Genomic DNA, 71,043 nt, shown 5'->3' on the forward strand with positions numbered 1-71,043 from the left:
ACAAGGGGAGGCCTCCGGGGTCTCCCATGTGGCCATCACGGAGATCACGGGAAGGGCCGACAGCGGGAAGAAGGAAGAGACCTTTCTGCTGGGTCCCGGAGGGCAGAACCAGGATGAATGTTTAAGGACTTAGTTCCATCCCTAAGTAGAATGGGCCACCCCCAAGGTAGTGAGCTCCCCGGCCGGGAGACTGCGTGACCAAGTGCCTGAGATCTTGCGGAAGGGATCCGGGGCAGCTTGGGCTGGAAGCCTGCCCTTGAGCCGCCTTCCGGCTGCACATACACGGACCCAGTGCCCAGAGCCAGGGAGGGCCAGTGTGGGGGCATAAATCTACCGCTGCCCTGAGAGTCGGACACCCACCCACTCTCCCCCTGGGACCACACCAGCTCCCACTCAAGCTAACCCAGGTGGGCTAGAGGCAGAGCTAATCCGGATTATTGAGAGAGAGAGAAAGCTCTGTGTCCGCCTTCGCTCTCATTTTATGCCGTTAGTCCCAGAGGCGGGAGGTTTCCAGAGCCTTGTCTTCGCAAGCAAGCCGGTGTGGGTGATAAAGAGCCTGGCGGGAGAATTTTCTGTCCATCTATAGATGAGAAAACAGAGGGTCAGAGAGGTCCTCCCAGAGTCACACAGTAAGAAGGAAACCCTCGCTTCTTATTTCTTGTCTAGCTTTGACCTTCCCCTTGGAAACCTGGAATCTCCATCGGAACCAAGCCGGTTCCCTTCTCCAGCCCAGCCCAGACCGCTCAGCTTCCTGACCATCTTTTCTCCCCTGGCGAGGTGCTCTCTTCCTTTGTTAGGGCTCCGTGAAAACAAGCGCCGCCTTATTGTAGGTGTCCCCAGCGCTTAGGGCAGCGCCTGCCATCTAAGTGCTTCAGGACTGCTGGTTCGGTCTCTCTATCCTCTAGCTCTCTCTCTACCTCTATCCTTTTATCTAAGCTCTCTCTCCATCCATCCATCCACCCCTCCATTTATTCATTCACTCATATATACATTCATCTATATCTTCTATCCATCCATCTACCCATCCAATCCTCCACACCGTCCATCATCCATCCATCTACCTATCTAGCCACCCATTTATCTATTCATCTACATCATCTCTCTATCCATCCATCTACTTATCCAACCTCTACCCCATCCGTCTGCCTATCATCTCTGTCCATCCATTTATTTAAGCTAGATCCTCCCATCTACCTATCTATCTATTCTATATCATCTATCTATCCTTCCATCTACTCACCAACCCTCTATTCCATCTATCTGTCTATCCATCTATCTCTATCCATCCATTTATCTGTTATATCCATCCATCTATCCATCTACCATCCAACGTTCTACCCTATTCATCCCCCCCTCTCTCCTTCCACCCCTTTATCCTTAACCCATCCATCCACCCATCTATGTCTCTATCTATTCATGTATCCACCCATCCATCCATCCTTCTATCCATCCACCGATCTGTCCTTCCATCCATCCATCCATCTACCCCCTATCTATTCATCTATATCATCTATTCATCCATCCACCCAATCTCTGCCCCAATCATCCATCCATCCATCCATCCATCCTTTCAAGCTATCTCTATCCATCCATCGATTTCTCCATCTATCTATCGACCTTCCATCTTTCAACCTCCATCTTATCCAGTTTTCCTGGAAGTTTCAGGTGCCTTCCGGGAGGGAAGGAAACAGTCTTGGGCACCCGGCTCTGGCTTGAGTGTGTGGAAACAAACTAGCTGAGCAGCCCCGGTCCGGGGCGGTCCCTCCTTTCCGGTCAGCCCAGCCTAGAGTCCCGGGAGCTGAGGGTTGAGGGCCGAGCTGCTCCCTCTGGGTCTTGGGTTTTTCTGAGGCTGGAGCTGACACTGGTCCCAGGCTTTACACCTTTCATCCCTTGGAGGCAAGTAATTGCACAATAGAGCTCGGGGTCCAGAGTGAGGACGACTTCCCCGAGGTCAGACACTTCCTAGCTGTGTGACTTCGGGCAAGACGTTTCCCCTCTACCTGCCTCAGTTTACTAAATGGGGATAATGACAGCATCCACCTTCAGTTTTGTTGTGAGGAGCAAATGAGACAATATTTCTTTATTAACTTGTTTTATGTTTCTGGTCTTAAATATATTAACTTTTAATAGACGTTTCTTTTTGAAACATGTTGGTAGAGAAAAATTCAGAAAAAGAGGAAAAACCATGAGAGAGAGAAAACAAAAGACAAAAAAGGGGACGTGGCATGAGCTGATCTACATTCGGTCTGGATGCAGATGGCGGTTTCCATCCAAAGTTTATTGGGATTGCTTTGGGTCACCGAAGGCTGAGAAGAACCGAGTCTTTCGCAGTTGGTCTTCGAACGATCTCGTCGTTGCCGTGTGCTCCCGATTCTGCTCCTTTCCCTCGGCATCAGTTCACGTCCATCTTCCTAAAATCATTGTTCATCCTTTTTTTGTGGAACGAGAATATTCCTTCACCTTCGTGTACCAGCACTCGTTCAGCCCTTCCCCGATGAGAGCAGCCACTCCTTTTCCGGGCCCTTGCCACCCCAAAAGAGCTGCTATATTTTTGCACCTGTGGGTCCTCTTCCCTCTGTGATTCCTTGGGGTACAGACCCAGTGATGGCGCTGCCGGGTCAAAGGGTATTCAGAGCTTGATGGTCCTTTGGGCAGAGTCCCAAATTGATGCGGTGAGATTTCTAAAATACACTGTATGCCTGGCATACAGTTAGTGCCTAATGAATGCTTATTTTCTTTTTTCTTCCCCGCACCCACTTTTTCTACCAGTCACCACCAGAGGCCCAGCCTGTGCGCCGGCTGAAGGTGAGGAGAACGGTTGGGGGCTGGTGGGGAGCTCTCTGGGGGCAGAAGCAATGGGGGTCATTATCTCGTGGCGTCGAAGAGGGGCTTCTTTGTAGGGAAGGAGATACAGGGAGGGCTTCCGCTTTCGGATCGTCAGGATGGGTTTGGGAAAATTCAGGGGGCTTTTTGAAGCACTGGGGGATGTGGGGGGGCCTTGGGAGCTTGGGTGGGGGAGCTTGGGGCTGTTTGGGGGCATCTTGGAGAGGACAAGTTTGGGGAGCCCTCCCGGGTGGCTTCTTTGTCCCGGGAGCCTGTGGGGGCCAGGGGGCCGGTTCCTCCACGTTCTGTGTTGTGACAGAAGATTAGGGGGATAAAGGCAAGTCTGGTCTCGCGCTGAGCTCCCTGCCTGTCAGGAGGGGTGGGAAGCCCGGCACCCACAATTAGGGGAGGGGCCGCTCTCTGCCTCCCGGAGCTGGGGGGGCTGGGGGGCTCCAGGTTTGGGACTAGAGGGCTGGGGGGCTTGGGGTCTGGGACTCGGGGATTGGGGGGTTGGGGGGCTTGGGGTTTGGGGGTTGGTGGTTGGGGGGCTGGGGGTCAGGACTCGGACTGGGGGGCTCAGGGCTGCCAGCTCCCTCACCCCGTGCCCTGCCGCCTCTGTCTCCGGCCTCTGGCGCTCTCCCAGCCTCTCGGGCCTCTGGGGCTCTCCGGTTCTGTGTCTCTGCTTTCTCTCCTGCTCTCCGCCAGCCACCTCTCCCTTTGGGTCTCTGTCTCTGTCTCGCACATCTCATCAGTGTCTCTGTCTCTGAGCCTCCTCCCCTCCCCCCCTCCTTCCCCCCGCTCCCCCTCACTGCCCCTCCCTCCCGCCTGGCCTGTCAAACATGTCAGGATGAAGAATGGGTTTGCTCCCGTTTGCTGCTCCCCGCGGCCTCAGTTCCTGCTCATTAGGAAAGCTGACACTGTTTGCCTTCCCGCCCGGAGGGGGAGCCGCCCCCCCAGTCACAGCCCATTTCTCCCCGGCCTCCCGCCCACCCCCACCCCGGCCCGGCTCCCGGTGTGGGGGGGAGGGGAGTCTGAGCCCCAGGGCCCCCAGAAACCTCTGCTGCCTCCCTCCCTCCCTCCCTCTGTGTGTCTGAGAGTGTGTATTATTGTGAGGGTGGGTGATTATGAGTATGATTGTGAGTGTGTGATTGTGCGTGTGTGATTGTATGTTATTGTGAGGGTGGGTGATTGTGAGTGTGATTGTGAATGTGTGATTGTTGTGATTGTGAGCGTGTGTGATTATGTGTGTGGTTGTGAGTGTATGTGATTGTGAATGTGCCTATGAGTGAGTGATTGTGTGATTGTGTGTGTGTGATTGTATGTTATTGTGAGTGTGGGTGATTATGAGTGTGATTGTGAGTGTGGTTGTGAATGTGTGATTGTTGTGATTGTGAGTGTGTGTGATTATGTGTGTGATTGTGAGTGTATGCGATTGTGAATGTGCCTGTGAGCGAGTGATTGTGTGATTGTGTGTGTGTGATTGTATGTTATTGTGAGTGTGTGTGATTGTGAGTGTATATGATTGTGAGTGTGCCTGCGAGTGAGTGATTATGTGATTGTATGTTATTGTGAGTGTGGGTGATTATGAGTGTGATTGTGAATGTGTGATTGTGTGTGATTGTGAATGTGTGATTGTATGTTATTGTGAGTGTGGGTGATTTTGAGTGTGATTGTGAGTGTATGTGATTGTGCCTATGAGTGAGTGATTGTATGATTGTGTGTGTGTGGTTGTATGTTATTTTGAGTGTGGGTGATTATAAGTGTGATTGTGAGTGTGGTTGTGAATGTGTGATTGTTGTGATTGTGAGTGTGTGTGATTATGTGTGTGATTGTGAGTGTATGTGATTGTGAATGTGCCTGTGAGCGAGTGATTGTGTGATTGTGTGTGTGTGATTGTATGTTATTGTGAGTGTGGGTGATTGAGTATGATTGTGAGTGTGATTGTATATTATTGTGAGTGTGTGTGACTGTGAGTGTATATGATTGTGAGTGTGCCTGCGAGTGAGTGATTGTGTGATTGTATGTTATTGTGAGTGTGGGTGATTATGAGTGTGATTGTGAATGTGTGATTGTGTGTGATTGTGAATGTGTGATTGTGAGTGTGCCTGCGAGTGAGTGATTGTGTGATTGTATGTTATTGTGAGTGTGGGTGATTATGAGTGTGATTGTGAATGTGTGATTGTGTGTGATTGCGAATGTGTGATTGTATGTTATTGTGAGTGTGGGTAATTTTGAGTGTGATTGTGAGTGTGGTTGTGATGTGTGATTGTTGTGATTGTGAATGTGTGATTGTAAGTGTGCCTGCGAGTGAGTGATTGTGTGATTGTATGTTATTGTGAGTGTGGGTGATTATGAGTGTGATTGTGCATGTGTGTTCTTTTGAATGTATGCGCCCAAGTGTGTACGACTGGGGAGTGTGTGTGTGTGTATTTGTGGGAGTCTGTACCTCTGAGCGTGTATGGGGGGGGGTAGGGATGGGGAGCGATCCGGACTCTAGACCTTGGTGTCTGTTCCCACCTAGAACCTGCTTAGAATTGAGGCCGTTCTCTGGACTTTGGTCTCCGGGCCGGAGCCCACCGTCCTCTGCTCCGAGCCGTGGGCTCTGGGCCCGGGGCTCCGGACTCTGGGTTCTAGGCTGGGGTTCCGGCCTCGCGGTCCTCGGGTCCCACAGCTGGGCAACATCAGGCCCCTCGGGTAACTTCACAAAGGTCAGTCCTTCACTCAAAAATGTGTTTGTGATTCCAGCGGGCAGTGGGCAGATAACGGCCAGGCAGTGACAGATCAGAAGGGGGAGGGGGCGGCCTCTCGGCCCTTCCCAGTATCTCCCCCTGGCCTGACACGGCTCAGCTGGTTCGATTTTGTTGAGGGGCTGGGTGCCAATCACGCCCCCGCCCGTGCCCTCTCCCCCTCCTTCTGCCGCGTCCCTGCACGGCCACATCTGGCAGCCGAGCCCCCGCTGGGGGCCCGGGGAGTCGTTCCGGGGTCTCGGGGACCGGGACGAGTTAACGGCCAGAACCCCCGTCACCATCCCCATCCCCATCCCCGTCGTTTCCAACATTTAGTTTTTCCATCAAAACGATAATTCTATCTCGCGTAGCAACAATAACATCACCACTAACATTCCCACAGGGCCTCACGATGCGAGTGTCTCATCCTCCCGGGGATCCCGGGAGACGGGGGCTCTTATTGCCCCCATTTTACAGATGAGGAGACTGAGGCAGGCGGCCATCCGTGGCTCGGCGGCTCACCCGGCTAGCCAGCGTCTTCTTGATTTCACTGCGTCAAAAGAGCCAGCGAGGATGACGACGAACAAAACAGAGCATTTTAGCATCAATAACAGCTGAGCCGCTGGCGGCTTTCCGGGCCTTTTATGGTCATGATCTCATTGAGCTTTCCAGCCATCGGGGAGATGGGCATAAAAACGCTCCATTTTAGACTCAGAACCAGAAGGATGGACTTGTCCATCGTGGCCCATCTGGAAGCTGCAGAACAGAATTTGAACCCAGGACTCATGTCTTTATTTGAACCTCAGCATTAGCTCCATTTTACAGAAGAGAAAAATCAAGGCTCCTAAAGGCCTTTAAGACCTCCGCAGAGGGATAACCACACAATTAGCATTTATAGAGGCCCACCATGCGCCGTGCTCGGTGCTAAGCACTTTACAGTGATCCTCTCTGATCCTCACAAGCCCTCAGAGGTAAGGTGCTGCTGTTATCCCCATTTCACGGACAAGACGATTGAGGCTCTCCCAAGGTCACCCAGCTAGGAAGTGGGAACTCAAGGTCTTGGTGACTGGAGGCAGCCCTACGCTCCAAGGTGGGATTCAAAGGAGTCAGGGCTCCTGACTCTGGAGTCCTTTTTACAGATGAGGAAACCGAGGCTCGGAACGTGACCTGCCCGTAACTTCCCCCTGTGTCTGGAGAAGCCGCTGCCTTTCCCAGCCTCCGGGAGTTGAAGGACGGGGGAGGAGGGAGAGCGGGGGCCCCTCACTATCAGGGCCCCGGTAGCCGGGCCAGGCATGTGGTCATCATCAAGGGGAATTTTTGACTCTTGTCCCCGGCTCGAGGCCTCCCCGTGCCCCCTGCTCATCCATTATTTCTACTGTCTCTCTGAGCTGCCAGGGAATGAGGAGGAGCAGACCCGGAGATGAAAGGGCTCTGCCCCCACCCTCCCCCCACTTGCAGCCCCCCGCTCATTTCCATGAGTGGACTTAATACCATCTGTGGGGGAGGGCCGGGGGGATGGGGCTGAGGGGAGCCGGGGAGCCTCTGGGGGGCCTTTCCCACAGCCCCTCGTCAAAAAGTCTCCTCGCCTCCCCAAGGTGGGAAACCACGAGATTGTAAATCTGCTCCGAGCCCCCGGTGCCCCTCCCCGGGCTCAGCTCCAGTGCGGGGGAGACGGGGCCAAGAGGACCCCAAAGGGGTCAGCCCGGCCTTTATTTCCCCTTTGGACTGGTGTCGGGCTGCTGAGGCTGGAGGGAGAGTGAGCTCGATTTGAGCAAAACCATTTACCGTCATTCTCAGGGGAAAGATGGAGAGAGGGGGCTAGATGTGGCTAAGTGGGGGATTCCGACCCAGAGACGGATGATTGGGGGGCGGCTGGGGAGACTCCCAGGGACCTGGCTCTTCCGGCCACGGCCTGGTGAACATTCGGCCTTTTTCTCAGTGACTTGGCTAATGGTGTAGACAGACAGACAGACAGACAGACAGATAGATAGATAAATAGATGAATGGATAAATGGATGGATAGATGGATGGATGGATGGATGGTTGGATAGACAAACAGACAGATAGATGAATAAATGAATATATAGAAAGATAGATAAGTAAATGAATGAATGAATAAATAAATAGACAGAGAGATAGATAGATGGATGGATAAATAAATCGATAGATGGAAGGATGGATGGATGGTTGGATGGATAGACAGACAGATAAGTAAATAAATGAATGAATGGACAGACAGCAGACAGATGGATAGATAGATGGATAAATAGACAGACAGACAGGCAGACAGATCGACAGACAGATAGAGGGATAGATAGATGGTGGATAGATATTCAGTGAATTTGCAGATGACACAGAGCTGAGAGGGAGAGCTGATACACTGCTCGGGAAAAATCAGGGTCTCAAAAGACTTGAGAGGTGAGGGTGTTGTGCGGTATCTAAGGAATAACATTTCATCGGGGAAAATATAAAGTTTTACGCTTGGGCTCAAAAAGTCAACTTCCAAGTCAAGAAAGTGGCTGTTCTGTGAATATAGAATTTCTGAGCTGGAAGGGACTTTTGAATCCGGAACCTCAGATCTGGAAGGAGTTTAGAACAGAGAACGTGGAGCATCAGAGATGGAGCACAGAGTCTGAGAATTCACCTGCCCTCATGATGCTTACGGTCTAATGGGCTCACAAACGTGGACAGCTAACGAGGGATCCGAGGCACAGGCTGGCAGCCCCGGGCATGGTTAGCGTGGGGTTTCGGCACCGCGAGAGAACCGGGGGAGGGGAAGGGGACTGGGAAATCTATGCTTGATGCTGGGAAGACAAAGACATCAGGAGGGCTTCCTGGAGGAAGTGGGATGAGCTGGGCTCTAAAGAATGCTTGGGATTCTGAGGGAAGGAAGAAAGAGGAGGGAGGAGAAGAGGGGGGAGAAAGGAGAAAGTTCCTCCTCCTTTTTCCCAGCCCTCTCTTTGACGTGTGTCCCCCCTCTCCCTTATTATCCTTTTTTACAGATAAAGAAACTGAGACCAAAGAAGTGAGATGATTTTTCTAGTCATAGAAGCAGCCTCAGGGGAAACATGTCCAGAGAGTGGTCTCCTGTTCTGTAGAGTGGGCTCTCATGACAGAGCAGGGACAAGGACCAGATGTCCCCGACTCTTTCCCTTCCCTTCCCTTCTAATGCCCCGTGACTTGCTGCCCCTCCCCCAATCCTAGCCACCCCCCCAAAGCCTGCTCCAAGTTCATATCCCCAAATTCCCATCAGCCTTGGCCCGGGTGGCAACTTGTCAGCGGGAAGAGCCTCAGAGAACAGAACATCAGAGCTGGGAGGGACTTAAGAGTGCCGAGCCAAGAGCTCCTGGCTGGTCCCAGATGTGCGGGGACAGATGGAGGGGATGGAGGGGCAGGGGCAAGGCTGGGTTAAGCAGCCACCCCGGGAGCTCACCTCCCCCGCCTCCTCCCCCGTCCCCTGGGAACTCGCCCCAGCCCCCTCCTCTCCCAGAAAATCCCCACTCAACTCGGTATCATATTTGCAAGAATTAACTTTGTTGAAATAAAAATTGGTCTTGGGATTAGCTGAACCATGTCGGTTTTCTCAGGGATCCGAGGAAACAAAAAAAATCAATCCAATCCACGTTGTCCCGGGCACTGGGAAAGGATTTTGACTCTTTGTTCCCATGGCGGGGCCTTAGGCCGATGGGCCTGTCGCTCTGGCCCGGCTGCTGTGGCCCGGCTGAGGCTGCCTGGGTCCTCCTGCCCGTGGAAGCCAAAGTGGTCTCTGCCACCGCTTTGGACACGTGCCCCCGGCTCCCTCAGCTTCAGACATCTCCTGCTGTCCCCAGTTCTCCTCCATCCCCGGAAGCTTGGCCCTTCTGGGCCTCAGCCCACCCGAAGCCTCCCAAACTCCCCGTTCCTTTCCTCCCTCTGGAGATCTGCACAGGCTTTCCTCAGACACTCCCATCTCAGGATCTTCCTGTTCCTTCAAGGCCCGACTTAGGGATCACCTTCCCCCTGCAGCCGTTATGTTTTCTTCTTGAATACTCTGACAAGCACTTTGCCCCCCCCCCAATCGTCCATGGCTCCCTGCTTTTCTGGGCACTTATCTCTCATTGTCAGCTCCTTGAGGGCAGGAATTGTCAGGGCCAACTTGCGTATCAGGCCGGAACCTTACGTAGAGTGGGTGCTTGTTGAATGAGCCAACACTGACGTGAGCCGTCCCTCTGGTTATGGTCCCTTTCCTCGAGCCCATGATGAGATTCTCAGAGAAGGATCACCCACCCTGGAACTCTTTGTTTTTTTTTTTTTTAATTTTTATTTAATGATTACTTTATATTGACAACATTATCCCTTGCACTCGTTTCTTTTCCGATTTTTTTCCCTCCCTCCCTCCACCCCCTCCCCTAGATGGCAAGCAGTCCTTTATATGTTGGATAGGTTACAGTATATCCTAGATACAATCTATGTTTGCAGAAGCGAACAGTTCTCTTGTTGCACAGGGAGAACTGGATTCAGAAGGTAAAAATAACTCGGGAAGAAAATAAAAATGCAGATAGTTCACGTTCGTTTCCCAGTGTTCTTTCTTTGGGTGTAGCTGCTTCTGTCCGTCATTTATCAATTGAAACTCAGGTCTCTTTGTCAAAGAAATCCACTTCCATCAAAATATGTCCTCATACAATATCGTTGTCGAAGTGTATAATGATCTCCTGGTTCTGCTCATTTCACTCAGCATCAGTTCATGTCAGTCTCGCCAGTCCTCTCTGTATTCATCCTGCTGGTCATTTCTTCCAGAACAATAATATCCTGGAACTCTTTGAATCGCCACCATGGGCTTCTGGGATCCAAGCTGGAAGCGTCCACTGACAAAAGGATGTCCAAGATGGAAGGATGAAGAGAGCATTGATTAAGCTGATAGCAGGGCTGTTCAGGAGAGCACCCAGATCTGGGTCTCCCTGGGTGCCAGCACCTCAGCCTGAGCATGCCCAGTGAGAACAGAGCCTTAGTGAGGAATTCCCTGTTCTGAGGCTCTCCAGTTCTGACATTCCTTGTTCTAAGCCCCCTCCCAGCTCTGACATTCCCTGTTCTAAGCCCTTTCCAAGCTCTGACATTCCTTGTTCTAAGCCCCCTCCCAGCTCTGACATTCCTTGTTCTAGCTCTGATAAGCTAGGATCCTGTGTCTGAGTCCCTTCTATTATAGGCAGATAACCCTAGCCACATAAAATGAGATGTCAGAACATCTGGGGAGAAAGTGGGAGACAAAAAATCCACCAATTTCACCAGATGTTTGCTGTCTTTAGGGGGTCTTTTCTTCCCCGTGACATCACTGTTCCAAAAGAAAGGCCAAATCGTTCTGGCTGCATCTCCCCGGCCTCCTTTGAAGCCGGGGATCCAGAATTGCTTTGAGTCCTGGATGGATCGACCCCTGATTTCCTTAGATTCTTCCTTCCGTGTCCGGTGGTGGGTAGGGCAGGGTGGGGAAGGCCACGCTTCCGGAGGGGGAGCTCGGCCACGTCCGGCTGAGCAAGGCGGGCTTCCAGACCGGGGCCACTGGCCGGCTGCCGTCAGGGGGACCAGCTCGGGAGGGGAGAGCGTGAGGGTCAGGGTGCAGACATGGGCGAGAGCGGCTCCAAAAGCGCGGGGGGGATGTCGCTGCTTGGGTACAGGGATGGGGCTCCCCACCCCAGGAAACCTCAGCAGGAAGATTCTATGAAATCGTAGCTCAAGCACTGACTGGTAAGCCAGAGGGCTCAGGTCCCCTCCGGCTCTGATTCCTGCGAATGCTCCGATTCTCTGGCGCTCCAGCGGGCCTTTCCAGCTCCGATATTGCCCGTTCCAGGATCCCTTCCAGCTCCTGGGAGCGGAGTGCCGCCCACCTCCCGGTGTTTACGAGTTTGAGTTTCCAGAGCTGGGCCGGGACCCCAAGGAGCCGCCGGGGGACCCAGACACTGCCGCTGTGTTGCTCCTGCAGCCCCACACCAACAAGGGTCCCCGTGTCTGAGGCAGGGAAGAATTCATTGAGTAAACAGCCCTAAGGTTTCCATGGTCCCTTAAGCCCATTTTATTGTGTTTTAACATCTATAAAAACGGCCCGTTTCACACCCTTCCAGGCAGAATAGGAGCTCTGCTGAAGGTTCCTTCTTCTCCAAACATCTGGGGGCATCCAGAGGCCAGCCGCACCCACCCCCAGGCTCCGCCACATGTGGGGCTGCTCCCGGGCTTCCATCAGCCTGAAATCCTTTCAGTAGCAGAGATCATCAAAGGTCATCTGCTCTAACTTTTTCATTTCACCAAAGGGGAAACTGAGTCGCAAAGGGGGAGGGGCTTGCCTAAGGCCACACAGGCAGTAAGGGGCAGATCTGAGAGGTGATCGGACTCTGATTTCACCTCAAACACACGCTTCCCACTGCACAGCCACTGTCCCCATCCTCCGTAAGCCCTCCCTGCCAACATAACATGTCCCCCTTCCTCTCTCCCCCACCGCCTCCCCTTAGCCAGAAACCAATCCCCCGTTACTTACAAGTCAAAGACTGAGCCAGAGAGATTTGCTAGGTGTGAATTCATGGATGCTGACCCGGCTGGGCTGGAGTTTGAGGCTAAGGGCAGGATGGGAACCTCAATCAGGGGATTTAAAGAACCAGAGAACCTCAGATCGCAAGAGACATCACAAGCATCTAGTCCATCCTATAGCTGAATGCTCTCTCCAGCAAGCCGTTAGCCAGTCTTGACTTGAACACCTCTAGGGATGGAGAACTCACTCACCACTAAAAGTGGCACGAGGCTGATGGCTAAGAAAAAATTTTAATCCATTGAGCCGAAATCTGCCTCTAGATTCCACCCATGGCTACTTGCATCAAGTGTGAGGAGGTGGAAATAAGCCCTGGCACTGGGGAGGTAAAGGAAGAGCCAGATGAGGTCATTGAGTCTGCAAAGAGAAAAGAAAAGGCCATCGGGGCCATAGGCAGAAGAAGAGCCTCATGGGAACGCAGGATCCTAGGATCCCCTATTGGGGAAAGAAATAAAGGAGATGTAAGAAAAATCATGAAAAAAGGAGTCAACAGCTTAGTAAAAAGTATTGAAGGAAAAAATAATACTTTACAAAAACAGAACAGGACAAATAGGATAAAAAGAGATACACAAAGCCACTAAAGGGAAAAACTCCTTAAAAAACAGAATTAGACAGTGGGAAAAGATGTATGAAAACTCACAGATGAAAAGAACTCCTTAAAAAACAGAATTGGAAGGTAATGAGACAAAAAAGTCAAATCAAAAGAATGAAAAAGTAGAAGCAATTGTAAAATATCTCATTGGACAAACTACTGAGCTGGAAAATTGATCAAAGAGATGATTTAAGAATTATTGGATGACCTGAAAGCTATGGAAAAAAAAGATCTTAGACATGAAATTTCAAGAAATTATCAAGGAAAACTGACCTGTTTTCCTAGAACCAGAAAGTAAACTAGAAACTGAAAGAACTCATTATCTCCTGAAAGAAATCCTAAAAAGAAAATTTCCAGGAATATTATAGCTGAATTCCAGAGTTCCCAGGATAAAGAGAAAAGTTTTCAAGCAGCAGAAAGAAATAATTCAAATATCATGGATCCAAAGTCAGGATAAAACAAGATTTAGCAGCTTCTCCACTAAAGGACAAGGGAGTTTGGAATATGATATTTCAGAGGGCAAAGGAGCTAGGATTACAACCAAGAATTATCTACCTGGAAAAAACTGAGTATAATCCTTCAGGGGAAAAATGGATATTTAATGAAATATGGGCTTATAATGGATATTTAATGACAACTATTCCTAATGAAAAGACCAGAGATTAATACAAAATTTAGCTTTCAAATATTAGACTCAAGAATGAAAAGTTAAAATGGAACGAGAAATAAATCATAAGGGATTCGATAAGGTTAAACTGTTTGTGTTCCTTTATGGGAAGATGATACTTTAACTTCCAAGTATTAGGACAGTTAGGTGTATTAATAGTGAGTAGACACAGATGAAAATTGTCTATAATTGTGTAATATTTTTTTAAATTAAGGGGTGAGAAAGAAGGATGCACTGGAAGAAGCGGGGAGGGAGAGATAGGATGGGTAGATAATTTTTTAAAAATAAGGTGTACAAGGAAGAATTCTTATAATGGAGGGGAAGATGTGGGTGATGGCAGACAATGCCCATCAGTTGGAGAATGGCTGAATAAGTGACGGTATATGAATGTTATGGAATATTATTATTCTGTAAGAAAGGATTGGCAGGATGATTTCAGAGAGGCCCGGAGAGACTGACAGGAACTGATGCTGAGTAAAGTGAGTAGAAGCGAGAGAATATTGTACACCCCAATAACAAGATTATATGATGATCATTTCTGATGGCCGTGACGCTTTTCAATAATGAGGTGATTTGGGCCAATTCCAGTAGACTTGGGATGGAGAGAGCCATCTGCACCCAAAAGGAGACTGTAGGGACTTAGTGTGGACCGCAATATAGTATTTTCATTTTTTGTAGTTGTTTGATTGCTTTTTTTCTTTCTCCTTTTCTTTCCTTTTGGATCTGATTTTTCTTGTGCAGTATAATAATTGTGGAAATATGGATAGAAAAATTGCACATGATTAACCTCTATTGGATGACTTGTCATCTGGGGGGAGTGAGGAGAAGGGAAGGAGAAAAAAATTCAGAACACAAGGTTCTGAAGAGCGAATGTTGAAAACTATATATGCATATGTTTTGAAAATAAAAGGCTTTAAGAAGAAAAAGAAATTCTCATTTTTTTCTTGTTTGATTTGATTTTTCTTGTGCAGCTCAATAATTGTATAAATATGTATGCACAGATTGGATTTAACATATATTTCTGCCATATGTTTAACATATATTGGACTACTTGACATCGTGGGGAGGAGTTGGGGGAAGGGGGATTGGAACACAAGGTTTTGCAAGGGTTAATGTTGAAAAATTATCCATGCATATATTTTGAAAATAAAAAGCTTTAATAAAAAAAAAGAAAAAGAAAGACATTAAATTTTTTAAAAATGGCTCCCAAAGGGAATAATATACACACTCACTTGGGGATTGAAATCTATCTTACCCCATGGAAGTAAAAGGGGGAAGGAGAAAAGAATAGAAGGGGTGCAGATAGAAGTGAGAAACATTGGGGAGGCAATGGATCAGAAGCAAAATATTTTTGGGGAGGGACGTGACACAAGAAGGAAGAGGCGGAGAAGGGTAAATAGGGAGAAGTTAGGACGGAGGGAAATATATAACTGGTGATCCTAACGGTGAAGAAACAATTTAGTGAAAGTGTCTCAAATATAGAGAGAACCAAGTTAAATTTTTAAGATTATAAATCATTCCCCAATTAATCAATGGTCAAAGGATAGGAATATATATTCAGATGAAGAAACCAAGCTACCTAAAGTCACATGAAAAAATGCTCTAAGTCATTATTGATTCGAGAAATGCAAATTTAAACAACTCTCAGATATTCCGATTGGCTGATATGGTAGAAAAGGAAAATGATCAATGTCGGAGAAGAAATCGGGACACTCTTGCGATACTGTTGGTAGAGTTGTGAACTGATCCAATCATGATGGATTTCAGTTTGAAACTATGGCCAAAGGGCCAATAAATTGCTCATGTCCTTTGATTCAGTCATACCATGACTTGGTCTGGACTTTAAAGAGCTCAAAGTAAAAATAACCAAAAAACAAACAAACAAACAAAAAACAAAAGAAAAGGACCCTCATGTATCAAAATATTTATCATGGCTCTTTTCCTAGTGGCAAAGAAACTGAGGGGATGCCCAGCAACTGGGTGACGGTTGAGCAAGTTGATTTTGAGGAAATAAATTGTGCTGTGAGAAATGAGTCCGACATGGCTTCCGAAATATCCGGAAAGACTTGTACGAGCCCATTCAAGGGAAGTGAGCGGAACCAGGAGAACACCGGACACGGTAACAACATCGTACTGTGATCAGTTGTGACTGACTTAGCTCTTCTCCGCAATCTGGAGATCGGGGACAATTCTGAAGGACGTGGGATGACAGCTGCTCTCCACCTCCAGAGAAAGAGCCGAAGCGGTCTTAATGCACATGGAAGCCCGCCTCTATTTTGAGTCTGTGGCTTTTTTTATAACCTAACTAATATGGAATTATGTTTTGCATGACTGCACATGTAGAACTTACAGCAAATCACTTGCCTTCCCAATCTGGGGGGGGGGAGGAAGAAGGGGAATATGGAACTCAAAATTGTTTTATGTGTAATTAGAAAAAAAATACACTGAAATGAGGGACCCGGTCTGACTCTGAAAAGATGTTTGCTGATTGGTTGGTATTTTACCGACCCCTAGCATTTTAAAAAATATGTCAGAAAATGTCAGGGCTGGGAAGGACCCAAGAACAGGGGAGGTCAGGACTGGGAGGGGCCTTAGAACAGGGAGAGTCAGGGCTGGGAGGGGCCTTAGAGATCACCTAGTCCAGTCTCTCATTTTACAGAAGAGGAAACTGAGGCACAGAGAAGGGAAAGTTACTTTCTCTTTGGATACTTGATGGGTACGTGGCAGACATCTGGAATTAGAACCTAGAACTGCAGACCCTCCAGTGCTTCCCCCTGCACTCCGCCAGCCTCCATTGGAAGCAAGTTCGATCCTATTTTATGGATAAGGAAACAGTCAAAAAAGCAAAGAGGCTTGTCCTTGGTCTCCCAGCCAGTACCAGAAGCAGGGCCCAGACCCAGAGTTCTACCTGCTTTGCCAGGGACCTGTGTTCAAATCCTGCCTCAGATACTTCCTAGCTTGGTGATCCCGGACAAGTTGAATTTCCCTGGCCGCCAGCCCCTTGTCCATGAAGTGGAGGCGGCGGGAGGGTTTCTGGGAGGATCCCGTGCAGACGCTGCAGATCTCCAAGGGTCGGCTATGGCTGTCGCTGCTGTGAAGGTGAGCCGGGTTCGGGGTCCGCAGTCCTGGGTGCCAGCCCAGCTCTGCCTCAGCCCGGGCCCTCTGGCCCTGCTCTCCCTCTGTCTGGCTGCAGCCTGGGTGGCCCGGAGCGGGGGGGGGGGCCGGGGAAGGGGTGTGGGTTCCCGTCCCGCGCTGAGCCCCCCACCTCCCACTGGCCAGGCTGTCCTCATGGCTCTCAGCCTCATCTATTCACATTTCAAAGCCTGTGTCTCAGTGGAAACTGAGAGGCCGCGGGCCTCAGAGCTCCTGGGGAGGAGAGAGATGGGTCCTGGGAACCACGGCTGGGGGCAGGGCGGGCTTGGGAACAGAAGCAAGGAGGGAATGGGAGACAGGGCCTGAGAAACCATTAGTCAGGAGGGAGGCCCGGGGGCCGGGGGGCCACCTGTTCAGTCCCTCTCATCTCCAATTCCCAGCAAGGGGCTTTCACAGAGCTAAAAAAAACAAAACCACGAGCTAGGAGGCTGCTCGGCCCCTGGGGTCCGCTCCCCAGACAGGCTGGTTGGAGGCAGGGCTTCCCTGAGCTCTCAGGACCCAGAAAGCACCGGGCCTCGGGGTTCTGGAAGGATCAGACATGAGGGTCCGAACCCCACCCAAACCAGGACACCAGGCCGTACGCCCAACAAGGGGCCCTTCCGCTTCCCGGGGGGGGAGGGGGCTTGAAGAGGCCTCCAAAACTAAATGTAAAGTCTTAGACTTGGGTTCAAAAAATCAATCTCACACATCCAAGATGGGGGAGCCGAGCCAGAGCACATCTGAGGAAGATCCAAGGGTTTAAGGGGATTTCAGGCTCCACAGGGGTCAGCAGCTAATCTGGGGCTGCGTAAACAGAGAGAACGGAGCGGGCTGCCTCGGTGCGGGAGTGAGCCCCCCCTCCCTGGGGGTCTCCGAGCAGAGGCCGGCTGAGCGCCCCACGGGGGCTTGGCTGGACCGGCCTCCCTCTGAGGTCCCTCACGCCCCTGAGGTGCCGGGCTCCCACGAAGCCGAGCCGGGCTGCCCACCATCTGCAGCCCGCACCAGTTGTCTGGGATAATGTCATAAACTTGTCTTTCCTGGGAATGTGTCTTTATCGGGGCCCGGGGGAGGGGGCTCCATTCCTCCATCCCTGAGCACAAACTTGTTCCTGCGTAGCCGGGGCCTGCAAACACCCACAGGCCTGGGGAACTTGATATTTTAAGACTTAAAACAAATGTTTCAGGATCTTGATCCCTGGCCCACTGTGGGATTCAGGGGGTGGGTGAGAGGGGGATGGTGAGAGGAAAGCCTCGAACCCCCCGGCATCCTCACTCCCACCCGAAGGAAGAGAAGGCCCGGAGCTCCGGGGGAGTGGAAAAAGGATGTCTTCTGGTCCCTCCTCTTACCGAGGGGGAAACTGAGGTCCGGACGGCGGGATGTCTGAGGTCGCACTGCCGGCACAGGGCAATGGATCGATAAGTCAGCGTTACCGAGTGCCCGCTTTGTGCCGAGCACTGTGCCTGGCACTGGGGACGTGAAGATGGACGTGAATCGGGGAGGGCATTTATTATTATGCTATTAATATTTATTATTATTATTAGCAAGCTCTGCGTTAACGGTAGAGACACTAGAGGGCTTTGCCATTTGTTTCTGCTCGTTTTACAACTGAGAAAACTGAGGCAGGCAGGGTTAAGTGACTTGCCCAGAGTCCCCCAGCGGGGAAGTCCAAGCTGAGGCTGGATTTAAACTCAGACCCTCTGGACTGGAGGCCGGTGCTCTCTCTGCTGTCCCGCCCAGCTGCCCTGCTTCTGAGCCTTGTGTTAAGCTACGGGAATACGGACAGAAGAATGGGGAGTCCCTCCCCCCACCCAGCTTGGGGAGGGACAGCTCGTCCGGGCCGGTGGCCGGGAGTGACTGTTTCGGTCAGCGACGATGGTGGAGGAGGGCAGCGGACAGGTGGACGGCCTGCCCTTCCCGGGAACGGTCTCCCTGATGCCGCCCGGAACTAGGGCCGGCCAGGGTCCCGGCTAAGTGAGGTACAGAGGAGGCTGGCGGGCTGGCGGAGCGAGCCGGAGGAGGAGAGCTCTGGGGTTGGAGCTGGCGGGGCTGGGGCACGTGGGGGGGCTACCGGCTGGCATGAAGGTGACTGGGGAAGTGGAGCCTCCCCAGAAGGGCACCGCTCTCCGGTTTCCAGCTCCCCTGCCTCCAACCCCAGAGGAACCACCCGGCTATGGGAGAGGAGCAGGGGCAGCATGAGATATCCCAGCTGCCTCTGGGGCCTTTGACTGCCCCACCCTGTGTCTGAGAGGCTAAGGGAAATCCACCCATTACCTGCCATCCGTGATCCAGCTGAATTAGGAGATGGAGACGGGGACCTTGTGAGCACATGGCAGGAGCCACAGCGGGGAAGAAGGACTCGGTGACTGATGATGGCCCACTCTCTACTGCCTGGGGGAAGACTCAGTTTCCCTTCCTGTAAAATTCAAAGTGGGATTGGATGATCCCTCGAGTGCCCACCTGGAATCTCCCATTACAGTGAGCCTGAGACAAGATCATTTATCCAGAGGAAACGGCTCCTCCTCAGTGGCCCGAGCACTTCCCAGAACTCTGTCTGCTCTGGGACGGAGAAGACGAGAGTCGGAAGTGACCCTCTGAGGTCGCCTGCTCTTGGAATTGCAGAACCCAGAGCGGGGCTTGCTAGAGTGGGAAGGCTGGGAAGCTCTGGGTTCCAATTTGGCTTAAACAGTTAGTAGCAAAAATAAAAATAAAAATAAAAATAAAATAAACAGTAGCTGCATGGCCCTGGACAAGTCACATACTGCCTTAGGGCTTCGACTGTCTCATCTGAAAATGAAAGGACCTGCTTCCATGCCCCCAGTCTGGGATGTTAGAGGTCCTCTTGAACACTCTCTGCCCACCCCCACAGCATCGATGGAAGGCCTCCGGTGGGGGAGAGCCTACCGTCTCTGAGGGGCGCCTGCTGCAGCGCGGGACAGCCCTGATGATGTGAAAGTTTGTCTTCTTTGTGACATGGGCCCGGGCTCCTGGGAGGGGCCTCCCAGACAAGCTGCTCCCCCCCTGCTCCCCTCTCCCAAACCGTCTCCCCACAGAGACACCAGTTCCGGCCAAACCCCGGCCCCGATCCTCGGCCCTGAGCCCGTCCCGGGAGCCACAGGTTCTAAAGGTGAGTGCTGACCTTATCTTGCCAGGCCCCGGGGCCGTGCTCCCCCATTAGAAGGGAAGTTCCTGGAGGGAGGGGGGTGTCTAGGTCGCTTCTATTTGAATCTCCGGCACTTAGCTCAGTATCTGGCACAAAGTAAACACTTGGTAAGTGTTTGGTCTGTCTGTCAGTCTGTCTGTCTGTCTCTATCTAGACATCTCCAGCCAGGTGGTTCAGTGGCTAGAGCGCTGGACCAGGAGCCAAAAAACTGCTGTTTCGTCATCTCAGTGTGATCAAACCCCACTTGAGGTTTTCTTGGCAGACATGCTGGAGTGATTTGCCATTTCTTTCTCCAAGTCACCCTACAGATGAGGAAACTGAGGCAAACGAGATGAAGTGACTTGCCCGTGATCACACAGCTAATAAACGTCAGAGGCGGATTTGAATACAGATACACCAGGCTTTGTGCTATGGCAGAAACAGAGCTGACGTTTGTATAACACTGAGGAGTTTGGGAAGTTTTTGTCGCCTTGGAATGTTACCACAATCCTATGTCATTCTATTTTACAGATGAGGAAACTGAGACTCCAGGAACATAAAGGGATGTTCTAAGGGCACACAACCAGTCAATGGCAGAGGGGGGTTTTGAAGTCAGGAAGTGAGGAGTGTGGTCCAAACTCTAGGTCCAGAGTTTCAGGACTTGAGCCTGAATCCTTATTTGATAATTCCCTACCTGTACCACCTTGGGGAGTCATTGACCTCTCGCCCTCGGCAGCTTATCTGGAAACAGAGGCTTTTTCCCATCATAACGCTAGCTTTCCAAGGGATGAACTCTAGTGTCCTGAGTGACACAGTCTGATAGATTCTAGCATCCCAACTGACACACTCTATTACACTCTAGCAGCCCGAGATCTACTCTGATACTCTAGCATCCCAACTGATATATTGTAGCATCCCAAGTGATACACTCTATCATCCCAAGTAATACACTGATGCACTCTAGCATCCCAAGTGACATGCTCTGTTACACTCTAGCATCCCAAGATCCACTCTGATACTCTAGCATCCCAACTGATACACTCTGATACACTCTATCATCCCAAGTGACACACTGATGCACTCTAGCATCCTGAGATCCACTCTGATACTCTAGCATCCCAACTGATACACTCTGATACACTCTATCATCCCAAGTGACACACTGATGCACTCTAGCATCCTGAGATCCACTCTGATACTCTAGCATCCCAACTGATACACTCTGATACACTCTATCATCCCAAGTGACACACTGATGCACTCTAGCATCCCAAGTGACATGCTCTGTTACACTCTAGCATCCCAAGATCCACTCTGATACTCTAGCATCCCAACTGATACACTCTGATACACTCTATCATCCCAAGTGACACACTGATGCACTCTAGCATCCCAAGTGACATGCTCTGTTACACTCTAGCATCCCAAGATCCACTCTGATACTCTAGCATCCCAACTGATACACTCTGATACACTCTATCATCCCAAGTGACACACTGATGCACTCTAGCATCCTGAGATCCACTCTGATACTCCAGCATCCCAACTGATATATTGTAGCATTCCAAATGATATACTCTATCATCCCAAGTGACACTCTGATACACTCTAGCATCCTAAGTGCTACACTTTGATACACTCTAGTGTCCCAAGCGACACACTCTTTGATACATTCTAGCATCTCAAGTGATACACTCTGATGTTAGGATTCTTCCAAGGTGCTAAGTCGGTGGTCTGATTTCGCATGGTACTTAACAGTTCTCTAGTTCTGAGTTCACACCTTTCACACCTTTAAGAGAGCATATAAGAGGAGGAGCCCACTAGAGGAGATTCACAAGTCAGCCACCCACAATCCCACTCTCTCTCAGAGGAGTCGGCCTTTGAGTTCCCACCTCTAACAGAGCATATAAAAGGACAAGCTCACTAGAAGCTCTTGGAGCCCCAGCCGGGAGTCAGCTGGGGAGATGGAGAAGCCAGGATTCAGTCGGGCAGAACGAAGGATTCGGAGGGAGCTCGAGGCTGAAGCTGGAAGAGACAAAGGACCAGCGGCAAGAGCTCTCGGAACCAAGGAGGGAGATGGGCCTCTAAGAAAGCTAACTGCGCCCAAGGAAGGAGACACTAAAGGACTGGACTTGAACAGCCGGCTGCATTTGAGGTGATGATTACACGGAACTGAAACTAAGGCTGCCTCCAGAAGCTCCCCAAGAAACCCGCTCCCAGAGAACATTATATTTTAGAGAACACTACACTCTGATACTCTCGCATCCCAAGTGACACGCTCTGTTACACTCTGGTGTCCCAAGTGACACACTCTGACACACTTCTCCAAACCCCAATCCCTCCAAAGGGGAGCTGAGCAGGATCCGGGGCCTGCCCGGGCCCATGACCCAGCATTGTCCTCTGCTGCCCAGGGCTGAAGGCCGGTGGGAGGTTCATCTGCCCGAGCTGTGCTTGCCACCCCAAGGAAGCCAAGAACTTTGGAGGGATGAGGAGGAAGGGATGGTTTCCTGCCAGGACGTTCTCCCTCGGGCTCCCTCCTCGGGACACCAGCTACTGAGCCCATGGAGGCCACTGCCCGCTGGGTGGTGCTGTCCCTCTGTGTCCCCCACCTCCCTAAGAGCCCTCTCCCTCCCTGCCCCCTCCCCACAGGCGGGCAGGGCCCCGGGAGGAGCCCATCCATCAAACTGAGAGCCGGCTTTGAGCTGCAGAGCCCCAGTGGGTCCTCGGGGCTGGGAATAATCCCTGTGTTAAGGCCTGGAACGTGATCCCTTTCAAAAGCATGTGTAGGAAATCAGGGCGGCTCCCCGGGGAAAAGCCCCCAGCCCAGGCCAGGCTGAGAAGGCCCAGGTGGCTCTGGCATCTCCCCTGCCCTGCCCTGCTCTGCCCCAGGCTCCCTCCCCGGCAGCAGTGACCCTCGCCCACCGGGGACTCCGGGACCCCCGGCCCGGTTCACCTTACCGCAGCGGGCTCCGGCTCTTCTTCCCCCACCCGGGTCCCCCAAGACAGATCTTCCCAAGCCTTCAAGGCCCCCTCAGCCTCCGAGCTGACTCTGTCCACAGGGAGGTTGGGGGGGATTTGGAGTCCCAAGGTGATTGACTAGCAGACCAAGATTCAAATCCTGCTTATGCTACTTCCTAAAGGTGTGCGGCCCTCTAGACTTCGGTTTCCTTCTCTGAACAAAAACCTTCAGTTCTGACAATCCATCCACAATTCTCCTCCCAGATTTCCACCCTGCCTTCTGCCCCCGTGCCCTGAGCACGTCTGGTCCTCAGGGGCAGGGAGAACCCCTAGAACATGGCTTCTTAGCTTCCTCCCGGACCTTTGACTTCCTGAAGGCAGCGACTGCCTCTTCTTCAAGCCCTGAGGTCTCTGGTGCTCAGCCCCAGAGCTCGGTACACAGTAGGAGGTTCAGAAATGCTTGTAGAGGGGCAGCTACATGGCACAGGGCCTGGATTCAGGAGGACCCCAGTTCAATTCTTGGCTGTGTGACCCTAGGCAAGTCACTGAACCCCAACTACCTAGAACAAAAAAATTGCTTATAGAAGCTGAGGTAAAGGTGCTTGGGCCGGATCCCCTCGGCTCAGGGTCATAGAGGGCGACGTCCGGATGCTTCGGGACTTTTATCGGAGGGGGATGAAACCCAGGTGACGTCCATCAGATTTCTACATGACCCCAAGCCCAGAGGTCAGAGGCAGGACTTGGCCGGCCTAGAGCTAAGCTGAGCAGAAGAAGGGAGAGTTGGGTGGGGACAAATGGAAACTGACACTCGGGGTCAAAAAATCAATTTCACAAGAGCTAAACCCTCCCCACCCTCATTCCCCAAGGATTTTTTAAGCAACTGCAATGCGCTACATCAGTGCAGGTGCTGAGGAGCCGGAGCCAAAATGGAAGCAGGAGCTTATGTTCTGCTGGGGAGGAAGCTATATATACACAGAAAGCTAAGTACATAACGTGTATACATGTATTGTTTAACATATACTTTAACATATTTAACATGTATGGAACCACCTGCCAGCTAGGAGGAGGGGGTGGGGGAAGGGAGGGGAGAAGTTGGAACAGAAGGTTTTGCAAGGATCAGTGCTGAAAAATTACCCATGCACAGAACTTATAAAGAAAAAGCTATAAAATAAAAATAAAAAAGAAAGAAAGCTAAAATTACAAAGTAATTTTTGGTTAATGATTGGAGAAATCAGGGTAGACTGCCTGGAGGAAGTGATACATGAACTGAGCTTAGAAGAAAGCTGGAAATGAGGAGGAGTGTGTTCCTGATATTAAGGACAGCTTGTAGAAAGACATGGCTCTGAGCCCCGGAGTGGACACTAATGGGGTATCATCTGAGGCTCTCTAGCTCTGAGAAGCCGGGGCTCAGTGATTCAGGGAGCAGGGCCACGTCCATCTGGGAAGAGTTCGAAAACAGAGCCGGGAATGAGCCGGCCGTCAGGGAGGGCGTCCTCCCAGTAGCTCAGAGTCCTTTCCAGAGGCCTTCCGTACTTACAAAGTATCTTCCTCCCATCATCCTGGGGAGGAACCGAGGACGGCCATCATCCCCATTGACTGGGAACAGGAAGAAGCCTCGGAGAACACTTAGTTTACATTTCTCTTTAGATAGTGGGGAAACTGATCTGGAGTTAGCCAGAGACAGAGCTGAGATTTGAACCTAGAACCCAGAACTCTAGAACCAGCACTCTGCACTGTGCCGCCTGCCTCCTGGTCATCTGGGGACGAGGAGGCTGATGTCTGTTTGGGGTGCCTGGTACAGTTCAGTGTAAAACTCCAATTACTTGTTCTCTACGTGGACTGAGAACAAAAGCCTAGATGCTGTGGATTTGTGGTTCTCATGAAGGCCAAGGTTCTGTGCAGCTTGAGAATCCCCAGGGAGGTCATCCATGGGAGGTGGTTTGACTCAACCTCTGCTAGAGCCAACTCCGGTGTTCCCAGTAGCAGTCACAGAGGGCAAAGCACGGGGGGCAGGGCCGGTGGACATCTGCTAAGGGCCTCCAAGCAGTGAGGCACTCTGGGTGGCCCCATTTGGGGTTTTTGGACCAGAGTGGCTTGCCATTTCCTTCTCCATCCTATGTGACAGATGAGGAAACTGAGGCAGGCAGGGTGGAGTGACTTGTTCAGGGTCACACAACTAATAAATCTCTGAGGTCAGAGTGGAGACACATGTTCCTGACTCTACGCCTTTTGCTCTGCACGCTATGACACCCTCTAGTTGCCCCGCAATCCAACCAGGGAGGCGCTGTGGGAATGGAGGAAAACCCACAATGTCTCTTGCCCTTAGGGTGTTTACATTCTGATGAGAGGGGAGAGGGGAGATGCAATTTCTTGGGAAAGAGAAGAGAGATGCGGAATCCTGGAGCTCAAGGCCAGAGGCCAACTTGCCTCAGTTTTCCCAGGTTGCTCCCAGCCCCTCAAATTCAGAACTAGAACCGCAGCTGATACCGACTCTGTCCTCAGGAAGCCCAAAGGGTCTTAGGCATTCATATTGGCCAGGGCCCAGCTGTTCTGGTCCACCTTTGCCTTGGGATTGTGGCCCCTTGGGAAGACTGGCCCCTACCCAGCCTGGGGCTGGTGCGAGATGGGAAAGGAGTGTTGCCTGGGATTTCTCAAAGGCGGAGGAGGGTACGGCCCAGTGCCCTGTCCCCTTCCGGGTACCTCTCCCAGGGCAGGCGCGGGGGAAGGCAGGAGGCTTCCGCGCTGGGGTGGAGGTTTGCTGCGGTATCCCCCCATCACACACGCTCACCTTTGAAACCAAGGAAGGAAAAAGTGAGTCATTTTTCCTACTTGGCAATCCCCTGCTCCGAGCCCAAGTCTTAATGGGGAACCAAGGGGCCCCCTCCTCGTGTTCCCAGGCCAGGCAGGCCCGGCCCTGCCCTCCTCCAGTTACAAGAGGCCCTGATGATAAGGATAATAATAATAGCTACTTCCAGAGAACATAACACTTTGCAAAGCCTTTTCCTCCTGAAAATCCTGTAAAGGGCAAAATTAAAAAAAATTAACCCCATTTTTCAGATGAGAAAACTGAAGCCAAGTGTCAGCTGGTGGGAAGGCCAGGAGCCTGAAGTCTAGCCTTCTAAATCCAAGGCCCAGAACTGGCCCGCCTCCAGCCTCCACTTGTCACTGATGTTAAGCCCGGATCTCTTTCAGTGAGACCTAACTCAGACAACTCCTCCGGGAAACCCTCGCGGACCTCTCCCCACCCTGAATTTCTCCAGCCTCTCTATCCTCACCCCAACTCGTCACATTTAACAATCGCCTCAGCGCTGGGCTGAGGTGATTACAATCAGTCTATTACAATCGGGCTCTAGTGCGCCAATTTCCAGAATGACTTCATTTTTATCCCTCTTCGTGAAGGCCCCGTTCTGGCTCACTGGCTAGCTCCAGGACATGATGTCTCATATCCCACCTCCACGCTTTTGTACAGGCGCTCCCCCAAGCCTGGAACGCCCTTTCTTTCCTCTCAGCCTCTGACCAGGCCCCAAGCCCCTCCAGCCATTTGCACTTTCTCCTACCCCCGACTTGCTCGGTGGACCCCCAGGCCAAGTTGTCTCCGCTCAAGGTCCTCTGAGAATCTGCCTCCCCTCAAAACCACCACTCAGGAGCCCCCACCAATGCGTTTGCCTTTATCAATCAGGCAGAAGGCATAGCTGGTTAAAAAGCGGGGGGCATTTAATAAAGCAACAGGAAGAAGCAATAAGACATTCCCCCCATTAATCTGTGGTCACTATCTCACAGATACCCAGACCTTCAGAATGGCCACACATCGGGAACACCCACGGACAGACACGTACATAGTGGACGCGTATGGCTGGGTACACGCTTAAAAGGGCCCCCCCACAGGGAACTTGTGTGGCTAAGGCAAACATGTGGAGGGGCCACCCGTACCTGCGGCAAAGCAGATGGCCGACGACTGCCCTGGCCGGACCCAGGCCTTCCTGTTCCCAATACTGTGTGGCGTCTGCCAGACGCACGGCTTTGGCCTGGTACCGACTCGCTAGCACTACTGGTCCCGGCTCCACTGAGTTACAAGGTTGTGGGGGTCCGGGCAGAGGGAAGAGGGGGAGCCTTTTTCTTATAAGAAAAATAGATTCTACGTTGCTTTTTTAGTCTAAAGACCCGAGGCCTTTTATGGATCCCTGAGAAAACAGAGAACACTGAGAACACCTGTCCATGGGACACTGGGGAAAAGTGAAAAATCCTTTCTGGCTTTTTTTTTTCTTTTAAGGAATGTTGTTTTGTTTCCTTTAGAATCTTGACTTCGAGTATGAAAAACTGCTCTAAATCACTGCGGATCAGAGAGATGCAAATCAAGACAACTCTGAGGAACCACTACACACCTGTCAGACTGGCTAGATGACAGGGAAAGATAATGCGGAATGTTGGAGGGGAGGTGGGAAAAACACTGGTGCATTGTTGGTGGAGTTGTGAATGGAGCCAGCCATTCTGGAGAGCAGTTTGGAACTATGCCCTAAGGCTATAAAATGGGGCATCCCCTTTGACCCAGCAGTGTCACCGAAAGAGGAAAAAAGAATTTTGACCTGGGAAAGCTCATTCTCATGTGTGCTTAGTACCACCCACACTCGGGCGTCCCCCAATCGCTAACTGGTGTGAGGTAGAAAGCCGAAAATTCCTCCCAGACGCTCTAAGGAGATTGCCTAAGACTTAGGGCTTTCCAGAGTCTCTGGCACATAGTAGGTATTCAACAAATGAATATTGCCTGAATCCAGGATGAAAAGTCTTCGCCCTGGGTAACGAGCTCCCCGGAACCCAGGATGAGACCGTTCCCAGTTAGCTGGGGCCCACTCCTGAACTCTATTTTGACATCATCGGGCTGTGGGTCTCCGTCAAAGGCCGTTCCTTAGAAAGTTCTTGGGGCTTCCTATTTAATTTCCAGTAGAGATGCAGCTACATCGGGCCTTTCTCAAGTGCCCGGTTCCTCAGCTTATCCGAGGTTCGTGAGCTTCTCCTCCACCTTCCTTCGGCTCCAGCCAGAGCGGTTCGCCCCCTTGATCCGGCCACGAATGTCCCACTTCCAGATTCCCGAACGGACCGGACCACAGTCTGTTGTCCCTCCACCCCCCTGTGAGTCTTACACCCCGATCCCTGCTCTTCAGCCTCACGGAGGCCCCCGATTCTCCACCCTGGTCTTTCCCAGGCCTCCTCCCTTGCACCGGCCGCCCTCTCCTCCCCTCTCCATCTTGACCCCTTGGTGAACCACTGTTTTCATGTCTCAAGGCCCCTGCCTCCTTATCCCCTCAAAGACCTCGGCCTCCCCACGCCCAGCCTTGGATTACTCTCACCATCTGCTGTCTGTGCTCCCACTCACCTGCTGCTGGGCTAAGCTGGAGAAAATCGCCAGACCGTGCTGACCGCGCCGCTCCGAGTTTGGGTTACATAATCCGGCCGGGCCCTCCCTGTGCAAAGCAGCCCTTTCATATCCCCCTAATCGATTCACTATCCCCTTTTCCACAGGGCCTTGGCCAAGCTCTGTTTATCCCGCCTCAGATCGGGGAGAACGCCCCTCCACCCTTGCTTTGTATTTCACTGGCAAGAAAGCGAGGCCCTTCACCTAGAGCGCCCCCGCCTCCCCACCTCATCTCCGGGCACCCAGAGCCTCTGCCACCATCTCCTCCTCCCCCCGGCCCATACAGAGCTGGTCCTCCTGCCGAGGCAAAGCCCTCCACACGTGCAAGTGATTCCACGACCTTCCTTCCTAGCAGATTGACTCTCCGTCTTTCCTGGCCCCTCCATCATCCCCAGCCTCTCCATCATCCCTGGCCCCTCCATCATCTCCAGCTTCTCCATCATCCCTGGCCCCTCCATCATCTCCAGCTTCTCCATCATCCTTGATCCCTCTATCATCCCTGATTCCTCCATCATTCCCAGCCTCTCCATTATCTCTGATCCTTCCATCATCCCCAGCCTCTCCATCATCCCTGGCCCCTCCATCATCTCCAGCTTCTCCATCATCCCTGATCCCTCTATCATCCCTGATTCCTCCATCATTCCCAGCCTCTCCATTATCTCTGATCCTTCCATCATCCCCAGCCTCTCCATCATCCCTGGCCCCTCCATTATCTCCAGCTTCTCCATCATCCCTGATCCCTCCATCATCCCCAGCCTCTCCATCTTCCCTGACCTCTCTACCATCCCTGGCTCCTCCATCTTCCCCCAACTCCCCTAAAATGTACCCCTGTGCGCCTCATCCTCAAACAATGCTCTCGGGGGAATTCCCCCTAGCTCGCACTCCATCTCTCTCCTCCGTTTGTGTCTAAGCTCCAGGAGAAAGCTGTCTCTCACAGCTGCCTCAACTTCCCCTTTTCTCCCTCTCTTCTTAACTCCCCACAAGCTGCTTTCTGACTTCATCATGCAACCACTTCTGCTTTTCCCAAAGGCGCCTTTTGTTGCCTTTCGGCTGTGTGTGACTCTCCGGGACCCCACTGGGGGCTTTCGGGATAGATCCATGACAAATGATCGGCTGTTTCCTTCTCTAGTGCATTGTGCAGATGAGGAAACTGAGGTAAGCAGGGTGAAGTGACTACCACGGGGTCATACAGCTAGTAAGTGTGCAAAGTTGCCGACTTTTGCCAAGACCAGAGACCTTTTCTCAGGCCTTTTCTTCCTCGGCTTCTCTGCAGCCTCTGACCCCTGACCCCTTTTCTCTCCATCTTCCTTACTCTGCCTTCTCCTGGCTCTTCTCCCGCCCATTTGAGTGCTCCTTTGCAGGGTCTTCATGCAGGCTTCTGGCCTGAGCTGGACCATGGGATGAGCGGATAAATGTGGACACCCCCATAGACATTGCCAGCCACCTTGCTGCTGCGCCCTCTGGACATCCAGCCCTTGCCGACTTCCCCTCCAGGAGAAAGGCCTTTCTGAGGGACTCCCAGCTAACGCCTTTGCGGGGGCCTGTTCCACCACTAGAATGGGAGCCCCTGGACCTTTGACTTGTACCTCCAGGATGGTGTCTCCCCTTGGAGGACGGGGGGACCCAAGGGCCCAGCCCAGACTCCAGTTTTGCTCCCTTTGCAAGACTGCTGGGAAGCTGGAAGGCTGCGGCCTGGATGTGGGTGTGGATGGGGCGATTAGAACTTAACCCCCTGAAACAGGACCCGAGTGGGGGGCGGCGGGCCCAGGGCCTGCCCCGGGAGCCCAGCAGGCTAAGTCCATCCAGATGCTCCCAGGCAGCGCTCTCAGGAGCCCCCCGAGCGGCCGGGACCAGCAAAGCCTGGGGATCAGCGTGGCTGAGGGCAGATCCCGGGCCCAGCCGCTCCCTCGGCTGAGCCACACCCAGGCCAGGGCCCGGCTCGAAGGCCTGAGCCTCCCGCCGGATTCCTGCCCAAATTGGAGACCTCGTAAAACCTGAGGCTGAAACCTTAGTCTGGCCCTCAGCTGTCAGGCCGGGCCCGGGGGAGCCTCTCAGTGGCAACTCTCGCCCCACCCTCCTCCTCCAAGAGCCCCGGGCTCGAGCACCTTCTTACTGACGTGTCTGGGGGCAGCTCACGGGGCCACAGGGGCAGCTCATGGGGCCACGGGGGCAGCTCACGGGGCCACAGGGGCAGCTCACGGGGCCACGGGGGCAGCTCACGGGGCCACGGGGGCAGCTCACGGGGTCTCTGGGGACAGCTCACGGGGCCATCAGGGCAGCTCACGGGGCCACGGGGGCAGCTCACGGGGCCATGGGGGACAACCATGGGGGCAGCTCATGGGGCCATCAGGGCAGCTCAAAGGGCTATAGGGGCAGCTCGCGGGGCCACAGGGACAGCTTGTGGGGCCACAGGGACAGCTCACGGGGCCACCGGGGCAGCTCATGGGGCCATCAGGGCAGCTCACAGGGGATGGGGGCAGCTCACGGGGCCTCTAGGGGCAGCCCACGGGGCCACGGGGGACAGCCATGGGTTCAGCTCACAGGGCTATGGGGGTAGCTCACAGGGCCTTTGGGAACAGCTCATGGGGCCATGGGGGCAGCTCACGGGGCCATCAGGGCAGCTCGCGGGGCCATCAGGGGCAGTTTGTGAGGCCTTCAGGCACCTTCGGGACCAGCCCGGATCCTGGGCCTCTGCCGCCCGAGGGACCTTCCCTCTGCGCCTCCGCTTCCGTACAACGAGGGGTTTGGACCCAATACCACCAGAGAGCCTCCGGCTTCCTCCTCTGCAGCTCTTTGAAACCTGTCCAGGAAGGGGGGGACTTGCCTCTACCTGTGCAGAGCCAGGTGATTCCCCCAGTCCCACAGAGCCCCAGTAGCTCGGCTGGCCCCTGGCCAGGGCCTTGTCCCAGCATGCATTGCCTGCCTGCTCGGGGGCCGCCCAGGGCAGGGGGCTGCACTGCTTGGCCCCCCACCCCAGTGTGATGTGGTGCTCCGGGTGGCCCGAGCTGTCCCGGAGAAGCCCCGGGCTGGAGATGAGGAAGGGGCCCTTCCTCAGAGACGTCCCCCACCGGCCTCATTTGGCGGGTGGCGAAGTTTAGGTCTAGAGAAGGGCTGGGACGAGCACTCGGGGGAGGCCCCCAGCCAGGCTGGGACGGGCAGACATTAGGACAGAAAAGCAGTGCAGAGCGAGCTCCTGGATCCAGAGGAAGTCCAGGTTCTTCCCGCCCACCCCACCCCCCCGGCCCAGAGCCAGGGCTCCCCTACCACCCTTTGGCTCCGTCGGGGTAAGGAGCTGGATCCGCTTCCCACCTTCTTTTCCAAGATCCGCTCCCCTCTCAGACCACCCAGCCCTCTGGGGGCCACTGAGAACACAGGCCCTATTTCCCGGCTCCTCCTCTGCCCCGGGGTGGAGATGTACTTCCCTGCCTTTTGCCCAGCAAGACGCTCGGGTCTGAATTTTCAAAAGGAGAGAACAGGGAACTTGGGAGAAGTAGCGGAGGATGGCGGTCTGGATTGGGGGGAAGGAGAGAGCCCCCATCAGGAGAGGGGTCCGAGCAGCAGCCCCTTCCCAGAGGAGCCCTTACCCTCCGGGGGGCGCTCTCAGTGGTCCCTTGCGCCTCGGTCAATGTCGGCATGCGAAGCTTGGGCTAATTAGAGAAGCCCGAGAGAGGCCGCGAGAGCCCCCGCGCAGGGCCGGCCCCCCAAGTTACCTCCGTGCTGGAAGTGTTGGGGGGGTGGTGGTCTCTGCCCAGCAGAGATGTCTGTCCCACAACGGCCCGGTCCACCCCAGCGCAGAGATAGCAAGCCGTCCGCCAGCGGAAGCCGGGAGGCTCGGGAGAGCCTCCGCCGGCATCGGTCCCGTCTCCATGGGAGCAGCTTCCGGGCACCACGAGGCCCATTTGAGGACCTCCAGGAACGGGAGGCTCGCCGCTTGCGGGGGCAGCCCCGCCACAAGGAGGCAGCTCTGGAGCCCTGGAAGTTCGGGGTTCTCTGGAGCCCAGGTCGGCCAGCCCCCGACTTCTCCTCGGCTCTAATTCTGCCTCTGGGGCCCGGGAGAACAAGTCTAATCCTTGTTCCACTTGACAAGCTTCTGATACGTGAAGACAGCTAGCGTGTCCCTCTAAGCCAAAGGATCATTGGATTTACCACAGGAAGGGGCCCAAAGCAGGGGGAACCGCCGCACGTCACAGAAGGAAACTGAGGCCCAGGGAGCCACGGGGACTCACGCAGGCGGGGAGGAGCACGGCCAGATCGGAACTCGGGGCCTTGGCCCAGAGAAAAGGCTCTCCCAGCCCCCCGAGCCTCTCAGCCTTGTCCGGGACTGCCCGCCCCACTCCACGGGCCAGAGTGAGCTGCGGTGCCCGCCTCCTACAGTGCCTGGACGTGTGCCCCGATCTGGGCGTCTCTCCCTGCCCATGGGGACGGAACCCGCTGACCTGGGCGGAGGAGGGCCGGGGCTGCAGGAGGTGGGTCGGGCCTAGACTCTGCCTGGGGAGCTGCCTGCCCCTCCCCCTCTGCCCCCCCAAACCCCCAGACTCTGGGAACAGCTGGGGGCTCCGGGCAGCCGCTCGGGCCTCAAGTCCCCCAGGTTCCCTGCCTGCTCTGGGGGGTGGCGAGGGGGGAAGGGAATGCAGAAGTGAGAGGGGGTGCTGAGGAGGGGGCCCACAGTGAGAGAAATGAGGATTCCCCCCAGGCCAGTGTAGACGGCTCCGAGTCTCCAAGGCCCACCCATTCTCACACAGCTGGGACAGACCTGACCAAAGGGGGGCACTAAATTTGATTCCCACCCCAGCCTCAATCTAAGTAACTGGCCAGCACCCCACTCGTGCCCCTGCCCCCCTTCCCAGAATCCTCTGGTTCGCTCTGGCTTGGCTCCTGCTCAGCTGGGTCAAGGGCTCTGTGGCCAGGCTTCTGGCCACGTCTGGGGGCCGTCTGCCGCTGTCCAAAGGGGCCAGGTCGGGCCTGACCAAGGGGCTGGAAATACCTCTGGCTCCGTTGCTGTCATAACGCAGGCGAGTGATGGATGACCCTCCTGGCCCGGCCCGGCCCCTGGCTCCGGGGTTTCCCACCCTCCAAGCCTCGGGACAGCGAGTGACTGAAGCCAGAAGGGTCTTGTGTCATCCAGCTCTCAAGGAGCCAGACCCCTTTGGGGGCTCGCAGCCGTGGGGCACGACAGGGGAGGCTGTTCTATGCCACGCCAGAAAGGTCTGCTGTCATCTCTGTCTGCCCGTTACAGTCATTGCCAAGCTCACCGGACACGGCCGCCCCATGCTCACAGGACAGTTCCATCACACTCATGGGACAGTCCTCCCCATGCTCACAGAAAGAAGTCTTCCCCACGCTCACAGGACAGTCCTCCCCACGCTCACAGAAAGAAGTCTTCCCCACACTCACAGGACAGTCCTCCCCATGCTCACGGGACAGTCCTCCCCATGCTCACGGGACAGTCCTCCCCACGCTCACAGAAGTCTTCCTCACACTCATGGGACAGTCCTCTCCACGCTCACGTAAGTCTTCCCCATGCTCACAGGACAGTCCTCCCCACACTCATGGAACAGTCTTTCCCATGTTCACAAAGACAGTCCTCCCCATGCTCACTGGACAGTCCTCCCCACGCTCACGGGACGGTCCTCTCCATGCTCACTGAACATGTCCTCCCCATGCTCACAGGGCACATCCCCTCAGACTTTGCACAGTGGATGGAGGTCCTGTGGCTCCTCCATTATCTCCCACCTGTTCCCACACCTTCATCACCTTAGGACTTTCCCTCTTCTTTTCGTTGCATCTAGTCTAAGCTGTGCAAGCTCAGGGCTCCGTCTGCAGCCTCCAGAGATGAGGGAGATGACCCTCTGTCTTCTCTTTCCATCTTGTCCCTCTCCCTCCTCTGGCATTTATCCCACCATTTGGGCCCTGGGGAGCCCCAGCCTCAGTTCTTCTGAGCCTCCCTCTGGTCCCCAGCAGCTCCCGACCTTCCCACCCACCGAGGGCCTGCTCTTGGATCCCCCCAGAGCTGCTGACTGCATCCTCGCGGGGGCCAAGGCTAGCCCTTCCCTCCTCTTCTCCTCTCCCTGGAGGCGGGAGCTTATAACATGAACACGCCAGCCTCACTTTGTGGGGGACAGAGTGGGCGTGTCCCTGTGACCTCGGAGTCGCAGAGTCCGGCCCCGCAGCCCGGCTTCTTGCCTCGTGCCCCAGTGGGCTTTCTTGATCATTTCATCTGGGACATTCTCCCTTAGAAGAGTCCAGGACTGAGCTCTCTCCCACTCCCCAACTCAGGAGGCTGCTGCTCTAAAAACAGCCATCTCCTGCGCCTCCTTAGGAGACGTCCCCAGCCCCCAGAACCAGGCTCTCCACCTGCCTCTGACCACTCAGCCTCCTCCCCTAGCTCGGGCCATTCATTTTCTCTCTCCTCTCCCTCTCTCCACAATGATCTCATTCTCTCCTCTCCCTTGACTAGCGCCATTTTTCATTTCTGTTCTTATATCCCAGTCCATTCCCCTGCACACAGTAGGTGCCTAATAAATGCTTATTGAATGATGACTGCTCCAATTTCACCTCTGTGTCCCCTCTTGCATATAATAGTATGTACCGTACCATACATATACATAGTACCGTAATACATACTACACTTGCTGACAGATCTTTCGATCCAGAGCAGGCAGTTTCATTTTGGTCTCAACACGACAGCCATCATTGCAGTTCAGTTCAATAAATATTTGCTAAGCACCTACTGTGCGCCAGGCATTTTGCTGAACAATCTATAGCTTCACTGGGCTGGTGCCTCGTCTTCCCGCTGAGAGGTGGGCTTCCCTCTGGGTCCCCAGCTCTGATGGGTGATTTTCTGGCCTATTTTGCCCGGACCTCCCAACCATCTGTGGGTGCAAGTACTCCCCTGTGCAAGTACCCTACTTCCTCCCGATCCAGACTGGGAGAAGCCCCCCAGTCTCTGAGCTCAAGGAGCCTCTGAGGGCAGCTCTTCTTTTGCCTCACTCCGAGGCCCATCGACATCTAAGCCGTCTGTTAGAATCCTAGTGTTAACTCAATGGAATTGATACAATGCTCGTGTTCACACCTTTACTCATTGGTTCACAAGTATGGGAGAGTCACAAAGTTAACTTTGTAACTTTGTGAATTCACACGTCCCTTACTCCCTCCCTCGGGGGAGGAGTCAGCCTTTTACACCCAGCATAAATAGAGCTTCAGCGAGCCAGTCAGAGTCACTTCGGAACATTGCCAGGAGTCGCAGAGGAGCACTCTGGGAGGAAGCCCACAAGCCCACTCTCGGAGGCCGAGTCAGATTCATTCCAGCTTCCACCTCGGTGCTGCTGGAGGCTGAAGAAAGCAGAGGCAAAGGACAACTGCAAGAGCTCTTGGAACCAAGCAGAAAGAGAAGCCTCTAAGAAAAACCAACCGGGCTATTTTGGAAGGGGAAAATAAACGTTTGCATTTTATCAGCTGGCTGCATTTTGGAGTGATTACTGATCTGAACTGGTGCTAAGGCTGCCTCCAGAAAACCTCCCCAAGAAACCTGCTCCCAGAGAGAACCTTCATATTATTTTAAAGAGAATACAGCCGTCATCCAGGGCGCCCCTTCTCTTCGGCGCAGATCTCAGTATTCAGATTTTCCTTAGAGAAGCCCATCAGTTGGAGTGAGATCTGGCTTCCAGTCCTGGCTCCAAATCTAGCTGTGGTTCCTGGGCAAGTCACTTTCCATTTCTGAACCTTCTCTGTAAAATGGGCTAATAGAATTGTATGGGCTTCATTTCACGCCTTGCCACTGAGCAGTTTGGGAGAAAGTACTTTGTAAGCCTCAGAGCATTAAAGAAATGTAAATTGCTGCTATTAGGTAAGGAAGCCCCCTGGGTCCTCACCCCAGGGGCGACCTCAGACCTCAGACCAAGGTCTATTCCTTTAGTTTCTTTTCTTCTCTGAGCTGCTTTTCCTGTATTTTATTGCTAATTAGGCTCATGCTAATTAGATCCAGGGCTTAAAGACTTTCAATGGTCCCTTTTTACCTGAAGGAGAAGGTAGAAACTCACTTGGATTTAAAACCTCCTACAATATAGCTCCTTTTTTAGTCTTGTTACATATTACTCCCCTTTAAAATACTCTACAATTCGGCCATAATGAACTACTGCTTATTCTTTGAATTTGGCCCCATCTTTCTCACCTCCGTGTCTTTGTCTAGAAGGGGTTCTTTCCTCAGCTCTGCCTCCTAGAATCCTTGCTTTTTTCAAGACATGCCAGAAATCCCCTTTTCTAAGGTCTCAGCTCTACCATCCCCTGTTCTAAGTTCCCTCCCAGCCCTGACATGCCCTGTTATAAGCTCCCTCCCAGCTCTGACATCCCCTGTTCTAAGCCCTCTCCCAGCCCTGACACCCCCTGTTCTAAGCCCTCTTCCAGCTCTGACACCCCCTGTTCTAAGCCCTTTCCCAGCCCTGACATCCCCTGTTCTAAGCCCCCTCCCAGCTTTGACATCCCTTGTTCTAAGCCCCCTCCCAGTTCTGACACCCCCTGTTCTAAGCTCCCTCCCAGCCCTGACACCCCCTGTTCTAAGCCCTCTCCCAGCTTTGATACCCCCTGTTCTAAGCCCTCTCCCAGCCCTGACACCCCCTATTCTAAGTCCTCTCCCAGCTTTGACATTCTATGATTTCTCCATGGGAGAGGAGCAATCAGGGAAGGCTTCCCAGAGGAGATCTTATTTGAGTGAACCCTTAAAGAATGGGTGGAAATTCTTCATGGGAAGAAGGGGAGAGAGGACATTCCAGATCTAGGTAATGTTCTAGGTACAATTGCATTAAGGGGAAGTTTGTCTGAAGAACAGGGTGTAAGGGAAGGGGATGATAAAATCAGCTTAAGTAAACTGGTGGCAGATTGTGGAGGGCCTTGATTGCCAGGATAAGAGTTTTAACTCTATTCAAAAGCAATAGACTAGATGAAGGGTTTTCCGCAGAGAAAGGACGGGAGCTGATTGGTGTGAAGGATGGCAATGGACTACAGAGAGCGTGTCCGGAGGAAGGTCGGAGAAGAAGGAAGCTGGCACCTGAGGATGGAGTGGAGGGCGGCCCTGTCTGTCAGGACTTCTGATCAAAATAGATAGGAGTGAGTTCCCCGTCAAGGGAGGTCTTCAAGCAGAGGTTGCATGAACTAATCAGGAAACAATAAATCCTGTTTGGGGAGTTTATGAAGCATTTTCCCCTTGGAAGCGCCCTATGATGGAGGCAGTGTCAGTATGGAGCCCAGAGGGAGAAGGATCTGCGGCTCGATATGGGAGGAACTTCTGAGGGCTGGCTCAGACGAGATGCCTTCTGGGAGAATCCTTTCTTTTTTTAATTTATTAAAGCTTTTTCTTTCAAAACACTTGCAAGGATAGTTCCCAACATTCACCCTGACAAAACCTCGGGTTCCAAGTTTTCCTCCTTCCCTCCCCACCCCCAGACAGCAGGTGATCCACTCTAGATCAGAGGTGTGCAATTCTTCTCTATCTTTCCACACTGACTCCGCTGCACAAGAAAAATCAGACCAAAAAGGGAAAAATGAGCAAAAAAAAAAAGCAAGCAAACGACAACTAAAAGAAGTGAAAATGCTGTGTTAGCCTCTCGGTCCCCGCAGGGGTGCCGACGGCGCTCTCCATCCTAACTCTATTGGAACTGGCCTACATCCCCTCAGTGTTGAGAAGAGCCCCGCCCATCACAGTTGATCATCACATAGTCTTCTTGGTTTTTTCTGGTTCTACTCCCATCCCTCAGCATCAGTTCCCGTCAGTCTCTCCGAAATCCTCCTGCTGCTCGTTTCTTACAGAACAATGATGTCCCCTAACATTCATAGACTTATTCAGCCATTCTCCAACGGATGAGCAGCCCCTCGGTTTCCAGGGGCCACCACAGAAAGGGCCGCTGGAAACATTTCTGCACGCCTGGATCCCTTTCAATGCCAGTTCTAGGATCCGAAGTCAATCCTCAAGGATCTGATTTCTTCATTCCCCCAAAACAAATCTCCATCCCTTTAAAAAATGAATAAAGAAGTGGGAGAGGTCAGATAGCTCGCTCAAGGTCACATGGCTCATAAAGGTCAAGGGCGAGATTTGAACCTGGGTTTCGCTGCCTCCGAGGTTGAAAAAGCCCGTCTTCCATCTTCTCACTTTTCTCCCCAGACTTGCCCGGAGTCACACGGCTATGTCTGAGGTCCCATTTGAATTCAGGGCCGATGCCCTGTAAGTATGGCAGCACCTGCCCCCAACCCAAGCTCTCGGGATGGCCCGAAGGCAGGACGTGACATATCCAAGGTCACCCCTGCCCAGAGCCAGGGTTCAAGTGCAAGCCCTCGGCCTGCAAACTCGCCTTGCTCAGGTCTGTCGCTCTTGTGGCTGCGGCCCTTTCCCCATCTGCGCCACAAGGGTTAACAGAAACAAAAGCTGGCACCTGCCCGGGTCACCGAGTTCCTATTCTCGTTTCCCAGCATCCCTCCCGGCCCTGGCTCTGAGAGTTTCACCGAGATTTCAGCACGCCGGGCAGCAGTAGGGGTGGGGCGGGCTCCGGGGGGTGGGGGAGGAAGGGGGGCGCTGGGCCTTGGGCTCTGTCCCAGGCTCGGGGTTCCTGCAGCTGTCCCCTGAGGACACGGTGTCTCTATTATCGCCACCACCCCACCCCGGCAGCAAACTGAGATGACCTCAGAATGTGCCGGCCCCCGGCCAGGCGCCCTGACCTTCCCCGCCGGGCCCCTGCACCTGGCCAGGGCTGACAGAGCTCTCTATTCCGGGGTCCCAGGCCCCAGCTGCCTTAGGGAGTTATATTTAGGAGGGAGCTGGGGGTGTCTCCGGGGCCAGCTGACCCCCTTGGCCCAGAGAGCCCTCCCTGGGAGCCCGGGGCGTGGGCTGGAGTCAGTGGCTGACATGGACTGGCCCTGCTGGAAGGGACCTTGGAAGCCTGAGTTCTAATCCCTGCTCTGTCTCTTCCTACCTGGGCGGGGTCCTGTCTGGGAGGGGTCCTGTCTGAGGGGGGGGTCCTTTCCTAGGGGGGCTCCCCACCCCCCACCTCCCACCCCTCTCTGTTTCTTCTGTAAAATGAGATGTTTGGGCTACAGGACAGAGAGGGAAAGGGCCTGACTTCGGTGTCGGAGGACTCGGGGTGAGCCGTGTCTTTGTGACGCTTCGCCCACCGGGCCTCCATTGCTTCCTCCATAAAATGGCTGGACTCGACTTTTGGATCCTTTTGGATCCCTTCCCCCTAGAGTTGGGATCCCAGACCAAGGTCGCTAAGTTACAGAAAAGGAGACCAAGTCTCAAAGCCATCGGCAAAGGCCACGTGGTGAGTCCCGGCAGAGAAAGGACAGTCCCAAAGGACCTTACGCGTGGCCGAGCCCGCTCCCCTCATTTTGCAGTGAAGGAAACTGAGGCGCGGAGAGAACGATGGAGTTGCCCAGGGCTGGGGGCAGAATGGGATCATCCAAGTCCGACGCCCTGGTGGGACTCCTGGGCCCGGGGGGCCCGGGGGGAGGTGGAGAAAGGCAGGGGGAGGCTGTGGGGGAGACCGGGCCTCACGCCTGGCCTGTAATTTATGGGACCTTGTGCTCCGAAAACTAATAAAACCAGTTTGAGCTTCCACTTGGCCGTGATTAATGAGGGGTCGCTCCATCATCCCCGCTCGGCTCAGCCTGCACGAGGAGACAAAAATATACAGATTACGGGAGAAATCGGGAATTAACAAAACATCTGTTAAGGGAGCAAGGAATGTCCTGTCAGGACCCATCATAAATCAGGGCTCTCACCCCACCCACCGCTGCCCCCCCCCAACCCCGTCTCCCATCCGCTCCGAGGACTTGGGGGCTCCCTGGAGGAGGGGGTCCAGAGCAGGCCCCTGGAGAGGGAAAGGGCAACTCCCATGGTAAGAGTCAGAAGGAGGCACCGATGGTTGACGCTGTAGCCACCCCCAGGAGCCTTGCCCTGTCCTTCCCCACTTTTCTGTGGGTCAAGAAATGAAGAAGAATCCGCCTGCTTACATGGAGAGAATTCTGGTCTTCGGGTTAAGAAGATCTGGATTCAAATCTTGCCGCTGAGAAATATTAGACAGAATTTTCTTTACATGGCCCCTACCCCAGGGAGACTTGTCTGCACTGATGCTGAGGGAAGTGGGCAAACAGCGTGGTCAAGACACAGCCTGGAGAGCTGATCAACACAGGGAGGAACCATGATTCCAGAGGAGGCTCCAAGTGCCCCCCTCCCAAAGCAGAGATTTTGGACCCGCGCTTCCTTCGGAACCTAGGCTAAGGCAGGGCTCCCCTGGGTATTGCTTGACAGGGTATATTTGTTCCAAACTTGTTTTCCTTTCCTCTCCACTCTAATTGAAAGACAGGAGAGAAAGAAAATATTTTTACTAATGGAAAACAATTCAATTAGAATTAGAGTCTCTGAAGGCAGGGACTGTGTCCCTTTTGGTTTTTTATCTCTAGCACCGAGTACCGTTCTTGGCACATAGTAGGCCTTTAATGAATGTTTGTTGATTGACTGGTTGATACGGCAAATAAAATCATATCTCAAGAGCCAAGGCGCCCTTAGGAGTCTCTGAGTCCGACCCCGAGTTCTGCTGTCGGGAAAACAGGCCAGCGAGATCACCCCCAAAACAGCAGATTCGGGCCTCGGACCCAGGTCTTCTGCCTCCTCCCCTGAAGTGACTTTGCTGTTCTCAGGAGTACAGTCATCCACGGAGACCCTGGAGGGTTTAGGATGAAAAATCTCATTCATACCCAGAGAAGGAAGTGATTGTGTCTGAAAACAGTCTCTCTCTCTCTCTTTTTCAAAACTGAATTTTTCTGGAGGGTTTTTCATTTTCAATGGCCTAAAAGATCTGTTTTCTTTTGCAATTTGACTTTCATGGAAATGTTTGGCATAATTTTCCTTGTGGTTTCCTAATTGTGAGCGGGGATCGGGGAGGGAGCCTACAACTCCAAAGTTTTCTAAAGAAATAGGAAAAAGTTCTTTGGAATGGAAAGGGGAAGAACTACTAAATAAGTAAACAAAGAAACCAATTTACCCGTTTTCTCTCTGGAAGCGTCAGTTTATCAACATCCTTCCTAAACTGCATCACCCCAAACTAGACTTGGTGCATCTTCCGGGTCCTGTATCCTGTGCTTTTCATCCTCAGGTAGTAAAGTACTAGCTGAGAGCTCTCCCCGTCGGTCCACACGCTGAGAGCCTCTGGCCCGGTGGAGGCAAAGGCCCGTCGGATGGAGCTCAGATCTCTTCCCATACTCCTTGACTATGGCTGCCCCTTCCCCTTCGTTCTGATAGGCAGAGTGGTGTCATGGGAAGTCCACTGGGTTTAAAACCAGTAGAACACCCAGATCGGAAGCCTTTCTGGCCCTTCCATTTCTTTGCTTGTTTGAAGAAGTCAAAATCCCCTTTTCAGGACCAATTTTCTCCTCTGTAAGAGGCGGTTGGACTAATTGGTGGCTGAGGTATCTCCCTCTCTCCTCCCATTCTAAATCCCAGAAATCCCTCCCCCCAAGGCATCAGTCATTCAGTCAATGCTTTTATCACCCACTGGTGGGTCAGAGGCAGTGGAAGCGAAAGAGACAAAGACAAAAATGACAATTCTGCTCTCGAGAAGCTTACGTTCTATTGGGGGGAAAATAATATGTACCCAGAAAGGGCAGAGAGTCAGAGAGGGACTCACGTGGTAGGTGGGACTTTTGAGGGAGGAGGACGCTCCCGCGGAGGGGACAGGAAATGTGGCGCCACTTTTCATATTGGCTCTTCCCGGCCCCCTCCCCTGAAAGTCTCGGGGCGCCCCCTTTCTTCACCAACACGTTCACCCAAGTTCAGGTGTTAAGGGACAGTCACAAGTTCCCCCACTTTAAACTCCTTTAGTTTTTCTTTCCCAGTCAATTCCCTAAAACTTCTGATTTCCCCAAAGACAAAGGGGAACAGAGAGGATGGTGGGAAGGGGAACTTCAGGGCCACGGGTTGGCCCCCAGAGAACGTTCAGGGCCACATCCTGCCCCTAATTATCCCAGGCCAATTGTCTGCAAACCCTGGGGACCCTGAGGTCTGAGCGGGGGAGAAGCAGCCTCCTCCAAGACGATTCCGTAGAAGGGCAGGGACTAGACCTTATTGCTGCAAGGTTTCACTGGGGAGACACGGTCCAGTCGCCCCCGGGAGCCTTCTGGTGAGGGGCCCAGGTCCCCGGTCTGACAGGGAGCCCCTGGGCTAAGGCGGGAGGCACAACTCCGTTTGTGGGAGACTGAGTCTCCGGGAGAAATGGAGCCGGGCAACCAGCATCATCGGCATCCCCTGGTGCTGGGCCCCGGGACGACTTCAGTTACTAATAAGTTCCTATTCAATTTTTAGTTCATTAAAATTCAATTTTTAAAAGGCAAAAGCAAAACAACCGCTGCCCTCTGGGGCCTGACTTTCTAATGGGCCACACAGCGTGGGCATGTCTGAGCGGCCGCAGAAGGCCTACAGGGGGAGTGGGGAGGGGGCCATTACCAGGAAAAGCCTCCAGTCAGGGCCCCCCACTAAGCCCGGCCTCGACAGAGATTTAGGGTTCTACAAAGTGGCCTGAGGGAGGAGCTTCCCGATGGGGGGGCCCTTGCCGCTTCTCCGGGGTCGCCCTTTGGAGGGAAGGAGGCTCCGGGCTGGTTCCTGGGGAGGAGGCCTTGCCCCCAGCCTCCCACAGGAAGGGGAGGGAGGGAGGCCCAGTCGTCGCAGCCAGTAGCCCAGGCCAGGGCGGGTGAGGCCTTTCCAGCCGGGGTGTCCTCGGCCCTTCTCGACAAGGCGACGGTTCCAGGCAACTCCAAAGGGGATGGGGAAGGCCGGTCCCCGCCCGAGAGGGAACCTTGGGACTGGCTGTGGACGGAGCAGAGCACTGTCACCTTTGTGTGCTGGCTTTTATTCCACATGGCTTTCCCCTTGCTCTGACTTTTCTTGAACAACATGATAAATATGGAAATGGGTTTAAAAGGATCACGCGGGTGTGACTTGTGTCAGACCACTTGCTCTCCTGGCGATGGGGGCGGGGAGGGACGGAGGGAGGGAGAAAAATGTGGAACACAAAGTCTTGAAAAACGAATCTTGAAAACTATCTTTGCATGTATCCGGAAAATAAAATACTAGTGCTTCTTCAAAAGAGAGACATTTAGAGAACTGCCTGGGACACTCAAGTCTTCTACTCTCCAAAGCTAGTTCTCTGGGTCTCTTTCTGTCTGTTTCTGTCTTTCTCTGTGCATTTTTATCTCTGTGTCTCTGTCTCTTTTTCTCCTTGTCTGGCACTGTCTCTGTCTCTGTCTCTCTCAGTCTGTCTCTCTGTCTCTCTCTCTGTCTCTGTCTCTGTCTCTGTCTCTCTCAGTCTGTCTCTCTGTCTCTCTGTCTCTCTTTGTCTCTGTTTGTCTCTCTCAGTCTGTCTCTCTCTGTCTCTGTCTCTCTGTCTCTCTCTCTCTGTGTCTCTCTGTCTCTCTCTTTCTCTCTCTCTCTCTCTATATATATATCTCTGTCTCTCTCTGTCTCTGTCTCTCTGTCTCTCTCTCTCTGTCTCTCTCTGTCTCTCTCTTTCTCTCTCTCTCTCTCTATATATATATCTCTGTCTCTCTCTGTCTCTCTGTCTCTCTCTCTGTGTCTCTCTGTCTCTCTCTTTCTCTCTCTCTCTCTCTATATATATATCTCTGTCTCTCTCTGTCTCTCTGTCTCCGTCTGTCTCTCAGTCTGTCTGTCTCTGTGTCTGTCTGTCTTTCTCCCGAGTTACCTTTGAGGGACTGCCCTGGTTTCTTTCCTTTGGTCTCCCCCCCCCCCCCTTGAGCTGCCCTCTAACCCCAGACAGACAACATCCTCTGTGGGGTGGGGCAGGATGTGGGAGGTCTGGGCTCCCCGGTGAGAAAGGAAAGCCTTCTGCCTAGGTACCCAGGGATGGTGCTCGGAGGGCAGAAGGGAGGAGAGGAGCGCGCCCTTTCGTTTCCTGCCCGTGGTCCTCAGGGGGTGATAACAGGAAGGGGTCCAGCTGTCATTTCCTGGATTTCTGGGTCTATTTCCCACCAGTCCAGGGTGTGACTCACCCCATGACGGGGAGAGCCCCAGGCTTCCTGACCCTGGGATTTCCCTATTGCGGGGCCAGACACCTGGCCAGGAGAAGGAAGTGCCCCTGGTGTGCTGCTGGGACTGCTGGACTCCCTCCAGCACCCCCCTCTACTTCCCTATGGGGGGTGGGGGGACAATTCTAGGGGCAAGAAGCAAGGGACTTCTGGGAACTGATTCTAGCCCCGGGGCACCCCCTCTGATAGAGTCTTGTCCCAAGACAAGAGCCCCCGACTGAAGCCTCCCGGCTTGCTCCGTTTTACCTCTGGCCTTTCACCCCCCTGGCCCTCCCCCTCAGGCCCAGCCTCTGCTCCACCCCAGGTCCCCACCGGGGTCCCCAAACCTATGCCCTCCCAGAATGCTTTGCCTGCGTCCTGCTGGGCTGCTATTCTCCAGCCTTTCCCTGGACCACGTTCCCCACAGAGGCGTGCTACATCCAGCCTTGGTAACTGGGATATTTTTAGTGGGAATTAGAGCTTGGAAATGGCCATTGGGGGCTTGGCTTCTTATTTTACCAGTTGTCCAACCTCTAGAAAGTGTTGGAGGGAGCGCATCTCAAAAGCGTGTCGTGGCCATTTTCTCCCACCCCCAGACTTGGTTGTTAAACATTTACTAGCTCACCGCTGCTCAGCTCTCCCTTCCTCTTGTTCCTACTCTCAGAGTGCAGAAGCCCGGGGCCCAGCCTCCCTCCGGCCTCCACCCCAGCCCAGCCTTTCTCCCCAGAGCCTTTGGGGGAGCCTGGGACTGTGGTGTCATAGAGGAGGGGCAGGGACTGGACTGGGAGCTTGCTCCCAGAGAGAGGACACTCCTCCCGCTGGCCGTGTCAGCTTCTCCTCCTAGAACGCTGCTCAGGGGGCTGAGAAGTGCGATCCTTGTCTAGGGCTATCGGGGGCGGCCCCTCTCTGCCCATTACCCTCTCCTGCCTCCCTGGCACTTGTTTCTAGAAAGATTATGTGCCCATTTTACTGATCAGAAAACAGGCTTAAGGGGAAATATAAGAAAAACAGCCATTTATAAAGAATTTTACATTAAAAATATCTACAATATAACAAAAATAAACAATAAGCTTTACATGCATCTTTTCATTTGAACTTCTCAACAATCCTCTGAAATGGGTATTCGGGGTCTTGTCAACCTGTATATGAGGAAACTGAGTCTCCAGAGAGTTTATCCACTGGTCAGGGCCACAAGGGATGCGAGTGAGCCCAGGGCAGCTGAGACTCGTGCCCCTTCCCTGCTCCAGCAAAGGTTTCCTCACAGGATCCTAGGACGAGATGGGGAAGGGGCTCAGAGACCTTCTAGGCCAATCTCTTCATTTTCCAGAATGGAGAAGCCGAGGGAGACTCTGAGAGGGACAAGAGCTTGCCCAACACCGGACGCCACAAGGTTGGGGCTGTGACAGGGGGTCCTCTGGCTGCAAATGGGTGGCTGTACTTTGCCTAGGATGGTGCTTGGACCCAGGCTAGGTAATGCGGGCAAGAGCACTCCTGATGGTATCCTCCTGAGAGGAGGAGTGAGGGCCCTGATTGGGCAAAGCCTCTGAAGGGAGAGATGCTCTAGGGGAGAAAGGCGGTGGGAAGTGAGGATTATGGGAGAGCTCAGAGCTGGAGGGGAGGGGAGTCCTGATTCTGTCATTCACCGGCACGCCTTTATCCAATACAGAATTAAAGCTTAGAAGGAGCCGGGCCCACCCAGATCCTCGGGCCTCCGCTGGACGCTTCTGGATCAAGGTGACATCAAACCATAAGAACGAACGACTCTGTGGCTGCGTAAGTTATGGAATATGAATATAATGGAATATGATTGTTCTGGGCTGATTTCAGAAAAGCCCAAAAAGACTCCCACCAACTGATGCTGAGTGAAGTGAGCGGAACCAGGAGAACGTTGTACACGGTAACAGGAAGATATTTGATGATCAATTGTGATGGACGCGGCTCTTTTTTATTGTTATTATTATAGCTTTTTATTTACAGAGCACATGCGTGGGTAATTTTTCAGCATTGTCCCTTACAAAACCTTCTGTTCCAAATGTTCCTCTCCTTCCCCCCACCCCCTCCCCCAGATGGCCAATACTTGTTAAATATATTAAAGTATATGTTATATTTAACATGCATCAGTCAACCTGCCATCTGGGGGAGGGGGTGGGGGGGAAGAAGGGGAACAATTGGAACAAAAGGTTTGGCAATTGTCAATGCTGTAAAATTACCCAGGCATAGAACTTGTAAATAAAAAGCTATTAAAAAAAATAAAGTATATGTTAAATCCAATATATGTATCCATATGTATACAATTATCTTGCTGCACAAGAAAAATCGGATCGAGGAAGAAAGAAAAAAACCTGAGAAGGAAAACATAATGCGAGTGGACAATAACAGCTAGAGTGGAAATGCTGTGTTGTGGTCCACACCCAGTTCCTATAGTTCTCTCTCTGGGTATAGATGATTCTCGTCATTACGGAACAATTGGAACTGGTTTGAACCTCCTCATTGTTGAAGAGAGCCCACTTTTTTTTTTAACACTGTGGTGATACAAGGCAGTGCCAATAGACTTGGTTTGGAAAGTGCCATCCATGTCCAGAGAGACAACTATGGAGACTAAATGTGCATCAAAGGATAGTATTTTTACTTTTTAAAAAAATTGTTATTGTTTGCTTGTTTTTTTTTCCTTTATCATTTTTCCTTTTTGATCTTTTTTTTTTTTTTGCTCATGACAAATATGAAAATACCTTTAGAAGAACTGAACATGTTTAACCTATATCAGATTGCTTATTGTATTAGGGAGGGGAGAGGGGGAAGAGAAGGAGATAAATTTGGAACACAAGATTTTGTGAAGGTGAATGTTGAAAACTATCTTTGCATGTATTTGAAAAAATAAAATACCATTAAAAAAGAATACTCTGACTTTGACAACTCAATCAGTTTCAAACCCACTTAAATGGCCTACTCCCTGGCACCATCTCTCTGTTTTGTCCACAAGGCAGTGGATAGAGCCCTGGGTCCCAGTTCAGTAAGACCTAGTATGAGCTGCTTTGTAAAATGCTTTGTTGGAATCCAACCTGACCTGTAGCTCTAGCAATCCCTTTAATAAAAATAAAGCAGGCATTTATTGAGCACCTCCTAGGTGCTAAGCACTATACCAAGCTCTAAGGACACAAAGAAAGTGCCTCACACTAAGAAGTAAGGTTAAGCAGAGGTTCTTGATGGATCCATGCTAGCTTTAGGATCACAGCTTCTTTTCTAGGCAATCACTGCCAACTTGTTAATAAGATGTTCTAGAATTTGTACCAAGTTCCCTGGCCAATAATTTGTAGAATCTGTTCTCTTTCCCCCCCTTTTTTTTTTTTTTTTTTTTTTAGAAATCAGGAAATCACCCATCCTTCCTGAGTGCTTCCATAATTCTCCTTATCAACCATCTTCCAGATATCAGTGAGAATCATAGAAACCACAGGTAATTTCGTTAAAGTAAATGACAAGAAAGGAGATAACAAATCAAAGCTTTGAGAGGCGCAGCCAAAACAATCAGTCCTTAGGGAGATAGTCATATCTCTAATCCCTTTCATCAACAAGAGAGAAAGAGAACAGATCTACAAATTAGGCAAACAACAAACAACAACAAAAACAAATGAAAACTCCAGAAAATCAACAAATTAAAAAACTCCCAAGTGAGCACCAAAAGAGATATTCTGAATATCAAAAAAAGATCAATAAATAGTTACGTTATGGAATATTATTGTTTGGTAAGAAATGACCAGCAGGAGGATTTCAGAGAGGTCTGGAGAGACTGACAGGAACTGATGCTGAGTGAAATGAGCAGGACCAGGAGATCGTTATATACCTCAACAACGATACTGTTTGAGGATGGATTCTGATGGAAGTGGATCTCTTCGATAAAGAGAGCCTTAATTGAGCAAAGATGGACAGAAGCAGCTACACCCAGAGAAAGAACACTGGAAATGAATATAAACTGCTTGCATTTCTGTTTTTCTTCCCGGGTTATTTCTACCTTCTGAATCCAATTCTCCCTGTGCAACAAGAGAACTGTTGGGTTCTGCACACATAGATTGTATCTAGGATATACTGTAACCTATTTAACATGTAAAGGATTGCTTGCCATCTGGGGGAGGGGAGGGAGGGAGGGAGGAGAAAAATCGGAACAGAAATGAGTGCAAGGGATAATGCTGTAAAATATTACCCTGGCATGGGTTCTGTCAACAAAAAGTTATTTTTAAAAAAAATAGTTACTCAACAATCACTTCTGAGGGTTCCTTCAGTGGGAAGGTTTCTCCCTTCCCATCTCCTTATTTGTCTTGGGTCTTATTGGCCATCTTTCTTCTGACATTTATATTATAAAGGTCATTCTCCATGGGAGAGAAAATCGAAATAAAGAGTCCAACCTCTTCACCTTCTGTCCACTAACTTTAAAGACTAACCACTGACAAATGGTCTGATTCCTCTTTTGATCCTTCTCATTTCTTCTCATAGTTTCTTTTTTTTTTTCTTTCTTTCTTTCTTTTTTCTTTTTTCTTTTTTTTTGGCCAAGTAGTTTCTCACTTGTTGAGAAGGGGTTGAGGTACATGTATATCATGGAATAATTTTGTGTTATAATTCAATGAAATGATCTTTGTACAGCTGAGCACAGTGCCTGGAACGGTAGATTCGATAGAAAGGCTTATTCCCTTCCCATCCTTTCCCTTGTAAGAAGTAATTAATTTGAAGAACAGAGAAACATAAGATGATTTCTACGAGCTGATGCAGACCCAGAATGCAATAACCACAATGACTCTTAAGAATGTCAACACAAGGAATGAGAAAAATAAAGGCCACAGAAACCAGATGTTGGGAAATTTAATGCTCAAGCTTCCTCCCCCCACACACACTCAAGACCCCCTCCCCCACTGGACAAGGCCGGGCTTTTCCCTTTTGTTGGTTAGTTTTGTTCAACTGGTTTTTCCTCTTCTTTTTGATTTTTAGCTATAAGGGATGGCTGGGTGGGAGAGGCGGAGGAAGAGCAGGATTGGGAAATACAAGTGCTGTAAAAACAAAAAGATGTTAGCAAAATGCATTATTTAAAAAATCCTGCCGTTTGTTGGAAGTCTTTCCCTGGACACTTTGGGGAGCCTGGGGCAGGAACAGGAAAGCAAGAAACTGGCATTTTTTAAGCGCCTACTGTGTGCCGGTTACTCTGATAAAAACACTTTGCCAACGTCATTTCGTTTGAATCTCACGATAATCCTGTGAAGTTGGGGATCCCTGTTATTCACTTGAGGAGACTGAGGCAGAGAGCTGGCAAGCATCGAAGGCTTCCAGACTCCAGGGCTGTATTCTCTGGGCTAGGAGGGAGTGGAAGGAAGCCTGGGCCTGGGACCTTAAGGGAGCTGGAAGAGGGAGCTGATGTGGAGGAGGAGGAAGACAGGCCCGGGCATCCAAAGACCAGGCTGGTCTCTGACCCTCGTAGACTGTGTGACTTTGAACAGAGACCTTTTCCTCTGGGACCTCAGTTTCTTCCTCTGTAAAATGGATGGATTAGATAGGATGATTTCTGAAGGGTTCAAATCCTGGGATCCCCTCCCTCCTTCCAGGGCCCTGCTTGGGGAGGGGGCACCCTTGGGCTCTCTGCAGCTCTCCCCGCCCTGGGGACGCCCATATTGTTTTCTCCAGCTGTTTCCCAAGCCACGGAAGGCACTCCAGACCCAGCCACTATAGATGTTGCCCCTGGGGACTCCAGCTGAAGAAAGTGGGAGGGGGGCTTTAAACTGCCCAGGAGGTGGTCGGAGCTGCAGCTCAAGTCCCCAGGGCTGAACTGGACCTGGGCTACAACAAGTTCTGGCCTGGGGGTCAAGAGAACCCAGTGGCAAAGGCAACGGTCCTTGGACCCGAGTTCAAATCCTCCTCAGCAGTCATTCCTTCCTTCCTCCTTCGGACCTTCCTCCTTAAGCCAGGGCGGCCCCTTCTCCAGAAGCACCCAGTCTTCTCTGATCTGAGGAGCTGGAAGGGGCCTCCAATAGAGTAACTTCCCATCTTACAGATGAGGAAACTGAGGCTCCCAGAAGGGACTCTCCAGCTGCTTGTCTAGGCCGTTGCCCTCCATCCCACATCTCTCTGCGCCGTGCCACCAGAATGGTGGAGAGCCTGAAGGCAGATAGCTGGTGCGCCCGGTGGGTGGAGCGTGGGGCAGAGCCGGGAAGAGCTGAGTTCCTACACCTACAGTCTGTGCGACTCTGGTCCTCTCAGGACCTCTGTTTCTTCATCTGTAGAAGGAGTAGGTTGGACACTTGACTCCCAGGGTGCCATGTGGCCGGGGGATTGGATGGTGGTGGTGGTGGGGAGATGAACATTCTCATTCTCCCCCCCCCCCACTGGCGCCTTCTCCCCGAGATCACCCCCCTTCCCGCGGCGGGCAGCTCACACCCGTTATCCCTCAGCCCCTTGAGGACCTCGTTTCCGGCCTTTCCTTGCATCTTCACAGTTTAGCCTGGCGCTGGGCGTTTGTTGACTGACTTAAAGACTGTCATGTGGAAGGAAAGGAACCAGCACGTGGCAGAGGGATTTATATAAAGGCAAATTTAATCTTAAGAGAAAAAAAATTTCTCTGACAATGTCAGTTATTCTTCTAATAATTTGAGGTGAAGCAGCTGGGTGTGCAGTGGTTAGAGCCCCAGCCCTGCAGTCAGGAGGACCCGAGTTCAAATCTGGCCTCAGACACTAAACACTTCCTGGCTTTCTGGCTGTGTGACCCTGAGCAAGTCACTTAACCCCACCTGCCTCAGGGGGAAAAAAACAATTTGAGGCAATGGGCTCCCTGTCCTTGCGGGGCTGCCAGCAGTGCTCAGCTTGGACTTGGACTAAGTGACTCTGCCCTCCGACCCTGAGACCCCCCCGGACAGTGGGGGGGAGGGTGATTCAGGAGCAGGAAGCTCGATGGGCCCGCGGCCTCCCCAGAGAGTGCTGGGAGAATTCTGGCTTCACATGCATTTTCACCAACCTCCTCATCTGTCTTAGCCGTGTGGGCAAGAGCGTTTTGGACAGCCTAGGAGCACTCTGGGAAATAAATCAAGGGGAGAATTTATGTTCCCGTCTCCTGGCTTTTCCTTTTCAATCAATCAAACTTTCTTTTTTTTTCCCCTTTAATTTCCCAAGCTCTCCTCCTTGAGACTTGTTGTGTCCCGGATCTTTGATACCTTCCCGGCTCCCCTCCCCCCACTTTCAGCTTTCATTTACAGATTGCTTTCTCCCATCAGATTGTAAACCCCTGGAGGGCAGGAATTAACACACTCTCTCTCTCTGTCTCTTTCTCTCTGTTTCTCTCTTTTTTCTCTGTCTCTGTTTTTCTCTCTTTCTGTCTCTGTCTCTCTGTTGCTTTCTCTGTTTCTCTTTTTTTCTCTGTCTCTGTTTCTCTCTGTCTCTCTCTGTCTCTGTCTCTTTTCTCTGTCTCTCTGTCTCTCTCTGTTTCTCTCTTTCTGTCTCTGTCTCTCTGTTGCTTTCTCTGTTTCTCTTTCAGTTTCTCTTTTTTCTCTGTCTCTGTCTCTCTGTCTCTTTCTCTCTGTTTCTCTCTTTTTTCTCTGTCTCTGTTTTTCTCTCTGTCTCTGTCTCTCTGTTGCTTTCTCTGTTTCTCTTTCAGTTTCTCTTTTTTCTCTGTCTCTGTTTTTCTCTCTATCTCTGTCTCTCTGTTGCTTTCTCTGTTTCTCTTTCTGTTTTCTCTCTCTTTTTTCTCTGTCTCTCTCTGTCTCTCTGTCTCTCTTTTCTCTCTGTTTTCTCTCTGTTTTCTCTCTGTCTCTGTTTTTCTCTCTGTCTCTGTCTCTCTGTCTCTGTCTCTCTCTGTCTCTGTTTCTCTTTCAGTTTCTCTCTTTTTTCTCTGTCTCTCTTTTCTCTGTTTCTCTCTGTCTCTCTCTGTCTCTTTTCTCTGTCTCTCTCTGTCTCTCTGTCTCTGTTTTCTCTCTTTTCTCTGTCTCTGTCTCTCTGTCTCTCTGTTGCTTTCTCTGTTTCTCTTTCAGTTTCTCTCTTTTTCTCTGTCTCTGTCTCTCTGTCTCTTTCTCTCTGTTTCTCTCTTTTTTCTCTGTCTCTGTTTTTCTCTCTGTCTCTGTCTCTCTGTTGCTTTCTCTGTTTCTCTTTCAGTTTCTCTTTTTTCTCTGTCTCTGTCTCTCTCTGTCTCTCTGTTTCTCTCTTTTTTCTCTCTGTTTTTCTCTCTGTCTCTCTGTTTTTCTCTCTCTGTCTCTCTGTCTCTCTCTCTCTGTCTCTTTCTCTCTGTTTCTCTTTCTGTTTTCTCTCTTTTCTCTGTTTCTCTCTTTTTTCTCTGTCTCTTCTCTCTGTTTCTCTCTTTTCTCTCTCTGTCTCTGTTTTCTCTTTTTTCTCTGTCTCTCTGTCTCTCTCTGTCTCTTTCTCTCTGTTTTCTCTCTCTTTTTTCTCTGTCTCTGTTTTTCTCTCTGTCTCTGTCTCTCTGTTGCTTTCTCTGTTTCTCTCTTTTCTCTGTCTCTCTTTCTTTGTTTCTCTCTTTCTGTCTCTGTCTCTGTTTTTCTCTCTCTGTCTCTGTCTCTCTGTTGCTTTCTCTGTTTCTCTTTCAGTTTCTCTTTTTTCTCTGTCTCTGTCTCTCTGTCTCTTTCTCTCTGTTTCTCTCTTTTTTCTCTGTCTCTGTTTTTCTCTCTGTCTCTGTCTCTCTGTTGCTTTCTCTGTTTCTCTTTCAGTTTCTCTTTTTTCTCTGTCTCTGTTTCTCTTTCTGTCTGTCTATCTCTGTCTTTATCTGTCTTTCTGTCTTTCTCTCTGTTTCCCTCTTTTTTCTTTTCTGTTTTTCTCTCTGTTTCTCTCTGTCTGTTTCACTCTGTCTCTGTCTCTGTCTCTGTCTCTCTTTCTTTGTTTCTCTCTTTTTCTCCGTTTCTCTCTGTGTGTCTCTGTCTGTGTCTCTGTGTCTCTGTCTCTGTCTCATCTTAACTAAGAAAAAAGAAAGAAAAATTCTCTGACAATTACAGTTATTCTAACAATTTGAGGCAGCGAGCTCCCCTTCCGGGGGCTTCAGGTAAATAAGTTAGAGGGCAGATCCAGGCTCAGGTCGAGCGTGACTAAGTGACTCAGCCCCCCTCTCCCCCCCCCCCCCGCCTCCAATAGGCGGCCCTGGGGGGTCGTTGCCTGTATCCTGGGGTTCCAAGCGCAAGCCGTGGCATCCCTGCTGGCCCCAGGAGTCCGAGGCGGGATTCCCGGGGGTGCAGGGCCGGCCAGCGTGGGAGCCGGGGACCTAAGGCAGGGGACTGGGAGCTGGGACCGTGCTCCATGCGAAGCAGCCACGGCTCCTTCCCCTCCAACCGAGGTCAAGGGTGAGAGGGATCACGCCCGGTGCGGGAGGGGGTTGCGTGTTTGTGGTTATACCTTGGCTGCTTTGTAGGAGCCGATAATAGTGGGAGGATGGATGCTTAGGAACACCATGGGCCCCAGAGCCTCCGCGCGTCCCAAACCCCTTTAGCGGTACCAGAGAACCCTGGGATATGGCCTCCATATAGTGAGAGCCCCCCATAGAGAGAGCATCGTTATACTCATATATACAAAACACATAAACTAATAGATAGTGTAGACACACTCACTATAGATACTTCCCACGGCCAGTGTAGACGAGGTCAGTGTAGACGCAGCCCCAACGGTGTGGACACGATGACAGTGACATCGTGGACAGGGCCAGTGTAGATGTGGTCAGTGTAGATGCAGCCCCAGCAGTGTGGACACGATGACAGTGACATCGTGGACAGGGCCAGTGTAGACGTGGTCAGTGTAGACGCAGCCCCAGCGGTGTGGACACAATGACAGTGACATCGTGGACAGGGCCAGTGTAGACGAGGTAAGGTCAGACAGCCTTGTAGACGCCACCCCCGCGGAGATCCGGTGCAGATGGGCCGAGCACGGAGAGCCTTTGGGGCGACACTAGAGATGTGGCCACGAGGGCTGTGATGAAGGCTCTTCCCTGAGCTGCGGGCTCCTGGAGGCGGGGAGCTGGCTCTCTTTCTCTCTGTGGGAACGTGGCACCCCAACAACCGGCCCTGAAAATGGCACAGAAATGGCAGCAGGTGCCCGAGACACCGGGAGTCTGAGACCCACAAGTACAACGAGGAAGTTCCGGAGAGAAAGCCGCGCGGTGGCTGAGCCACCGAGTCCTGCGGACCAGGCCCGGCTCTTCAGGCCCAAGGCCACCAAGTCCGCTGACTCGGGCCCGCACCGACGGGCCCCAAGGCCGCCGTTGACCCTGAGGTGGCTGCGGCCTCTGACCCAGGGGTCACTAAGTCAGCTGACCCCAAGGCCGAGGAGTCGGACACCGTCACCAAGTCCAAAGCTAAAGTCCCCATTGGGGGTTTTCTTAGCAAAGAACGAGCCATTTGCCCTTTCCTTCTCCAGCTCCTTTTCCAGACAAGGAAACCGAGGCAGTCAGGGTCACTCAGTGTCTGAAGCTGGATTTGAATTCAGGGCCTCCCGACTCCAAGCCTGGGGTAGTTAGCTGCCCTAGGTCACCAGCCAGGGTTTTCCCGTCTAACTCTAGGGTCCAAGCCATAGATTCAAGTCCAAGGCCGGGGTGCCCCCACCCCAAGACTGTCACATCCAAAGTCAAGGTTACCGGTCCTTCTCTCAGACCAGCAACCCCAGGACGGCAAGGCCCAAAGCCCACTGACCCCACAGGAAGGGGGCCACAGCCAAAGCACAAGCCCCAGGCCGGGGGCTGAGACTGCCGTCCTGCACCTAAAAAATGGGGGTTTTACCCCCGAAGGGCCTGGTTAAACCAGAAACCCCATTTTTCTGGACCAAGACATCAGATTGTTTTGTGCAAAATAAAGGGAGTCCCAAGGAAAGAACAACTCAGCAGGTGGCTGACCCTCCAGGATCTCCCCCTCACCCATAGAGCCTGGGGAAGCGGGAGAGTCATCCCCCCTCCCACTGGTTTCCTCCATAACCCTGCACTTTGGGGAATGTGCCTATTATTACACCCATTTTACAGATGAAGCAACTGAGAGGAGGATTAAGTTGCCAAAGGTTCCACAACTAACGGGTCCCAGAGCCGGATTGGATCACAGGATCCTATCCCCAACATGGACCGGGAGCAGGAGGACGAGGACCGGGACCAAAATTTTCTCTCTGAAGCTATTCTGCAGGAAGGAATATCCTTCCTATTCTGCAAAAGCAGGGGATTCGCTTTAATAAGTGAGTCTGCGTCCAGGAGGGGGCTGGAAGAGTAGAGGGGCCAGGAGCAAGGGGGGAGGGGAGGAAAGGCTGAGAAGCTGCAGAGGGGGAGGGTCCAACCCGACCCAGCGAGACCCACTGGGCCGGTTCCCTCACAGCCTCCGCCCCTCGCCCAGGCCTGGACCCCAGGGGCTCTCCAAGGCCTCGGGGTTGGAGGGGCGGGCTGGGGGACACCGGGTTCGACGCCGTTCCCGACCTCCCCCCCCCCCTTTGGAGGAAGCTTGTCTGGCAACGTCCTCATCAGCCCATTTAAAGTGGAAAGAACCTAGAGCGTCCCGCGTTCCCATTTTACAGATGAGGAAACTGAGGCTCGCATTTTTCAAAAAGCCAAAAACCTCCCCCCAGAAGGAAAGGGCCGAGCTGCGAGCTGAGTCCGGGACTCGGCGCTCCCAGGCGCGGCTCCTGCCATTAGGCCCGGCTCGTCACTGAGCTGCCGGCCGGGAGGGGGAGGGGAGGGGCCCCCTCCCAGGCTTGCGTGCTGGGTGGCCTGCCCCAGAGTCCCTAGGGCTCCTTACAGGTGGCGGGCAGACAGGGCCGGAGCCAAAGCGGGGGCCGCGCGGCCGCCGGGGGGGGCGCCCCCGCCCCCCGCATTCCAGCTGCGTCTGGGTGTCCGATTCTCCGCGCGCATTCCTGCGCGTGGGATCTGCCGGCTGGGGAATTTCTCCGGTCATTCATTTCGGGGGCAGGGGCGGGGGGGGGGCGGCGGGGGGCGGGGGGGCCCGCCCGTGGTCCTATGAAAACAAAACAGTAAATAAATCAGCGGGGCCATTCGCGCTGGAGACCGACTGGTGTTTTCACACGCTGCCGGCCCGGCTAAAATAAATACCTGGCCGGGCTGAGGGGGCGGGGGGGGGGGGGCGCCCGCGAGAATGGGACTCTGGCAGCCCGGCCCGGGGGCCTCTGGGAAATGGGGACCGGGGCTCTGGAGGGAGGGGGAAGGGCGGGTCGCTGTCCCGGCCCCCCAAAGAGGGTGCCCCGGAATGGGAAAAGGGGAGCCCTAGAGAATGGGACGCCGACAGCCCGGCCCAGCCAGCCTCGGTCCCGGGGGCCTCTGGGAAACGAGGACCGGGCTCCGGAGAGAGGGGGAGGGGCAGGCCGCTGCCCCGGCCCCCCAACACACAGGGCCGCCCTCGGCGCAAACGGGCTGGCCGCTCTGGTTTTCCAGTTCGAGGGAGAGACGGGAGGAAAAAGAGCCCCGGGCTGGGAGTGAGGAGACCGGGGTTCGAATCCCAGCTCAGCTCTGAACTTGCCAAGTGACCTTAAGTAGGAGCCTCTTCCCTCTCTGAGACCATCCATAAAATGAGGGAGGCGGACTTGGGGTCAAAGTTTTCCTCCAGCCGTGACATTCCCACATTCTGTGTTTGGAGAATGCCCTAAATCGCCCTCCCCGCCGGGACAATCTCTGTTCTAAGCTCCCCCCTCAGTCCCTGTTCTAAGATCCCTCCCAGCCCTGACATTCCCAGTTCTAAGACCATTCCCCTCTCTGACATCCCCTGTTCTTAGATTCCCCCCCCAAACATCCCCTGTTCCAAAGCCCCTCTCAGCTCTGCCGTTCTGTACCCCCGGGCCTCTCCCATCTCTGACGTTCTATGTATTGACAGATATTTAAGGACAAATATGGGTTAGACGCGGACAAATCTGGAAGATAACTCACAATCTCAATGAGGCCATTTAGTCTAATAATTCAACACATAGTAATCAATTAAAATCCTGCAACTGTGTGCAAAAAGTTATCTCCACAGGTGGAAGGTGGAAGGCGTGGTTGGACAGCAGTTGTTCTTTAAAAAAAACAAACAAACAACAAACAAAAAACGATCTGGGGGTCTTAATGGACTGCAAGCTCCAAGCCAGTGGAATGCTGTGGCAGCCCCAACAGCTGATGTTGGGCTGACATGAAAGGGAGCAGAGCTTCTTGGGTAGGGAAGCTGGGCTCCTGCTCTCCTCTGCCCCGGCCAGATTCAGCTAGAGAACTGGCTTTAATCCCAAGCATCAAGGCCCAAGAAAGGACAGGGGTGAGTAGGAAAATGTCCAGAGGGGAATGGGGAAGGGCCTGGAGTCCGTGGCAGAGAATCCAATGGACCAGCTGGGAATTTTAGCTGGGAGAAAGAAGGGGACTAGGGCTGTCGTGTGGAGAGGGTCCGTGTGTCTCCCCGGCCCCGGAAAGCCATAAGCCGGGACGAGAAACTCCTAAGAGTTTCCCAGAGTGCAATGGGCTGTGGGTGCTGGCCAGAGAAGTGGGATAGTCTAAAGGTGAGTCTTCTGGGTCTGGGCCGCACCCGGTGCTTAGCCCAGTATCTGGCCCATGGGGTGCTCAGTACCTCTGGACAAGATGGCCTCTGAGGTCCCTTCCGATTCCCCCCTCCTGTGATTTGGTGAGATTTCCCTAATGTTTTGGGATTTCCAAAGCATTGTCCCGAGATAATCCTCTGAAAGACGATCCATGCAAGTATGAAACATCACCCCCATTTAACAGATTAGGAAACTGAGACCCAGGAGGTCCATCCAGGAAGGGTCAGAGAAAGCAGAGTATTGACATTTGATGAGTCCTCTTCGGAGAAGGCTATTTGTCAGCCTGTTAAAGCTGAAGCAGCCTGGACGGACAGAGGGCCAGAGAGATATGGGTCTGAGCCTGTCTTTGACACACATTGTCACATAACCTTTCAGTGTCCGAGGGGACTCTCTGTGATCGGGAAGGACACACATGTCAGTGACAGGGGAGCCCGTTAACTGGGAGTCCAAGCCCAGCCCAGGGCAACCGGACCGTGCTCCACGTGGGGCCTAAAAGCAAATTTGGTTGGGACTCGGCAAAGAGAGGCTGGTCCCAGGCCCAGAACCAGTGAACTGCTCCTCTCCCCCTTGGGGGCTGATTCTCTCCAGAGTTGAAGCTCAGACGCATTTTCTCCAGGGACCTCGTGGATGTAAGGGCAGAATCTGGCCCTTCTTGGACTTTGTGTTTGCGATTCTCTCCTTGCCGTAGCTTCTCAGTAAATATCCTTTAGCAAAAACTGACAGATGGCTATGGTTTGTTCGATATCAAGGGAAATGGCAGATGGAGGTACGTGAGCAATACTTTTAGAAGCTGTAACCTCTCGGGGTCTTCTGGAAGCTCAAGAGGAGCCTCCTTCTGGGGACCCAGGCCGCCAGCGGGAATAGAAGAAGAGAAGGAAGGAAGGAAGGAAGGAAGGAAGGAAGGAGGAAGGAAGGAAGGAAGGAAGGAAGGAAGGAAGGAAGGAAGGAAGGAAAAAAAGAAAAGAAAAGAAAGGAAGGAAGAAGAAAGAAAAGAAAAGAAGGAAGGAAGGAGGAAGAGAAAGAAAAGAAAAGAAAGGAAGGAAGGAAGGAAGAAAAGAAAGAAGGAAGGAAGGAAGGAAGGAAGGAAGGAGGAAGGAAGGAAGAAGAAGGAAGAAAGAAAGGAAGGAAGGAAAGAAGGAAGGAAGAAAGAAAAGAAAAGAAAGGAAAGAAAGAAGGAAGGAAGGAAGGAAGAAAGGAAGGAAGAAGAGAGAAAGAAAAGAAAAGAAAAGAAAGGAAGGGAGAGAGAGAGAGAGAGAGAGAGAGAGAGAGAGAGAAATTTAATGGGATAGATTCCATGTCTGCAATATGATTCTGGAAAAGTCTACCATATTCAAAAGGGGAGCAGGCTGCGTCTCCTTGCCTATTTTTTAAAAGTGTTCTTGATGTGGTTGGTGTTTTTTTTTTTAAACATTATAAATATTTACAGATTATTCCCACTTGGTGAGAGGTCTCTTATAGCAAAGTCCAGCAGTTGAGTAAAATTAATAATACAGTAACTTCACTTAAAAGTACATGCAGCATTCCACCTCCGCAGCAACCCCTCACTTCTCTTTAAAAAAAATTAACACAAATAAATTTTCTCTCCCTCCTTCCCCACGTCATTTTAAAAAGAAAGAAAGAAAAACAAACTTCTTGTAACAAATATGCATAGTTAAGCAAAACAAATTCCCTCGATGTCTCTATTACAAGTAAAAAAGGCTCCTTGGGCGGCCGGATTCATCACCTCTGTGTAACGGAGAGCCCTCATCCATCACTGAGCCTCCGGAATCATGGACGGCGCTGTCCCGATCCGGGGTCTCCGAACTGTTTGTTTTGCGATGTCGTTGTCGCTGTATAAACTGTTCTCCCGGTTCTGCTCGCTTCGCTTTTCGTCGGTCTCTACAAGTCCTTGAAATGAACACTTTTTGAGATCGATGTAAGCGTTTACATTGTGTTTCTGGCTTTGCTTTCTTGACACGAGTCAGCTCGGAGCAGTCTGACTTCGAGGTAAGCAAACAGAAAGGTGAAGCCGGCACAGAGCTCGGGGTGATGGAGGGAGAGACAGAGGGGATTTTGTCGCGGGATTAGGCCGCAGATCCCTGGAACAGGAACTGATTGTTCCTTCCTCGGGGCTGGAGCAGAGAATGAAAGGAAATAGGGGCCTCCTCCGAGGTAACACCTTGTTACAATAATTAGCTCATTTTATGCTCGGCCCCTCAGGGCCCCAAGCTTCCCTTCTCTGCCGCTTCGGGGGACTCCCACAGAAATTTAGGAGAGCACAACTGCTCGGAGCCCCCGGGGAGGAGAACTACTGACGTTTGGACAGAGGTGCGACTCAGCCTTGACTCCTAGATTAAGATCTAGATCTCCTCACACAGGAGATTAATTATTTAGCCATCTAGGTCTGGGAGAAGGGTAAAGCTGGGGAGATCTACAGAGAAGGTGGGTGGCTCCGTATAGGGTTGGATCTGGAGGCCACAAGACCTGAATTCAGAGCCCACTTCAGACTCTAGGTCTGAGCGATTCTGGGCAAGTCGCTCAGCCTCTGTTTACCATCATCCACTGGAGAAGGAACTGCCAAACCATTCCAGTTTCTTTGCCAAGGAAGGCCCTGGAACGGGGTGGTCCACGGGGTCACCGGGAGTCAGACGTGACTTAACTAGAAGAGAGATCCCACTCTTCTGTCTGCCAGCCTGGAGAGGGAAGACCACCTCTCTTTAGGAAGACAAAGACTCTGGGGGAAAGCCAAACTACAGAGGGGCCGAAGATCTCCCACAGGTCCCCATCCCTGGCCGACCACCCGGGAGACTTTGGGAAGCTTGGGGGGAGGTCTGAGCTGGATGAGCCGAGTGACCTCGCTCCCAAGGGGAGCTCATTCACTGTTCCCTATGAAGACTTTCACTGATTTCTAGTTCTGTTTTGCTATTGACTTGGAGAAATGGCTGTATTTGCTGATTGCTAAGTGAGCTCCTTATGGGAAGGGGTCAAGCCCAGCTCGAGGCTCTCCTCCATTAAGTAGCTTGACCCTAAAGACTATTTCCCCAGACTAACAATATTGGAGGAAGCAGACAGATATAATTCTGGCCCGTCCCAGTCTATCGGTCTTACCCTCCTGCTTTCTTCTGCAGGAATCAAAGTCTCCATTGGAGAAGGGAAGACACTGATGACACAGTGTCTACACACTGCCCACCACATATACATACATACATATACATATATATATATATATACATATATATATGTGTGTATATATATATATATATATATATATATATATATATATATATAGAGAGAGAGAGAGAGAGAGAGAGAGAGAGAGAGAGAGAGAGAGAGAGAGAGAGAGCTTTTCTTAGAACTTCTGTCAGTCCTTTAGGAGATGATTACAACTGGTTACATCAGCTTGGTGACATTTACTGGGCTCTGAGATGGCCTCCTATCTCCCTCCTCTGCCACATCTTAGTACTAGCTTCCTTTTTCTCTCATCCCTTCTTCTTTCCTTTCTCCCTCCCTTCTTCCCTCCCTCCTTCCCCCTCATCCTCTTTTCCTCCCTTCCTTCCTTCCTTCCTTTTGCCCCTTCCTCCTTATTTATCTTTCCTCTCTCTCTCCTTCACTCTTTGCCTCTCTCCCTTCCATTCTTTTTTCCCTCCCTTCCCTCTCTTCTTCCCACCTTCCTTCTCTTCCTTCTTCCTTCCTCCCTTTTTCCTCCCTCCCTTCTTCTCTCCTTCACTCCATTCCTTTTTTCTTTTCCTTCCTCCATCTCCCCTTTCTTTTCTTCCTCCTTCCCATTCTTCCCTTCTTCCCTCTCTCCCTCCCTCCCTCCCTTTTTCCTCCCTCCCTTCTTCTCTCCTTCACTCCATTCCTTTTTTCTTTTCCTTCCTCCATCTCCCCTTTCTTTTCTTCCTCCTTCCCATTCTTCCCTTCTTCCCTCTCTCCTCCCTCCCTCCCTCCCTTTTTCCTCCCTCCCTTCCTTTCCTTTTCTCTCCGTCCTCTTCATTACCAGACCCTGAAAATCTCTCTCAATTTCCCATCTCCAGTTTGGGGTTCCAGCCGCTCTGCTCTCCGATTAAAAGAGCCCCAGGGCATGACTAAGCTTCCTCCACCGAGCCACCGGTAGTTCATCCAAGGACTTTTCACACGTAATCTGCAGCCTTTGATTGATTGGTTGATTGAGATTTGTTCTCACCTTGTTAAGGTATCAGGGAATCTTATCACTGCCTTTAAGTGGGGTGCGGCGACTTGATTGATTTACTCAGTCAACACCCACCTATAAACTGATTTATTTGAGAGATTATAGAAGAGCAGCTTTCAAAGGGCTGAGAAGGAGGGATGGAGGGATCTCAGGGAGGAAAATTCTCCGGTGGAAGTGAGCCCAGGAGGGCTGCAAAGGAGGGAGCAAAGAAAGAAACTGCAGACACGAGGGGAACGACGCCAAGGAGGAAGGCGAAGGCTATTTCTCGGAAGAGACCGCTGCAAAGGCACAGAGAACTCTCTTTTTTTCGTGTCATTTTACTTTATTTTCAGGTCTGCATTCTCCGCTCTCCCCTCCCCCATCCCCACCGAGAAAGCAAGAAAAACAAAACCCCTGCAAACATGCAGCGTCAAGCAAAACAGATTCCTGCCATAGCTTCCCCCCTCCCCCCTGCAATCCCAGGCTCCACCGAGGCCATCGCCGGCTGTGGGCAGCCAGGAGTCTGGCGAGGTGGGATTGCGGTTGGTCACTGTGTGGATCGGGGTCTCCGAGGCTGTCGGAGTTAGTTGTTTGTCTGTAATCATAGTAATCTTGGTATCAGTGAGAGTGAGAGCTGCCATTTCCCTGGCTCTCTGTGTTTGCAGTCAGTCACTGTGCTAAGCGCTTTATCATTCTTGCTCCATTGGATCCTCAGAATAATCCTGTTAAGGCAGGTGCTGGAATTATCCCGGTTTTACAGTTGAAGAAACTGAGGCAGATGAAATGAAACGGCTTGCCCAAGTTACATGACTAATAAGTGTCTGAGATTGGATTTGAACTCAGGTCTTTCTGATTCCACTACAGTGAGGAGTCCGGCAAAAGGTGTTCGATTCTTAACTTGCTTCTGTTTTCTAAGAAGAATGATCTTTATACAAGCCATGACAAACTATCCGATAAATATAGCTGATATAGATTTAAAAAAGAAAAAAAAAGAAATGAAAATAATGATCTTTATACAAGATAAGACAAACTGTGATAAATGTAGTTGATCTAGGTTAAAAAAAGGAGAAAAAAAGAAATAAAAATAAAGAATGATCTTTATACAAGATATGACAAACTATCCAATAAATAAAATTGGTATAGATTTTTTAAAAAGAAAAGACATTAAAGAATGATCTTTATACAAGAAATGACAAACTAGCCGATAAATGTAGTGGATATAGATAAAAAAAAAAAAGAAAGAAATGAAACTAAAGAATAATCTTTATACAAGAAATGACAAACTATCCGATACATGTAGTGGATATAGATAAAAAGAAAAAAAAAGAAATGACAAAATGATAGTGACTAACAGGGGGTTCAGAAGTGTGGAGACAACTTAGGTGCCCTCCATGAATCAAAAGTCCCTGTCTTAAGGGAGCTGGACACTCTTGAAAGAACTGGTAGGTGTGGTGGCTGAGCCTGGCACTAGTCAGACTGGTGAGACTGGGGATAACCCAACAAAACACTATGTGAATGTTTTTAAATGGGAAGAGAGCAGAGTCTCCCAATTATAGGCGATGAGTTTGACATATGGCTCATTAAAGGGATAGTTGGTGAAGATCTAGAAAGGGAAGAAGTGATAACAAAGAGCAAGTACAGGTCGTGCTAGACTAGCCATATTTCCTTTTAGCTGGGGTATTTGACTCATAAATTGGAGGGAATGTAGTTGATACAGTTTATTTAGATTGTCTTGGATTATTCCTTTGAAAGACATCAACGCAAGTAGACCAAGTTGATAACCTAATTAGGTGGAGTTCACCCATTGAAAAAGCAGCAAAACGAATAATTCAATATGAACACCAGAGGTCTCCAGAGAAGAGCCTCAGGAATATGGTCTAAATAGGTGCTGCTTAACATCTTCATTAGTGACTTGAACAAGCACCTACTATGTACAGGGTGATTTTTTCCCCCGGTTATATATGTACATTTGTGGAGTTTTTTTTAAAAAACATTTTCTTATGAATTGTCTTGGGAAAGGAAGTTCAGAACAAAAAAACCAATCTATTCAATATTTTTTTATAGAACTTTCATATTCCATAATTTATTTAGCCATTCCCCAGCTGATGGGCATCTACTCATTTTCCAGTTCTTTGCCACTAGAAAAAGAGTCGCTACAAACATTTTTGCACATATGGGTCCCTTCCCCTCCTTTATGATTTCCTTGGGATACAGACCCAGGAGTGGTACTGGTAGGTTAAAATGTATGCACAGTTCTATAGCCCTTTGGACATAGCCTGGTAAGATCATTTCACAACTCCACCAACAATGTCTTAGTTTGCCCACATCCCCTCTCCCTTTGTCATTATATCTTTTCCTGACATCTTCGCCAGTCTGAGAGGTGTGAGTTGTGTACCAGATGATCTGCTAAACAGGGGGGCATATTCAGGAAGACAAAACCAGTTTCTGCTCTCAAGGAGCTAGCTCACAATTTAAGGGGGGGGAGAATAGACAATCTATAATAGAACACTATTATTATATTCTAGTATATATTATAATAATCACTATAATATATAGAAAAATGGAATGTTATAATAATAGAATCAAATAACAGAATATAAAAGAATAAATGGTGACTAGTCCCAGATGGAAGGAAGGCAATGGCAGCAGGAACAGGCATTTTCTGCTCAGGGTAAAGAAAGACAGCTTTACGATTAGCAGGGTCCCCAAGTGGAATGGGCTGCTCTGGGAGGTAGTGATTTCCCCATGGATCCAAGCAGAGGCTGCTCACTTGGCCCAATCGGGATGTTGATTCAAGGCCCTTCTAGGTCTGTCCTCAGTGGTTGGGCACTTGGATTAACCGGCTCCCCATGAGTGAAAGTGAAGGGAGGAAGAAGTAAGGAACAACAGACAAGAATAAGAAAAGGGGGGGAAGGGGAGCGGTCCTTGGGAGCTGTCCCAGGCTTGGCCATCTGCAGCCTTAGGTGGCTTACTTGCATAAGAAATTTGCTCTCAGGACAATTCCTCTGGTCTTCAGCATTGGGTTTCCTATCCAAAAGTGTCCTTGGAAAATCTCTGCTTTGGATGGTCTGAGCTATCAGAGACAAAGTAAGAGTAGGGAGGTAGGAGAAGTCCTCAGCGGAAAATGCAGCTCCTTGCAGAGCAGGAGCACAAAATAATGGGGGACCTCCCACCCTCTCTCCCTCAAGAGGCACTAGATGCCTTGAAGAGAATAAGATTTAGACAAGATGGCGGCAAGGCCGGGGAGAAAGGCGTGGCAGAGGAGGGAAGAGCGGGAATTCTCGTCCCCCACATCATCGAAGGAGCCCCCGATCCATGTTCTGGCCTCCAGACCCTTCCCTCTCGAATCTGTCTCCCACACACACACCCCGATAGAGTGCCCCATCACTAATGGAGAACATATCACTTTCCCATTGAAGATGTTCAAGGTGGGGGACAAAGGGAGAGGGGATATGGGCAAACTGAGACACTCATGCATTGTTGGTGGAGTTGAGAAATGATCCGGCCAAGCTATGCCCAAAGGGCTATACAACTGCATACCCTTTAACCTAGAGGTACCACTGTACAGTGAAAATGGGCTGGATTGAGAGGCAGGGGTTGAATCCTGGCCTTTGTGACCTTACCTTTGTGGTAAATCACCTACCCTCTCTGCAAACAAATAATAATAATAATAAGGATTTATATTCTGTTTACCATACGCCAATTTTTACAAATATTATCTTCTTTTGATTGTTTCCAACAACCTTGTGAGACAGGCGCTATTATTACCTCTATTTTATGACTGAGGAATTGAGACAAACAAGTTCAGCTGACTTGTCTAAGGTCACACAGCGGGTGTCCGAACCGGCGGGGTTAAGGTCCCCCGGCACTAAATCTACAATCCAAGTGTAAGCAGAGCTTGAAACCACCTCTGCCCTTTTTAGCTTGGATCTGTTAACTAGGTGAGAACAGGTCCCAATTAATCAATCAACCAACCAATAAAAGAGGTTGGTCTGGGTGCAAAAGGCCTTTGAACTAGAGTGACAGAATGACATCCTCCAATTGGAGAAGAGTGGCCTTGATCCGGGGATTAGCTCTAAGTTATCAGGAGAACTCTGGGGAGGGAGTGGGTGGCCCTCACTGACCCTCCTAGAAAGGACCACTGGGGAGGGGAGGAGAGCAAGTAGCTGACTCAGTAGAGAAAGACCCGGAAGCCACAAGAGGATGGACCTCCTCGTCTTCCCATCAGTGTCCTAGGTAGCATCCCCAAGTCCGGGGACCGAGCCTGGACTCATGATGCACTGAGTTCAGATCTGAGTTCAGGCACTTATCGGTTGCAAGTCATTTATCAAAAGTTTGCCCAGTCTATAAAATGGGCATCCATATAGTGCTTACAAGCAAATGGGGCTCAAATCCTGACTCTGAGCGTAAATCATTTCCCTCAGATTTCAAGATGCTCCCTGAGGTTTCTCCCAGCTCTAAACCTGCCTCATTTTACAAAGAAGGAAACTGAGGACCTTAGAGGTCAGTCACCTTGCCGGGGGTCCTTTAGATGAGAAGGACCGGGCATCTCTAAGATCTCTCCCAACTCTGCATCTCTGACCCCAGAGAGCCCGGACCCATCAATCAGTCACTCCACATTCAAGCTCCTACTATGTCCCCTGATCCATCAGTCACTCCACTTTAAGCTCCTACTGTGTGCCAAGAGTTGGGGATACAGAGAAAGGCAGATTCAGCTCCTGCCCTTTCAGAGCTCCTGATCTTCACTCCCCAGCAGTGGCCGGGCCTGAGACTCCCGCGCCCACTGTGCTTGCCTCCTCTTCCCTTGCAGGACGCCAGCCCTAGGACCCCGCGTTCCGGATCGCCCTGTTCGGTGCCTGATGGACAGGCATCAGTCAGCGCGGCCGGGCCCCTCCTCTCCTCTCCCTGCTCTGTCTGTCACCAGCCTGGGCAGCCGGGGAAGTAACCAGATGTTTGTTTAACCAGCTCCGGGCCGAGGCTCAGCCCCCCCAGGCCGGTCCCCAGGGCCCACGTCCCTGGCTGAAAGGATGGAAGTGTGGATTCTTGCCCAGCCCCTGTAGGAGCAGAATGCCAGGGAGGAAGGAGGGGGGACTGAGAGGCTGGGGTGCAGCCGGGACTGAGGGGGGCCCAGATCTGACAACCAGGTGAGGAGGGGAGGGAGGGCAGCCTCACCCTGGAATCACGGGCTCCTCGGACAGAGAGGTCTGGGCCCGGGAGGCGTGAGGGCCATGAGGGCACTGGGGGCTCTGGAAGGAGAGCCCGCCAGAGCAGTGGAATTGGGGTTCAGATTCGAGCCTGGGGAGATGGGCGCAAATCCTGGCATTTCTACCCACTCTTTGGGGGTCATCTAACCTTGCTGGCCTCAGTTTCCTTCTCTGTCATCTGAAACGATGAACTTTAGCATTGATTGGATCACAGATTTCGAGCAGAACAGAGCCTGAGACCTGGTCCAACCTGCTTTCTCATTTTACAGAAAGGGAAACTGAGGACCAGGGATGGGTGAGGACCTTCCCTGAGACATGCATGACAAACAGCATGTGCCAGGGGCAGGAGGGGAAGCATCTGCTGGGCTCAGGCAGTCCCACAATTTCTCTAGGCTTTAATTCCAAGTCTGGCCGGACAAATTCTCTTGAATCCCTATGGGGATAGGAAGCTTACTCTTCCAAAAGCTAGCTTGTTCCGCTGCTAAGTGTCACCTGTAGGGTCAGAAATTGAGAACTGGGAGCGTCTTACAACAGGGGATACTAGAGATGTGAGGGTCTTAGAACAGGGAATGTCATCTGGAAGGGAACCTTAGAACAGGGGATGTCAGGGTTGGAAGGGGCCTTAGAACAGGAGATGTCAGAGAAGGTAGTGGTCTTAGAACAGGGAATTCAGGGCTTATGGGGCCTTAAAACAGGGGATGTCGGGGCTGAGAGGGGCTTTAGAATAGCATAGAACTTAAATTGCTTTTTATATCTCTGTGATCTTTTTTATTTTTTTATTTTTTAAAAAAGTTTTAATAGCTTTTTATTTACAAGTTCTATGCATGGGTCATTTTACAGCACTGACAAATGCCAAACCTTTTGTTCCAATTTTTCCCCTCCTTCCCCTCACCCCCTCCCCTAGATGGCAGGTTGACCAATACATGTCAAATATGTTAAAGTATATATTAAATATAACATATGTATACATATCCAAACTGTTAGTTTGCTGTACAAAAAGAATTGGACTCTGAAATAGTGTACAATTAGCCTGGGAAGGAAATCCAAAATGCAGGCGGGCAAAAATAGAGGGATTGGGAATTCTATGGAGTGGTTCCCACTCATCTCCCAGAGTTCTTTCACTGGGTGTTGCTGGTTCAGTTCATTACTGCTCTATTGGAGCTGATTTGGTTCATCTCGTTGTTGAAGAGGGCCACATTCATCAGAATTGATCATCATACAGTGTTGTTGTTGAAGTGTATAATGATCTCCTGGTCCTGCTCATTTCCCTCAGCATCAGTTCCTGTAGGTCTCTCCAGGCCTTTCTGAAATCCTCCTGCTGGTCACTTACAGAACAATAATATTCCATAACATTCATATCCCACAATTTATTCAGCCATTCTCCAACTGATCGCATCTATTCATTTTCCAGTTTCTAGCCACTACAAACAGGGCTGCCACAGTTTGGTACATACAGGTCCCTTTCCCTTCTTTAGTATCTCTTTGGGGTATAAGCCCAGTAGTAACACTGCTGGATCAAAGGGGATGCCCAATTTGATAACTTTTTGAGCCTAGTTCCAAATCACTCTCCAGAATGGCTGGATGTGTTCACAATTCCACCAACAATGTATCAGTATCCCTGTTTTCCCACATCCCCTCCCACATTCCGCATTATCTTTCCCTGTCATTCTGGCCAATCTGACAGGTGTGTAGTGGGATCTCAGAGTTGTTTTAATTTTCACTTCTCTGATTAATAATGACTTGGAGCATCTTTTCATATGGCTAGAAATAGTTTCAATTTCTTCGCCTGAGAATTGTTTGTTCATATCCTTTGACCATTTATCAACTGGAGAATGGCTTGATTTCTTATAAATGAGAGTCAATTCTCTCTATATTTTGGAAATGTATCTCTGTGATCTTGAACAAAATCCTTTCTTGGCCCTCTATTTCCCTAGCTGTTAAAAGAGGGGGTTTTACTGTTTGCATTTTTTTTTTCTTTCCAGGTTATTTTTTACCTTCTGAATCCAATTCTTCCTGTGCAATAAGAGAACTCTTTGGTTCTGCACACATAGATTGTATCTATACTGCCACATATTTAACATGTATAGGACTGTTTGCCAACTAAGGGAGGGGGTGAAGGGAGGGAGGGGAAAAGTCGGAACAAAAGTGAGTGCAAGGGATAATGCTGTAGAAAATTACCCTGGCATGGGTTCTGGCAATAAAAAGTTATTTAAAAAAAAAAAAAAAAAAGAGGGAGTTTTAGATGATCACAGGGCTGAGTTGAACAGTGTGTTTAGAGGTGAAAGTAGTCCCGAAATCAGTAGGGCTTGAATTCAAATCCTGCCTTAGACACTCACCAGCGTAACCCTTGCTCGGCCTCAGTTTCCTCATCTGTATAAACGGGAATCATAACAGCTCCTCCCTCAGAGGATAGTTCAGAGTGAGAGTGAGAGGCTGATTGCAGGGTACTCAGCCCACCTTAGAACATCTTAGACACGCTAGCAATTCTGACCTCTAAGGTCCCGGCTCTCGTCCTCTGACCTTTGCTGGGACAGACCTGTTTCCACGCAGGCCCCCGAGCCCGGATCACTCAGCACCGGGGCCGACGCCGAGTACCGGGCGGGCTCAGGTAGCCTCCATCGCCGCTCGCCAGGTGGGGGGTCTCTCTAGACCTGGGAACTCTAGCTGGTTGATCTCCCGTTCTGCTTCCTCCCCTCCCCCACTCCCCCAGGCTCAGAAATCCTCCCTTCCCCCTTTCCACTCCTTCCTCCCCCCCCCCTCCTCCCGCCCCCCGCCCAGTTGATGGGACTCGAGCGACTGCAGGAGGAAAGACTGCAAGGAAGGCCCTGAGTCTGAGGAAGACTCCCCGTGGAGATAAAGAAACCCTGAGGGAAGGAGGGGGCGGGGAAGAGCCAGTAAGGGGAGGGTGGGGGGTGGGGGGAAGACTTGAGAAGTTCTCCGAGAAATCGAGAGTGCGGAAAAGCCGCAAGGGAGAGCCCGGAGCGCCCGGGCTAGGCAGTCAGAAGGCCTGAGTTCAGGACTCAGCTCTGACACTCCCAGCCACGCTCAGCAGGCCAGCCCCTTCCCTGGCGAGCCTCGGTTTGCTCATTTGAATCCCATGAACCTTCGTGGGCAGCCGCAGGGTGGGGAGGGTCCAGAGCCGGGGGTGCTAGAGGAGGGGGCAAAGTTTGGGTGAGACATGGCCCCGCCCTCGTGGAGCTGTCAGGCTGATGGGGGATGGGACACGAACCCAGGTGCCTCTGGGAATTGGGAGCCCACTCTGGCCCCACCTCAGACAGTTGGTAGCTGGGAACTGAATCTCGCTCCTCTGTGTCTCCCGCGCTAATTCCCTGCTAATGACTGGCCCAGGTCTAGGGGAGTCTCGGGACTTCTTGGGAGACAGGGGAGCAGGGAGCTTTGGGGTGGACCTGCCGAGCAAAGGGAGGAGAGAAAGCCCAAGAGATGGGGTCACCTCTCACCCTTAAGGCCCTTCGACGGGAGAGGCTGTGAACAAGAGTGAGGGCGACTGTGCTGGGGAAGATCGGGGGCTGGAAGGGATCCCAGAGGACATGGGTCAAATCCCCTCATTTAACAGATGAGGAAACTGAGTTAAGGAAACTGACGGGCCAGGGCTTCTCTCCGCCCCCAGCTCCCCGGGCAATCTTGGGGAACACATTCGGACCAGATGCTGCCCCGGAGAAAGCTGCAACCGGTCCCGCAGCTGCTCCCTTTACAGATGTGACAGCTTGTTCACATCTGGAGATGCAAAGCTTGCTTCGTGCATCCCGGAAACCCCCCTGGGAAGGGTCTGGGCCCGGGGTGAGATCCGGGGCAGGGATCCCTGGGGAGAAGGGGCCCTAGGAGCCCAGGCTACCCAGAGACTGCTCAACCCTCCAGCCCCCGGGGATGGGTGTGGGAGGGAGAGGGAGGCTGCAGGGGAGGCGCTCGCATGTGGAAGGGAAAGCCCTGCTGCAGGTCTGGGAGTCTGAAGGTAAATGCGTGGGGGAGGGGATCAATCAGATACTTCTAGGGGAGGGTGTGAGCAGGCCGGATATCAGGGAGAACCCCCTCACCGGGAGAGGGATCCCAGAGTGCACTGGGTCTCTCTGTGAGGTGGTGAGCTCCTCATCACTAGAGGTCGTCAAGCAGATGCTTGTCAA

Source organism: Antechinus flavipes, chromosome 1, assembly GCF_016432865.1.
Source record: "Antechinus flavipes isolate AdamAnt ecotype Samford, QLD, Australia chromosome 1, AdamAnt_v2, whole genome shotgun sequence".
NCBI classification, from domain to species: domain Eukaryota; kingdom Metazoa; phylum Chordata; class Mammalia; order Dasyuromorphia; family Dasyuridae; genus Antechinus; species Antechinus flavipes.